Below are 72,089 nucleotides of genomic sequence, written 5' to 3' on the forward strand. Positions count from 1 at the left end.
CCTCAGCTACAAGCTGTATATACACATATATTCTGTGAGGCATTTGCTGCTGGCATTTAAACAACAATAACAGTGACAGCTACAAATTTATGTTCCTGCTAAGCTACTACCTGAGAAGGTATTTTCAGCTATTTTCTGCTTTTACCTAAGAAGCTGATTTATAGTTTCTCATATGTCTTTCCTCATCTCATTTTGACCCTGGATGTGTCTCTGTCTTGTGTCTATTTACAAATGTTGTCCCAGAAGTATAAGGTTAAAACAGTGGCCGTGCTATTCACCTCTGTCTTGGAGTTATGGACGTAGAAGTCCCTTTCCTGCCAATTTCTATGAACAACCACATCTAAAAGCTCATATGATGTCTTTCCTGGCAAAACATTGCTTCTCATTTCCATTCTTTTGCTACATTATTGTCCCTGCACAAAATAATTAATACTTTCTCTTCTGCTTTCTCTTACCTTCCACTCGTCTTTGTTTAATTTCTGACTTTGTAAATTTGTTTTGGAATAGAAAGCTCTTTCTCTTAGCTCTTTCCAACAATCTTGTGTATTACATTTTATGAATGATTGTGACTTTTACAGACTACAGCCTATTTGTGTGTGCAATTTTGCAGTGTTAAGGTTTTCAATAAAATTCCTCTCACCACAGAAATTTAGTTAAGTAAAAAATGGACTTTTTTCCAGTTCTGCTTGGGGTTGCTTTTATGTGTTGTTAAGCATGTCTAATTAACATTGGCACAATAATTTTGTCATAAAAGCGGAGACAATGCAAGCTAAGTAATCCTTGCTTAAGATCTCAAAATACAGAGAATGTTGGTGTTTTGTGGTTGTACTGTAATTTATTTTAACAGAAAACAATTTACTCCACCAAATCTCTTTGTGTATTCTTAACTTGTAAGGTTTGTTTCCTTGCTTATGAATATGAATATTTACTACATCAGTTATTTGCTATTTTTTTTGTGGTTAGGGGGAGTCTCTATGCAGTCCCAACCAAGAAGCAAGGTTTATTGTGCCTGGCTGCCCAAGCAGCCCAGGGGGCAATGAACCTTTCCAGGCAAAGCTCTGGGTGCAGGCTGGTCACAGGGACTTCAGCAGGGCTCTGAAACAGCACAGGTGAAGAAGACTTTTGGGGCAAAAGTCTGAAGTAATGTAAAGACTGCTGCCAGCAGTAGAAAGACGTTATTTACACACTGAGGAGTAAGTAATAATCAACAGTTATTGTCTCCAAGAAATAAATTAAAAGGCAAGGAAGGTGTAAAGCATTATGATAAACCTATGTTCAGTTTATAATTTCTGGGACTATTTTTTTACTAAAACTGGCAAAAATATGCTGTGTCAGTTGCACCTGTAGTTAAAAAGCTGGGCACATGCTGAAAAAAGAGAGAGTTTAGTAGAAGAATATTTTGTTTGCTGTAGTGTTCCTTTTCCTTCCTGTTTCTTCAGCAAACATGTGCGTTACAGTACGCACGGTATTTTAGCTTAATCAGTAATGTACCAGGCACCAACAGTTACACATCATCACACACACGTTCTTATCATCTTTCGAGGTGTGTTTGTAGATAATGTGTAATGTAAATGTGAGTGAAGTCTCCATCATTACATGAGTTCCACATAATAGTTATTGTTATCTACGAAAATTATTTATTAACAGAATGAGGGAGGAGAAAGGCTGGGTGCAGTTTCAAACTTCTTTTGATTAACCTTAGGTAACGTGAATTACAAACTGAGGGGTGTGAATGTGTATCTAAAGCTGTTCTTTATTGCATCAACTATGAAGAAGCTCAGGAGCATTTTGTCTGTCTCTGATCTCTGTTGTTAATAGTTTACTGTGTAGCACAGTCAATGTATAGTCCCCGTCTTTCTTGATTTCCCTTGCCCTAAGTAGCTCACAGTACTCTTCCTTCCCCTGATTTTCCTGGTATTTTCTTTGTCATCAGTTCTCTGCCCTGTTTCTGTTTTTCTGTTCTCTCCCCCACTCCTGACACTGAAACGGAGCATTTGGTTTGGAGATGTGTCAGGGTTGCAAAAGCCTGCTTCGAGTGCTGCAGTATTCCAGCAGTCAGGGTTGCTATTGCTTGGCCATGCCCCAGAAGACTTTCTATAACCAGAGCTGGTGCCAGAATAGTTACACCAATTTGGTGAACATAGAGGATTCCTCTGTGCACAGAGGACAATCGATTTGTTATTTAACTACCTTGAAGTTTTCTCATGAAATCTGCAATGGCGCCCAAACAAGCCTAATGTGGTTAAGTATGCAGCCCAATGATCTCACATCCTCCACAGCAGTTGAAGACTCATAAACACATTTTATGTCTGTATTGGTATGCTGTCATAATTTGGGAGACACATTGCCTGGAAACACAATAGTTGGTTATGAAAGTCTAGTTTGATGCTGAGAGACCTCAAGCCAGATGTTACATTCCATAATCAAAATTAAATTATTGCAGGAGCAAATAGAAAGTACTGAAAGGCTAACTTTATATAGCTCTGTTTTTTTCTTTTTCTTAAAACCAGAATTAATTTTTGTCTTTAAAAGCAGGGACTACTCAGAGTAGACAATGATGACTAGGAGACTACTAGGAGAAGGAATCCAGAGTTTTAGAATCCGTAGAGCTAGTCAGGGAAGACACTTCACATTATGCATTAAGTTCAAATGTATATCTGATTAGAGCTGTACATGCATAAAGTATATCAGAGCTCCAAGAAAAGATCAATGGACTGTAAAATCAACTGGTGCAGGAGTACAGATTGATATAGAAAATATGGTAGAGAAAAGGCTTCTCAGAAAACTCAGAATTTGCAGATACCTACCGCACAAGGCCATCTCAAGGCTGTTCTAGATAAGTTGACCCAGGGAAGTATGTCTATAAGAAAAATATAAAGGAACAGAGAGTCAACTGAAAGACACAGAAATAATTAAGGGATGAGTTTTCTGTACAGTGGAATGATGAACAGGAAAGGAGAGAAGGTGGGAAAGAAGGAACTTCGAGACAATAGGCAACTTCAAAAAAGACAGGAGGAAGAATGGATATATCTGGCAGCTGTGATCTGGGAAAGAAGAGGAAAAATACACAGAAAAGCTGCCTCTGAAAAAGGGACGGGAGAGGACTACTTGGGGGAGGGTGGTGCAGGGCAAACAATCACATTGAAAGATTCACTCAACTCTCTGAAAAGATCCTTTCATGAACAAATTGAAAGTCAGTGTGCTGGGCAGAGATGAATGCTTAAAAGTGTAAGCTCAGGAATCTTCTGTTTCTGTCACATATTCAAGAACCAATTTAAAGCAATATGAATAAACACCTGTGGTAGTTGAATCCCACAACTGATCCATGGTTAGTTTAGTATCCTAGCAAGTAAAATAGTACACAACCTGGATTCTGCTTTCTTGTCTCCAGAGAGGCCTAGCTTCAGAAGTAGCTTATGTTTACACGTGCTACCTTCATACCCTCCACAATGCACTGTCCCTCAATAGTGGGGATTCTTCCCACCCATTCAAGGCTGAGATCTGCCTAGACCCCAAGTCTTTTGCTTCTCAGGAAAGTAATTCAGCTAATATTCAGAAAATCACCATCACTGGCTTTGTCCTGAAAGTTGTGAAATATGCTTGTTAAGACAACCACTTCCACAGACAATGGAGATGCAGAAATGCAGGAGCTCTTCTCTATCCCACCTCTGTAAAGGGTGTGATGGGATGCCACATAGGTGGTTATCTGTTAAACCAGTAAAACGGAGATCAACGGAAGCACTCTATGGTGGGTAAGAGGATGCTTAAAATAGAGTTGTCATGAAGTAGTGTTGAAAGGGAAGATGCTGGCATTAAAGGAAGTTAGTTTATAGAGGAACAGAGCAGAAGCATCAAAGTAGCAGAGTTGGGACCTTTTTTTTTTTTTTTTTTTAACATTTTCACTGCAACATAGATAATGGGAGAGCACTCACGGGAAATGCTAGTGACACAAAGGTTTGAGAGATGATCAAGATATGAACCATCAAGACATACAGAAAATGAATGGCCTGAGGACTGGGGAATTAGAGTGGGTGGATTTCTGCAAAACATAATGTCAAGTATTTAGCTTGGACAGGGATAAGAAAAAAATCTTATGTTATAAAGCAGAAACTAATCAGGTAAGATCAGCTGAGGATGGGAACTTGGACATATAATTTACTGGGATAAGTATGCACTACTGGTGTGATACAGCCAAGAAAGACAGGTCAGGGTAACAGTTACCTGTAGAAGGAGGGATGGCTGTTTTTCAGACCTCGTCTGGAACTCCATGTCTTATGTAGGGCTCTCTTATTCAGGAAAGATGATCTCAAATGTAAAAGGCACAGAGATACATGGTTAGGTTCAGCAGGAGAATGACAAGCATCTTGAGAGAAGAAACTAGAAAAATGTGGCATCTTTTTAGCAAAGCAATCTTTCAGTTCATAAAGATGCTATAGAAAGAAAATAACTATTTAAGCTAAAAGATGGGGTTGTCAGAAAAGACAGAAATAAACTGTATAAATGTAAACTGGCCATGTGCAAATTCAAAATGGAAATTAGAAGAACTTTCCTAACCACTATAGCAACTGGAGTTGAGAAAGTGAAGAAAACAAACTGCTAAAATGGAAGTTGATAAAAAAAGGCATAATATGATGTCTGCAATAACAAGAGACTGGTTTATGTGACTCAGGAGTAGTCACTGAGCTCAAAGGCTAGTTTCTTAAATTAGATGTATTTTTATAGTTCATTAAATCAGCATACCTACGGCAGTGAAGGACTGTCTAGCTAAATGAGACTGGATTCATATGTTCAGGTGAGGAGAGAGCATTAAAATCATCTATTCTGAACTTTAATGTAATACAGCCCATAGAAACCCACTCATTCATTTTTGCTCCAGGCTCAAAGCATCTCTTTGATCTATAGCATATCTTTTCAGAAAGGTATTCAGATTTAATTTAAATGCTTCAAGTGAAGTAGAATCCACCACATTTAACAGCAACATCTATTGAAACTGCAATGCAGATGGGGTTTGAGAGAACAGCTTTTGACCTTCAGGATTTTTTTTTCTTTTTTTGCCATCGTTGACAGGCTTTACGAGGAAATGCATCAGATGGATCATTGTGGAAGATATTAACCTTCCTACATCTATTCTGATCTGATGAATTCCTTTTCAGTAAGTCTCAGGAGGAGTTAATGGCCTGTGGTATGTTCTTTCTGCTATTGAGCCCAATTTTGAAATCAGTGAAGTTATTCCCATTTACACCAGGTAAGAGTTTGAGCCTTTATACATTTGATTAATAGAGTTCCTGGGATGAGTAAATATTTTCTAAGTAACCCAACAGGCTGGAAAATAGCTATATATTTTATCTCCAGGTAAAGCCAGCAGACTTTGTTTTATGGTAGCTGTGTGCAGTGCACAGATAGAAAGCTTTTAGGGTAATATCTATTTCCTTTGATATTAGCTTCCTAAATCTGGCACATAATCTGAGCTAATACTTTGAATTCTCTCTATAGTCAGAAACTAGAGATAAATAAATACTTGTCAACAACAAGCCATCTCACCTGGTTTATATACTTGGGATGGATCTCTGTCAGGTTAGAAAACTCTCTTAAATTACAGACTTACCTTTTAAGTGGCTTCAATTAAGTGAAAGGAATCCTATTTATAAAGCCTGGAAAAGAAATACCCTTGTGGCAGGGAATTCTGGGTGGCTGTCATATAATAAATTTGGAGTAGTGCAGTGGTAAGACTTAATAAACCAAAATAGCAGTGCTCAGATGCAAACAGAGGTCTGATTTCTATGTGATGGGGAGAAAGGACAGGAGAGGAAGACATTCAGATCTGGGAATAAATTTGACTCCTTATAAAGATCTATGAGCCTTAAAAACCAAGTATGGAGTGAACCCAAGCATAACTAAATAACGATTAGATTTATGATTATTCTTCTCTTGCAACATTTCTTTTTGGTTGTAGTGTTTTATTGGCACCCTTTCCAGAGATCTCAGGCACCCTGGAGCACAGGCCTGTGCAACCAGCAGTGTGCATCCTGGAGGATGCTCCCACTGTGTATGACATCTTGTGACAGTTTATTGTTTGCAGCATTGTGGTTATGCCTTATTTTTAGTAACCAAAGACTCCTTCAAGAGCAAAGTGTGATGGTACTCGACTTAGAACTTAATCTCAGACTAATCAAAATCCTTGCCCAAATGACCTTTTTTGTGCATAGTCAGCACACTGTTAAGCATGTCTCTTATAAGGATAGTTTGAATATATTTAATCTGTACTATGGTGCTATGAAAAGAAAGACTATGTGTCCAAACTCTGCTCTTAGCTACAGCAGTCAGCACAGCCATCTGGAGGTCAAGTATTTTTAGAGGGCTGACTTGGATTAAAGTATGACCCCCATGCGCATGAATCATCACAAGGATTAATGAAGTGTATAAAGTGTGTGTGCTTGTTAATCTCATCTATGGACATGACAAAGGAAGAAATTTTTCACTTTGAGATAGTAAATGGTTTAGCAAAGAGAAGACACAAAGCCTAACCATATGCTGATGGGGACCCTACAGTTTAATGGAAAGGTGTCTTTTATTATTTTAAGAACTACAGTGATTGTGCTCATAGGAGGCATGACATGAAAACGATCCTGTTTCACTTTTAGCCATGGATTTTTCACTCTTCCTTTTGGCATTCTTACCTCTGTTTTAAATGTTACCTATTATATAGATTTTATTTTAAATTAAAACTAGAGTATCATCATTTGCATTGATTTTAGCTCACACCTTTAAGTTCCTCTGGCTCATGCCATGGTTATAAGCATGGTTGCTCAAGATTTGGCTTTGGCTTGACAAAATACATTCACAGGGACAAGTATTTCTCATAGCAACTTAATTTGGCTTGAGTTGTTGCATTGGTTCTTTAACTGTAAGGTTAAGAGGGGCCTCTGCCATTCCAGCTATCCCCCCAAGGCAGATACTCTGAGGCGGAGTAGTTCTATAAAGATTCTTTTCCCTGTCTCTGCAGAGGAGGTTTTTAAATTTTCAGTCAGATCTAAAACAAATTCTGTGCAGAGCTTTGAAATCCTTCAAGGATGGTGGCAATCAGAGGCTCATCTTCAGAAGCTCATCTCTTCTGGTATTGTACTTTTTGACAAAGAATGAGTCAAGGGGATCAGAGAGCAAGTGAGGAAGCACATCATGGCCTCCAAAAGGCTGAGCTGGTCTCTAAGAACTTCAGTAGATACAAAAGCCCAGGGTTTGTTCCAGTATATGTCTTCTTTCTATTTTGGTAAAGAAGGGTTTTGGACACTTCTTCTATCATTGAAGAGAATCATCTTTATGCAACAGCCAAGAGTATCCTAGCTCCATGTGCATGTTTGTTCGGAGGGAGGTAATCCCAGAAAACTTGTGAAAGCTGAAAAAGGGGGAACTATTTTTACAGTAGTGGTTAACATTTGGAGCTTAGTGCTGGATGGTACTGAGATTCCTCTGAAAGCAGCTCACAACTCTCTTCTCTGATTACAGTCTTGGGAGGCCAGCAGTCCCTCAGCATGGGCTTCTTAGTTTTTCTTAGGACCGGACTCTTTATGGCATCTTTCTTCAATGGCTTCAGTAGGAAATTAGTTTCTAGTACAAATGTGAATTGCACATGTGCAAGTTATAAATCTGGATCATTGCCAGTAGGTAAAGTCACTAACTCTGCTATTTGGTAGTTACTATAAAGTTTTCAGTAATACTCTTCTGTTCTCTTCCTGTCCTTTCAGCTACAGAAAAAAACATTTGGAAAGAAAAAAGCCTTTTTATGTATAGAGGGGATAAATGAATAGCACTTGAGGGACAAAGATGAGTGGGAATGAAAATACAAGTTTTTTCAGCAAATGTTTATAGTCTGCAAATGATAGAATTTTCATATTCAACCTTTGTAGAAAACAGCACTCAGGGGCAGAAATGAAAGCTTTGTGTGTGAGGGGATTAAACTGAAAAAGCAATACAGCTATCTGAATCAGAAAAGACCCTAGTGTCCACAGAGCAACAAAGTTTAATGTCAGTGGGATTGTGAAGGTCAGCAAGCAGATGAGGGTTGATCAAAACTCCTCTCTGGATTGTGAAAAAACTATACACATCTGGTAGAATAGTCCCAGAGGATCTCTGAGCTTCAGGGGGTTGTGAAGCCTCAGCTCACTTGCTGTGCAGTGTTATTTTGATAGCATCACTTTGTCTACAGCAACCATAGAAAAATAAAGAAGCTCCCATTCAACCTTCAGAGCGTGGATGTTTTACTCCAGATGAGATTTAAGGAATTAATAACATTGAAAGCTAAAGCTTGCTTACTTATATTTGCTTTTTAATTTTTGTATGTGTTTACTTACTTTGCCAAACAGAGGTATGCCTCAGTTGAAGTGGGGATTGTCATATTATCCTGAAAGAGAAGAAATACACTTGTCAAAATAAATGTCAAATCTGCATTTTTTTGAGTAAAATTTCATGACAGATGTTATGTACTTCCCATGTATAAATTCTAAACATAACTGGTGACCATATTGCCTGCCTGTGCATACTGTGTAGAATTTTGTATAAGGCACTAAGAAAGCATCTTTTATGGGGAATAATATAATTATAGTTACATAACTGATGTCTATAAAATGACAACAGGATAACTTAGTTCTCATTTTTCAAACTATAAGTATCTGATTTTTGGATTACAAAATAACTGTATACCTGTCTGGGACTCATACCATTTGGGACACTTCCCACCCATGGCTGGAGGGCAGCAGGGAAAATTCAGAGTGTCACATTTTTCTGGCAGGTTTATTCTTTTTCCCTTGTAAAAATTAGGGCAGGGAGGAAGGTTAGATATATAATTACTAATCTGTACTGACAGTGACTTTCCTTATAAACTTCTTTTGATTTACATAGGCATAAACAAAATCAGAATCAAATTCCCAGTGTTTAAACCTCAATATGAAATATGCATGTCCTTTCCCAGGAGAAACACTCCTAGATCAGTTCCCCCCTGCTTGAAAAAGAAGGTGATATTCTAAAGAGGCATCTGAAGCCTTTTGATTCTTCATTAACAAAGGCAGGTCTCTATATTTTTAAGTCATCTTTCTTCACAGCAGTCTGCACTGTACAGCATAGACAGTTCAAGATATGCTGAAAATGTCAGGGGTCAAAAATACCACCTCTTATGTTAATAACAGCTCCCATACATGAGTTCTGCCTACATAATACAAACCTACAAGAATCATATTCAGTATGGGTTCTTTAACAAAGTTAAGTTTAATAATATACTTACAGGCTGGATAGTGAAACCCTTACTGACACTGATTAGCATGTTAATCCACAATGAATTCATTCTGAAACCAACCAAATATTTTAAACCTGGAGACATATAGTTTAAATGAATCCTGATCAGGCACTGGGAAATATTAAATCCCTGACATAAGCCCTGACATAAAAGAACAGCTTAGTTCATGAAGTACATAAATGAGCAAAAAGGATGTAAAACAGCCAAGAAGGCTAGCAGTAAATGAAAAGGTCTGGGGAAGCAGGGAAGGTGAAAAGAGAAATATGTGGATTAGGTATGTGAGTTTATTTGTACTTAAGGACTCCTTTTATTTTAATATGAGCCAAATATCAATGAAAGCTTTAAAAAATGTATTTCAGAGAGTTTTCAGATGAAAGGCTTAGAAGAAAACCAATGGTGTATGGGGAAGAGGAGGCTGCATCCTTTGGGAGGGACAGCGGATCACAGGCAGACCTGGTGCATGCATGGGGTTTGTTTTCTGGTGGAAGAGTTGCAGCTTTAGGGGAAGTGAGAGCGTTTGAGACACTAGACCTTGCTAAAGCAGGAACATATGAATGATACTGGCGGCAGGCCATGGGGCGCCTGGATAGGACTTCAGCACAAAGCTGACTGGGGATTTTCTGATGAAACTCTTCTGTCAGAATAAGAACCTTGTGTGGAGACATATTCCCATTTAAAATCGCTCCCCGGGGAAAACATTTCCAGTGCTAACCTGGAAAGTGTAATCAGAGTGAGGAGGGCATGATGTACCTCTGACCAACACCTTAATGGCCAACACACTCACCTGGGCCACAGGAGTCCCCCTCTGACTGCCTGTTCTGGGATAAGGGTGTTATACATCCATGCTGTCCTTCTTCAGGCCTCATGCCGAGGGGAAAGCACCAGGTTAATCCAGCTATACGTTTCTCTGCCTGGAGCTGGGACTGTGTCCTGGTTCAGCTGGGATAGGGTTAAGAGACAGAGGGGGAAGGGATCTCCAGGCAGGTTATTCATACCATGCTGACGTCAGGTCCGGGCGCGGGAGCTCGGGAACTTTTCCCTTTGTGGCTTTGGTGGTGGGGAGCACACGGTGGGCTTGTTCCGTAACCATTGCGGTATTTCTCTGTATACTTTTGTCATTGCTACTGTTGTTGTTCAGATTGCTTATTACATTGTTGTATTCAATTTCTTCTTATTTTAACCCGGGGTTTGTGCCTCACTGCCAGCCTGACCGACTGAGGGTGGGGGAGGGGCAACAGCAACGTGGTCTCTGGTCCCGGCAGGGCTTAAACCAGCACAGCCTGGCATGGGACACAGCAAGATTGGCCTGCTCCTGAGTGTATAGACATGGCTGGGACAACTAGGTTTGTTTTGATGGTCAGGCCATTGCCTCTTCCCAGCTGGGTTGCTCACCAACTCATTTGTTGGGCTGTATCTTTTATATAAAGAGTTCACATTTTTATTGGCTAGAGCGCAGAGGAACTTAGTCATCATGAAAGAAGGATTTACATTGTTAATGACTACAAACACCTATTATTTCAAAATGAAAATAAAAGCCCCAACAGGCAAGAAATCTGTTCCCAGTATGACACTTAACGGGAGCCCAGTTCACTCATATAGCCCACAGAAAACTGAGAGGCTCCAGGTCCTGCTCTGAGGCACAACTTTGTTCATGCTTGTAATAGTTCCGGTTGTAGTAGGAGGGAGGAAAAGAAAGGAGAGAAGTCAGTAGCAGTATTTGGCACTGAGACACCACACTGGTCTGTTTTCTGTGTGGATTCTATCTTGCTCTGAAGTGGAATTGGAGTGGTGCTAGGGTCAGTGCAGTGCTGAGCTGCAACGAAACAGTGCCTCTGGAAGACTGGGCTTGATGTTTTGGGCTGCACACCAGGCAGCTACCCAGCTTTGGGTTGGGTCAGGGCAAAGCTAGCTCATGGCAAAAATTGCTCAGATGTGCCCACAGTGTTAAATACTAAGGTAAAGTCCTAATTTTGTGGGTTTTTTTCCACTTTTTTCGTCACTCTATTAGAGTAAAGAGGTCCTAAAATGGAAAGAAACATGTTCTTTACAGCACTGTAAGAGCAGAAAGGGTCTGCTGTGAAACAGAGATGATGTCCCACTGAGGAGGCTCTTGGGTGGGATCCATCTCATATAACTTCAGTTTCCTGGGCTCACTTTTTTGGCCAGTGGAAATAAACAGTCTGTTTGAGGGCACAATTCACCTGACCTGTTTTCATGCCTACTTTAGGATAAGTTAAGTCACTCCCTAGCAGCCCCCATTCCTCTGCAGAAGCTGTGAAGGAACCCTAGACAGCTGACTCAGGCAGCCATGTACCTGCCTAACAATGGTTGAAAATACTCTCATTGTTTTTCAGGTGATCAGTTGCAGGATCAGCCTTGAACTCCATCACCGCTATCCAAGTGATGTGAGGCATAGAATTTATCCGCTTATAGTATTGTCAATCACAAGTCAGGGACCTAAAATCATGAAAATAGTGTAAGATTTGTGATTAAATACAATACTGCTGTCTTCCTTCTTCTACTTTTTATTCAGCCTTTGGAGTTTTCAGGTATACTGTTCTCATGCATTACACTCTTACTCTTCATCTCAAGGCCTATGTGAAAGGATATTTTAAAATTAGGGCAAGGAATCTTGTTACTGTTCGACTCTGGAAGCTGAGTATAAACTCAGCAGCCATCAGTGCCACATATATTCCAATGCAAATTAATTTTCCACAAATAAGATCTGTTAGGACACTGTAGTATTTTGCTAAGAGTCAGACATAGGAGTTTTAAAATTGAGGTATTGATAGCTTTTACGGTATTGCAGTAAGATCTATTTGCTGAGGTTGAACCCAAGACATAAGGTGTAGTAGACTCACTGCAACCTCAGTCAGACTCAGTGTTGCAAATACCTTCAAGGACAAAAGCAGATGCTCCCATTTCCCCCTGGTTTGAAGGTGTTTGTCCTACTGTTTGGACTGAAAACACGATGTATGTAGGCAGCATTCCCCATTTAGATGAGTGCCAAAATGCTGTCAAGGCTGATGGCACACAGCATTTGTTCCACCTGGCATCATGGGTGAGCAACTTATTGTGAAACCATGAAAAAACTCTTATACTTTTCACTACTGTTTAGATAGGAGTTTAATCAGGAAACGCAGAAACTTGCATTGAGTAGAGACCTTAGGGAAACAGGTGAGGTTGCAAGAGGTGAAGTATCCCTTTGGCTGAAGGATGAGTGCTGTGACAGCCCAAGATCTGTCTCTGCACAGCTTATATAGGCTGTCCCTACTGATTCAGCAGATCCAGAGTTCTACTGATCTCTTCGAGGTTGCAAGCTCCATGCTGAATATAGCTCTTACCTGCCTGCTCTGTTGTGCATTTATCACCACGCTGAGCAGAAATTCCAATGGCAAACAAACTTTTATTATTCACTATCCACATCCCATGGTTCAAAGTCTGCTGCTACCCAAGACAAACCGGTTTTTCAAGTCTAGACCTGAATATATGCCTGACTATACAGTGAATCATCTGATATGGGGCTTTGGTCACAGCCTGACCATGGAGAGGCACCTCACAAGGGGAAATGGAGATTGTAAAAGAAAGTGGAAGACTCAAAGTAAGGAAAGGCTCAGAGAAGAATGGAAAATAAAAGCATTATAAAACTAACTGTAGTTGCTTGGGAAGTGTCAAAGGGGAGATGTTTTACTCTAGGTTCATTACATTTGGCATTTTTTTCTGCCAAAATATGCCTCTCCCTCTCTAGTTTCTTGTGTGACAGTGGGCAAAGTCAGCATGTCATCATAGCTCCCTTGTTTTGGTGGGGAGTTGTGTGCTGTGTCAGAGGCTCCCACCCTGCGCTGCACCCAGGCTGTGCACTGATAATCCTCCTCTCCTAGTCTGTAAGGAGGAGCAGTAAGTGGGGTTTTACAACTTCCTTACTGGGAGAAGCTTTTGAGCAGTTTGTGGCAGAGGCTTCGTTATTGGCAGGGCACAGGTGATCATCTAGTTAGTGCAGGGGTAATGGGCGCAATTTCACATGCAGCCAAACAGCGGCAGAATTTCTCATGCCATTGCTGTCATTCATAAGCCTCTGCAATTATCTGCATGACCTTCATACTTGTAGGTACAACTGCAAATGTAATCTGTGCCATAATTGTGGCTTTCCCCTTCTCCAAGACGTATAAAAAAGCACTGTGTAGCAAGGAAATAAGAAATCATCGAATCATACAGAATATTTAACCTGAAAATCTGTCACTTAATGGAAACTTCTTATTTGCTTTTAATCTTAGATGACATATTTTTACTTTGGATACCATTAAATATAGATATGAAACATGTAGGAATTGTAGCAAATTCAGATGCTGAGTTTCTATTCAGCAGCCATATTTAGCACATTGGAAACCCACTAGGAAATGTATTTAACTCTGACATCATTTTCTATTTGCCATCTTAGAAAAGGAGCATCCTAGGAAAGACTATTTTTGCTTTTTCCAAAGAGATCAGTAAACATCTAAAATGCACATAGAATCTTCAGGGTTTAGGGAGAACTGAGATCTTACCAGAACTTGCTTGTGGTTAATGTTCAATAAGCATATTTAAAAAAACCCAAAAATTAAAAAGGATAATCCTAGAAGTTCTGGCAGATTTCTTCAACATCCACAGCTGCAAGTATAAAATTCTAATGAGAACACGTTTCAGATCTATATTATATCTATCTTCAGCTGCTTAAATTTCCTAGACTGAATGAGAAACTCGGCCGTGCTGGTCTTTTGCCTCCTGAGGATGGAGGCTGGGGAAGGGTTCAGAGATGCTTTGTAGCTTGCTGCCCCTTCACAGGCCTGGGGTCCTCCAGCAGCCCAGGACCGTCTACCACTCTGGGAGTCACTCTGGGGCACTGCTGGTGCAGACCCCTACCTGCCTCAAACCCAAGAGTGCTGTGAAGGAAAGCAGGGAGGCAAAGAGGGAGCAGACCTCTTGCATGTGAAAGGTCCTCGCACACTGGCCTTTTTTGAAGGGCCAGTGCATGAATCCTCACACTTGTTTCCCATATTATTACTACCCTAGCACAGTTTCCCTCAGATATCTCTGACTGAATGCCTGGGCTAAGCTTTTCACAGGTAACAGTGCTACAGTTCAAGCCTTCTTTAATGACTATCTACTCATTATAGCTGTGTAGTTTTTGTTACAAAATATTGTTTCTGTGCTCTGCTTAGTTTACTGCAATTGCATGGTCTGATTGCAGACTTATCTCTTCAAATCCTGTGTCGTCTGTGATTCTCTTATTACCCTTCATGGCCCTTTTCATACAATTTTATATGGCCCTTTAAACTTTTCTCATGATTCATCTGTGGTTATGGCATCCTTCCATAAAGACACCCACATTTCTCAACTTACTTATTTGTTGAGTGCTTTAGATCAAAACCACACCACACAGTTGTTTCTCCCAATCCTTACAAAATCTGTATTTCATGAGTGCAATTATTTTTAGGAACGTTCTCAGATTCAGGGTGGATATTGTGAAATAAGCTAGTCAGACAGCCGATCTAGAGTTAGGAAAAAGCGTTACTCCAGAAAGGAGCTCAGAAAGTCAAAGGCAGATATAGAGCCACTCATAAAAATGGGAATGGCTGTGTCTGTTTAAATCTAATTAGGGAAAGTGAATGAAAAGATCACAACATCACACCTTCATTAAAAGCTGGTTTAGAGGGCAGCTAGGGGAAGTTGTTCTCAATGTAGTGTAGATTTTTTTTGGTGAATCCTACAAAAGCTGTGCTCTAAGTTACATCTTTTTGTCACCATCTACAGGTGTGTTATATACTAACACTTTTTTTTTTTTTTTTTTTCCAAATACAGACATCAGAATTGAAGAATGGGAACTGACAGTGAAGACTGAAAAATGAGCTTGGGCCAAGGGGGGCTTCATATATCAGTTCAGTCCGGCATGTCCTTAATCTCTCACATTTAAACCCTTTGTGCTCACCTGCAAAATCTTTATGACAAACTCAGGGGAACCTGTGTCTGACCCTCATCCTTCCAAGAACTGCTATATAGGGCTTCTCCAGAAAATGGGCTGATAGAAAAAACAGAGCAATGATACCTTTATTTTTCCCTCAGGTTTCCTAGTTTGAGGAGCAGAAAAGAAAACAAACAAGACATAAAACAATACTAATGAAACAGGTTTATTGCCTTGCCTTCTGGGATGAATCTAGCTCTGTTGCTGAGAGTTATCCTGCATCTGACACCAGAACTGTGATTGCTGTGCTAGAGCTCACAACACTTTTGGAAACCTGCTCAGTAGGATGTTTTGTGCACAACAGTGCTCAGGTTCCTGGGGTCCTGACTTGGTAAGGAAGAGAAAAAAGATCTGAGGTAGACACTGAGAGGGAGAAAATGGCAGTGGATTCTTTACCCTTCCTCAGCTGGGTAACACAGACCCATCCCTTTATGCCAGTTGAACTTCTGGAGTGGGAGGGTGAACACAACTGAATGACTGTTAGCAATAATCAGTGGACAATAAATGAGTAAACCCTGTAACTTAAAAGCATTAAGAAATGTAATCATTTCCACCTCTTAAAAGCAGGTCTGTAAAATATTTTTGTGCTTGCTTCCCTTTCTCTTTGAAACTATGACTTCTGCTGCATTATCTATTTACTTTCGAGGTGTAGGACAAGACTAACAGGATTGTAGAAAAGTACAAATCACAAAGACGCAATAAGAGTCTGGAGACTCAATGATAACTAACCTGGTAGTGCTTCCCCAATGCTCTGGTTAATATTTACCTGTGGTATAGGTACTATTTAAATAATTGTCGATGCCTTGGTCACAATTTTTACTTTCAGTAGCGGAGCACGGTGTATTTGACGTGGTTTGAGAGGTTTTCTGAAAACGCAGGAACAACTTTTATATCAAGGTCAAACTCCTAGGAAAGCTTCTTCCGTGGTGCTCATTTTTCTCTCAGCTTACTGAAAATGGCGGGTGTAAGTGGCTGCATGAAGTACTCCATGTTCATCTTCAACTTTTTATTTTGGGTAAGTTGGTGTTTAAATTGTTATTAGTGATGCATGAAATGTGTTCAACATTATCTGAATGCTGCAGTTGAAGGAATCGTAAAGAAAATAAAGCATAAGTGGAACCAGAGTACAATTCTAAATCAGAGAGGGGAGAATATGTTTAACTTTTGCCCTTCCCTTTGTCTTTTTCCTTCAAAATAGCTTTCACTCCACATTCAAAAGTAGACCGGCCATGAATCTCTCTCCCCTGCCTGTATCGAGCAGGGGACATCATTCATTTCAGTCAGAAGATAACAGACTCTCCATAATGCCTTGTTCTCTTGCTTTTATTGTCTGCTGTTTGCATCCAAACAGCATAATCCTGAAAATGTAGTTGCAACAGAAGATACAGAAAATTCACTTGTATTTTTAGCCTCCTAATTGATAAATGGTTTTCATATCCTTCTTTGTGGTTCTTTGCTTTACATTCAATGTCATAATTAGTTTCTGATGGTGGACGGTAAATGTAAAGTAGTATGGGCTGGCAGTACTGCCAATAGCTGTATCAAGGCAAATACACCACAGGGCAGCAGACAAGTTTCTGGGTGTGGTTTGAACCGTGTTTGTCTATTTATCACATCTCAGCTGGTTTTCAAGAATTTCAAGTCCTGGAAGCTGTGTAAAAGTTTGAGTTAAAGAACATTTCTCTCATGGTTCAACCTGTCAGCTTTCCCAACAGAGACTTGTCAGGTTCACCAGAGGTTCACTAAAACCAGAAGCAGAACTACTTAGCCACATTATGGGCTTTGCCTCAAGGGATTTTTTTTTAAGTGAAAAGGTGATACCATTCAAAAGGGACCACAAACAGTAGCCCTGGAAAATTTGTGGCTAGCCAAAATGAGAAGAATTAGCAAAATTCTTTGATCACTCTGGACCTCACAAAGAAATTCCTAGCAGGCCAGTGATGGTTTGGACTACCTCTCCCCTCTTCTTCCTCCACTTCCATCAAGGCAAATTGAACATATTTGACATCTGTGTTGAAGTTTTTCTGCAATGATACTTTAAAGAGTCCATAAGTTTCTGACTTGGAATTCCTGAGCCTAGGAAGTTTTTCCCATTCACATTCATCTGGATTTACTGTAAGCTAAAACATAGGCAACCGTCTCAGACTAGCATTAGAAAAGCTACAGTCTACTTCTGGAATGAACATGTGAATAATGCCCCATGCCTAAGCTTCCAATGACAGCATGGGTTTCCTAGCAAAAACCACAGGATGCCATCCTGGGGGAGTCTTGAAAGCTCAGGAAATAAGCAGACATGGAACAAACTTCCCAAACCTATCTTTATGCCAAAGGTAGGAAAATCCGTACTCTATTCTGGGGAAGAATACGCTGAGAGCATTTGCTGTGCGTGTGACTGCCTGAATGGGTCAGAGCAGGACAGGGATGCAGCTGTAGGTACTTATTTTAAAGGAAGCGATTTAGCACTACCAAGATAGGGAAGAACAAACATGGTGCAAACACAGAGCCAACGGAGTATAATGAAGCTGAATTCTTTGATTCACATTCCTGTCTCTGATTCCTAGACATCATGAAATTGCTGTAGCAGAGTACAGGGAACAGTGATATCTTTACAGACACTGGTCCCACAGCTGTTCTCTCTTATGCACAAGGCAGTTGGCAAGTGGAAAATTAAACTGATGGTGGGAAATGAAGGTGACTTCAACCTTAACTAAATAAGAGCAAGGGCTGCATATTTACCTGGTGTCCTTTCATTTTAAGCCCTTTGCAATTTCTCTGGGGGGAGAGGCCCCTGTTAGGGTACTCGGGAGTGGGCTTTTCAGCCTTCTGATGCCTTTTTCTAAGCAGCTTATAGCACTAAGTATGTAAAACCTAGAATAGTCTAAGCTAGCTCTGCAAAGTAGCTCTGCCTTCACTACACAACATATGCCTCCTGGAAATGTACAGCCCCATGACGGGCTCCAGTGTGTCTGTAGAGTTTTTCATCCTCCCATTTCGGTGAAAGAAAGCTGAGCATGGGGGTTTAAAGGCCTATGCTTTGGACCTGGGTGCCTATATGGAGCTTTTAATAGTCCTTAAATTAATCCTTAAGTCAGTTTTGAGCATTAAACCTGACATGTAGGTCAGATTTTTCCTCCTTCCCTTCTTCAGAGTTTGCAGGATATTGTTTCACCTGCTGCCCTCTTTCTGTCAGCTTCTGCTACTCCACGTCATACAAAATTGTAGAATTACCATTTTTTGCATTAAATAGCGATGTCTAATCCTAGTTTGAGGCAACTCGATTAGTGACAGAGCGATACCTTATCAGTTGTTGATACCAGACTTGCAGTCCCATCTACAAATGAAGTGGCCCTTCACCATACCTTACATCTGAACATCTCGATCCCCGGAAGCAGCAACACAAACTTAGCAGGTATGCTGAGCCATAGACCGCATTCTCTGTAGGACCTTCCTAGCACTGTTAATTTCAGGTATCTCGAGGAAGTATTCCAGTCAAATATTTTCCTGAACAGAAGCAACCTTATAGAAAGCTCCTTTTGATACCCTTAAAGTTATTGCTTACTAAGTGTCTGCCAGTGAAGGGAATTCCCCATAGGCTTGGTATTCCCATGTCTGAGAAGTATGGAGTCTTGATATACTGCTGGTCCAGAGTCACAACAGGCTCATCTGAGGTGATATTAATTTAACTAGGCTATATTTTTTCATCACAGCAAGAATGAAGGGCTCAGGAAGGACCTATTGAATTTGAATGACCACAGTCCTGCTCCTGGTCAGTTTACAAGACTGTGATGAGGTCACTGATTCTTGGTCAAGGGTTGAGGCAAAACTATGATAGACATCTAGTTTGGGGAAAATGGGTGAGGACCTTTTCAAAAAAGCTCTTTATATTCAATTGGAAAATACCAGTTCATTAAAAATGAAATTTCTGAAATGAAAATTTATTTAGTGGAAACTTTATTTTGAGAAAACTTAATAATTAGAGTGGAGTATTCCAGCAAACTTGAAATGTTTGGCTTAGACTCTTTGGGAACAGACCATTTTGATTTGCTATTTCAAAACCTTTCTTTGTGTGTTCTTGTACACTTTGTATATTATGAAAATAAACAAACAAAACATTAAGATTTTACTGAAATGGAGCATTTTTTATCAGCCTAAAACAACTCTATTTTTATAACTAAAATATATACACCGTACTGAAATTTTTGTTTTATAAATTATTTTTCTTTTTTGAATGGAGAAAGTAAATATTGTAGCATTCCCCTGTGATTGGTAAGTTCCTGTACATTCAGCTATAGTTCTACTACTCTGCTGTGTTTTTATGGGAGGTCCTATGTAACAAATAAGGGCCAAATTCTGACTGGATTTGTAGCAATAGCTGCTTCAGTGGAAATTTTCGCTTCAGCGAGCCCATGTTGTCTGGTGCATAGCCACATGGCTCACATAGTGCTGCTGAACAAGACCCAGATATAAAGTCATATGATATCATCAGTTTCTAAGCAGATTCAGTGGGATTCAGAAGATTTCAGTGGGGACTTCTAGTTAAATTTGATAACACGATATAGCTGTCATCAATTGTACAACTTTCCTTTTCATGTTTAAAATGTACTTATAGGAGCTTTACTTAGAGCAGGAAAAAGTGTGGTACTCATGTCTGAATGCTGGCTCTGTTCCATATTAAATAATCTGCTAAAGTCGTTATGGTCTTTGATGCTGAATATTATATGAAACCTTTTGTGGGAAAATATTTTTAAAGAAAAATTATCTAAAACATGTAAAAATAGCTCTTTTAATTTTAAAAGGTTAGGAATAGTCCTGGTATTCATGGGAAGCTCATAACCACATTTCAGGGCCATTTATGACTTGAGTGTTAATGACACAGAGGAAGATAGTTCCAAATCTCTCTATCCTGGTCCTTGGTGATCTCTCTTTCGTACTAGTCATCTCAGTAGGCACAATCCTTACATCTGATCAGCCTCTTAATTATCTATCTATCTCCAACACTTAATAAAGATAAATTCTGTATAAGACTCATCATGGACAAGGTTAGGAATAAAGTGACTGGTGCATAGTGGAACAGTATCTCAAAGATCAATGAAACAGGAGCACAACTAGTGATTCCCTGAATGTGTCTGCCCTCACTTTGACATCTTAAAGCAAGTAATCCCAGTCTAACTTTCAGATGTACATGACTGAGTATGGTTGTTTTCTGTAAAAATTTAATGGAAATAATAACTATAGGTATTTTATAGGAGGAATATTCTAAGGATCATTGATGGTCAGATATTGTTGCATAGAAACAGTAGAAAGACTTTCTATGAACTTTTCCAGATAGTTTTACCATAGAGAATATGTCTCTAAATATGTATCCTGAATAATTCTAGAAACGACATTTATGCAAACATGCCTTATTCAATCTCATGTGTTTCCATTATACAAGAAACAATGTTCTTTAGAGTCATGTTATATACATACAATAACAATTTATATTCCTCTCGCATCTGACAGAATTTCTGTGTGCTTCCCAACCACATGTATAAATCATCAAGGAAATGCAGAGTCCTCTGAGGTAGAAACATCAGGGATTTGGTGCATAACTGAAGATTTAACTACCCTTATGAAGTTTCCTGGATATGAATCAATATTCTATGCTCCAGCAATTCATGTTTCTTTCACTTTGCCAAACAAATGATTTCAGAATTTTGGCCAGCATCTGGTGCAATTTAGATGCTGAAAGTTGATCTAAAATTGCTGATCTTTCTAAATATTCTTTATTTTCTCCTGCAGGTGTGTGGTTCTGTTATTTTGGGAGTCTCCATATGGATACGTGTTAGCAAAAATGCTCAGCAGGTAAATATACTCAATCATACCAGAACCATGTAAAATGTGGAAGCCACTGCATGCGCTTTAATTCTCCATCTTCATTTCCACAAACGTGTTATATTTTTGTTGATGTGGTTTGTGTGGGTAAAGATTAATGCATTTTATGATGTTTAAGATTAAAAAAGGTGGTGATGTAGTCAAATAAAGGGATTGACGTAAGCACAGACGTGACTACAGGAAGTGTCTTTTAGTGTTACTAATGTAGGTTCTTGCAGATGCAAACTGATTGCCCTTGGAAAATGTGCCTCTCTCTCCTCTAATGAAAACTGATGATGGTTTTGTTACTGATTTCAGTGTTAGAGAGAATAATGAGCAGCCATGCCACTCCTAGACTTCTCAATGTCTTTCCCTATTAGAATAGTATAGTCATATGTATTCCTAGGGTTACTTCTGTATGTTTGTAGGGAATATTTTTTGCCTTTCTCACTGTCTTCAATAATACAATTGCTGTTTCCCCAGTAACTGCAACTTTGAAAGGGAGCAAGGATTCTTCCCTTCTATTTTCAGCGGCTCCTTAAAAAAACCTTATCCTTCCTTTTCCCCCTCGTATTTATAAAGAAAGAGTTTTAAGAGACCCAAAAATATTTATTTAGGATTAAAATGTCCTAACGCCCTCCTGGAGGGAAGAAGAAAGTCCTTGAGTTACCCTTGTGGATTTTATCTGGATTATTAAATTACTTCAGACTTTATGACTTTCCTTTTCTGCAAAGCTAGGGAAAATGCAATTTTGAGGAGCCCTTGATCTTGCAGACATGCAGCAGAGGTTGGTTCTTCTGGTGCAAAGGCCCTTTGGCCCTGTGGGCCCTGTTGACCTTTCAGTCCCTGTGGCACTGGCTTTTGACTTGCAGCGTGTTTTCAGCCATCCTTGAGTGAATCTGATTTCACAGCTCATAGATGCTTCACTGAAAGGCATTGTGCAATCCTGGTATGTTGGTGCTTTGTTACATTATCAGGAAGAGCAGCCTCAGGTTTGAGCAGTATATTTCTTCTTGTGAATTTGGGCCATAGAAATGTAAATTAATGTGAAAATTTAATTTGTATACTTCTATTTCCAAAGAGGCTTTCTGACCATAGAAATTAAAAAATGGACAGGTGTGACATGGAAGCATTTTTTTTCCAGCTTTCAGACTGAGCCTTTAGTATAGATCAAGTTGCAAACCTTCAGATCACTTCTCTGCTGTTCCACTGCCATCCGTTAGTTAGGAACAATAATTTTTAAGTCAGTATTTTCCCATCTGGAAACAAAAAGATGGTGGAGATAAGAAGATAGCTTTATATATTTCCTGCCATTTGGCTGATGATACTGTTTCCCTTAGCCACACCCAGATGTCTCATGTCTGGTGGAGGGTGGATGCAAGAGAACTCAGTTCATGATGATGCTGTGCCGTGGAGTAAATTAGGTAATGGTGGAGAGCTCTGCTGTTCTCTGCTGTGGAAGAGGAAGGATGACAACTTTCCCTCCTCAGTCGACATTTCACGAGAAATGATTGCCATTACTTTCTAGTTGACCATCTCTAGTATGATGGCTCAGATGGTACAGTGGGGCTTGGTAAACCATAACCACTATTACCCTTTCTTGTTTTTTTGAGATTTCTTATTCAGAAACGCCTACTTAAAGTGTGTCCCAAACTGGTTTCTTGAAGTGACACTTAGTACTCCCCAAAAACAGTGAATTAAGAGTAGGGACCAAAATTGAAAGCATTTTCTTACATTTTTGCCTCTAGGCAGGCAAAGCTCCCATTCAAAACCAATGTATGTTTTGCCTGAGTAATAATTGAACAGACCATAAGGATTTGGCTGTAGATGAATAGAGCTTTCTAAGAATAAATAACAGGAGGTTCAGTCCAACTTGGAAGGGGAAAGAACAACACATTCTTCAAATTATACTTGTCTATATACCTTTGCAATTTCCATCAGAAGATAAATGTGACAACTTCCAGATATTTTTGCTAATCTTGGCACCAGCCACACTGGAAAATATTCTTTGAACATTTTTCTCTATTTTGGCCTTTGCCCTTAGTCAGTCCTGTGGGAACTGAATAATTTTATATTTAATGATATTGAGGTATATGAATTGTTTAGTTGAATGTCCCACACATCAAAATACAGTCATCATCTCTGAGGGTAATACTAGAGATCATGCCTAAAACAAAGAATACGAAAGCTGCATTGGAAAATACATCTAACTATTTCTCTAGTATATCCAGCATCGCTCTGAGAAGTGTTCTCTCAGGAACAGCCAAAGAGTATTTTTCTGGCCTTCTAATGACAAACAGAGGTTTTGTTTCTTAAACATTTGGTTAATGTAGGAGAGATTTTGAGATAATCAGTTTTGCTACTTCCAGTAAAAAGCGAAGATTCATCAACTGAAAACTAACTGAAAGCCACTTTAAAGACAAGAGCTCTTTATTTACTCTGCAAAGTTGCCTTTCTTCTTGTGCAGAGACAAAGACTGTGAAAAGCCAGGCTCTACTGAGCTCCCCAACAAAATGTTTAAGGGGCTGTTGGAGGATCAGAATTTCTCCGTGGTTGAGAATTATGAAGAAATTCTCTTGTTTTGGGGGATACAGTTTTTTTAGGAGGAGTTTCTTGTAGCTGAAAGATTTTTTTTCCCTTCTCTTTTCAGGAGCTGGAGATAGACAGCACACTGTTTGCAGGGGTTGATATGCTGATAGCTGTGGGTTCCATCATTATGGTCCTTGGTTTTCTGGGGTGCTGTGGTGCCATAAAGGAGAGCCGGTGCATGCTGCTGTTGGTAAGAAAGAGAAACATTTGGCTACTTTTAACAGGCCACAGCTACATTTGATGGATAAGGTCTTTGCAAATAGTATCAAATGAGGATAGGGGTCTTTTTGTTTAACTAAATGCTTGATTATGATCATGTGTTTTCATTGCTTACCTTGTTCTTGAGCCCCTTCTGAATCTAGTGCAGAAAAAATGATGGGTGGTCTCATCAACAAGAAGACAGGGACCAGAGAGCCCTGAGCATGTCACTAGCTTTTTTTCCATTCAACCATTGCCAAGGTTCCCTCCACCAGTCCTCCTCCACTACCTACCCCATTTGATTTAATAAATTCCCAGTTGCTCCCTTTACTAGTCCTCCTAGAATGTCCTCTCTGTTCTCCTGCCCAACGCTTCTCACCTACACACTGCCCATCATGTCACTGCTCTGGTGTGCACCTTATTTTAATCACCAGCTGAGCACACCGTCTGAAGCACCCCTTTTTCTCATCACCAAAGAAGAAATAACTGGAGTAGCTCTGACTGGAACTTCAGTTCATTCTACATACATGGATATTCAAGCACATGAAATCTTAACATTCACTTAGAAGAAATTATATCATCTTGGTCAAAAGTACTATAGTTTTCTCCACCTTTTTTTTTTTTTTTTTTTTCTTCCTAGTTTTTTATTGGACTGCTTCTGATCCTGATCCTTCAGGTCACAGGAGGTATTTTAGGAGCAGTGTACAGATCTCAGGTACAGTATTATTCTGCGTTCACATTGATGTCTTCCCAGAGTTCTGTTTCTACCCTGAAAACTAATAAAATCTACCCTGAAAACTAATAAAATATTTGGACTTGCAGATTGAAACATCACTTAACAAGACTCTCCTGAAGAGTGTGAATTCATTGCAAAGCTCTACAGAAGAATCTAAAGTGTTTCAAGAGAAGTTCCAGAAGCTTGAGAGAATGGTAATTAAAATGTAACAAAGGGCAGGGGCTGTTGCTATCTGTTCCAACTCTAGCATCTGTCTGTGCTTCCTTTTGTGGCTACTCTGCCATAGATTTGAATTTCATTCCCTGGAGATGGGGAAGGGCCTGACTTAAATGCAAGTTAAAAGCACTACACAAGGAGTTTCTACTCTCTTGCTACGACATGGGTTCCCTGTGATGATTTCTTTGTGCAATAGTGTTTACAAAAGCAATGGAGCAAGGACACGAAACGTGCAAGTGAGACTGAGAGTTAGCTAAGCTCTTTCCTGGAGAAGGCTGCCTGCTTCTTTGTTACAGCTTTCCCTTTTGAAGGGACGTTGCTCCTTCACTGTATTGCAGTTAAGAACTATCCAGTACTCTTAAGGTAGTATTAACCCAGAGATAAGGAAACCCTCATTTCATTTGGAATATCCTATTGCGATGAAGTCATTCAATGCCGTGTAAGAAGGCGAAGAAAATATGATAAAAGGGAGGTTTGTTTTCATTGTGCTTATACCTATCCTGGTATATATTTCCTCACCTGCAGGACCCCAGAAGGTGGACACTTAGAGCCAGCTTGCACCTGGCTATCACACAGAGAAGACCCTTGAATCTCACTGACATAACTGATCCTCACTGATATACTTGATGTCCCTCCCACTTGTACCTGTGTCTACACAGCAGACAGTGTGCCTGATGTTTTGATGGGGTTTTTTTTAATCCCTAATTGGTGATGACTTTGATGGGTAGGCTTAAAGAATTCCTATATCTTTAAAGGCTGCTGGTGTGAAAGAAAAGGAAGCAAGAAACTATATTTGGGTGGCTCGTATTACTTCCACTTCTCCTTCCCCATTCCACTTAAGCCCTGTCCTCTGCTTCTGAGCCAGCTTATTTCTTCTGATATAATAAGCAGCTCCCTGGAGAGATGTTTGAAGGGTGAGCAAAATGAAAAATCCTGTAATTACTGTATTAATTTTTAAATAGACCAGGATTGCTTTATTATGTCCCACGGCCTTTGCTTTTATACAAAATTATGTGAACATTTCCAGCTGTTTTTTAAAAGAGGGAGGACCTCAAACCCAAGTCTGCACCCCTGAGCTTTAGTGGCTTGAGCAAAGTGGAACATGAAGTGAAACTGCACCTGGTTTAGGTTTCACAAACCCCAAATGGAGCCCTAGCCTCCTCAGTCCATTTCTAATTTAAAGGGCTAACCACCATTCAAGGTGGTTATTTTTCTAGATTTCAGAGTTTTATGTGCCTGAATTTTACATTTTTAGCCTGGCTTTTCAAGATGTGAGATGTGGATGTTACCGGAGCTATTACTTACCTTCTGAAAGTATAATCTGCAGAAAGAAGACTTGATTCTCAAAAATACTATACTCAGCATTGTTCCATGTTCTAGTTCCATTCTGGTATTGACAATTACTAGCTTTACAGTACGTTAATGTTTCTTGAGCATATACTGAAAATATTGCCGTTTGTTTGTTTGTTTGTTTGTTGGTTTTTTGGTTTTTTTTTAAACTTGTGCACTAACATTCTTATAACTGGTATGGAATTGTAAAGGGTGTTTGAGACATACCAATTTGGGACAACTTCCATATGGGAACAGATGAAAGGAAATTTCTCCTTCATTTTCCCCCTCACCTCCCTCGCCTACTTTTATTGAACTGCAAATCACCACTTTTTCCTCATCTCACCATTTCTTCCTTTCTTGTAGTACCAGTGCTGTGGTTTGCTGAATGGACCTGAAGACTGGGGAAAAAATTTTAATACTCCTCTTGGTAGTAATAAAATCTGTGAGTGTGACATTAGAGACCCATCAACAGACCTCTGCACCTTCTTTGAAGGCAGACTCATTTATAAAACAGTAAGAAAGATATAAAGTTCCACTCTTCTTTCCAAAAAGAGGCTTTTACCCCAGGTGTCTTTGGTGACTGGCATAGTCAGCAGTTCTGTACCTTTCCAAAAAGGCAAAGTTTTGCCTTCTATTATTTAGCCAGAACTGCACCTGTGCCATGTATTATGAAATTACTGTGCATAGCTGAAATATGCTGCTGCTTCCTCTTCCTGGGATGCTTCTATTTTAGCTGTGCAGTGTAGCATCCTTAGGACCTCAGTAGTCTGTATGGTTACTGTGGGTGAAAACTACTATGCCTTTGGGGTCAGGGTATGCCTCTGGGTCAGAGCAGCACATCAGCTACCCTTTAGTTCTCATTTTTCCCTCAGGAAGTTATGTTCCCACCCAGGCTCCTTCTGGTGGTAGACATGTTGACTCAGAGGCTTTCAAAGGGATAAGGGATATTGAAAAATGAACAAATTAAATGTAATACTTTTGGGGTTTCATAGTCCCTTAATAAAAAACCCGCACTCATTTTGCAGGATCTGCTGGAAAGAAACTTATCATGTTGTAGGCTTCATGGCAGCATACTCAAAGTTTAATTTCCTACAACTACAGCCTTTTGAAATGTATGTAGCAGTTAATATAATAATAAGGCAAAAATGTTTGGTGACAGGCAACAAGAAAGCATACTCAAAAATTGGTAGGTGGGCAGCAGAGATCTCAATTAATTTCAAGGTTTATCTGACTTATATGGAAATTTGGACTCTATGCATGCAAAGAAAAATATTAAAAAGAAGAGAAAACTAGCACAAAATAGTCGCATTTTTAGAATGCTAGTGGTACAAAGTTTGCCAATCTGCACCTAGCACAAAGCAGATTTTATCAAATGTCCACCCTGGTTGTATACTTTTCTAAATACACAGCTCCTTAGCCAGGTCCTGCCTGAACATTAATTTCCTCCCTGTGTAGTCCCACAGAAGCAAATACTGTTTTAAAGCAAGGGAACAGTCTGGTTAAGTAGAGGATGCCAGAACCCAATCTGGAAATAAGATGTATACAAAGAGGCTGTTTTGGCCACATTTTAATGTCTTTTTGGCCTCAGGCAAAGCCTCAAAGGACACATGAGAAGCCACCAGTGAAATTACCGCAGGTGCAAGATATCACTCACATGAACACATAGATTTCATGGTGGTGTTAGATGCTAGTAAAGACATTCAGCTCTTATGATCCAGGAAAAAAGATTTGAAATTCAGTGCAGTTCTGAGTCAGCTTAAATGAGAGTCTGTTTAGAAGGACTGGAAGGAGAAGACCCATGTGTTTATTGTGAAGGAGGAAATATGGTGAAATATAACTATTTTGGGGAGGAAGGCAGTTGTAGTGTTTGGAACAGTACCGTAGTTTTGATGAATTTAAGCCTTACTTGGCTTTCTCCACAGTTTGCAAAAGGACTTTTGTCAATGCCTGGAGAAGATGTAGTCATTATAAGGCCAGATGTAGGGGTTTATTAAGAGGGAGAGTAGCTCTGCATAGAACTTCATATATGATCACTCTCTTCCTCCCAGCCCCAGCCCAAGACCACCAAACATTTGTCCAAATTAATTTTTAAGCTAGGTTTTATATCCAGATACTGTTAATTGAGCCCAATTCTAATAATAAGTTTTGAAGTTTCAAATCTAAAGATCAGATTAACGGGAAACTGAAGTTCTGTTTCAGATTTGGTCATGGCTGCATTGGCTGTTTCCTAGCAGCAAATGATCATCAAGTGAAAGTAAGAATAAATGCTTCTTTCCTTGTCACTTGAAAATCATGCAAACATTAGGCATTACAGCTATATGTCTTCATCTGAAATGGCACCCTTTTATGGTCAGCTACTAAACTAATCTTCATCTTTGGGAAGACAAAGACCAGCTATCTTTCTCAGAGCATAACGTACGTATAGCTCTATGTTTGTTACAAACAAGCCAGAGTAAATTCAAATATCCTTTCTTTAACACAGAGAGAGAGAGTAAGAGAGAGAGTGTGAGAGGAGTTATTTTAGAAGATGCATTCCTAATCTCTTTAGGATAATATTGCTTACCAATAATTAATAATTTTGTCTTATTTTTCAGCCTTGTGGAGATGTGATTATCAAATACCTTAAAGACCACCTGCTTATAATTATGGGGATCGCCTTTGGACTGGCTGTTATTGAGGTACCAGTATACACTATTAAAATATTTAGTAGCTGACAAGCAATATGTTCTACTTAGAAATACACTGGGAATGGGATTAAAACACCTGGCTTGCTCAATTAATAGACAAGGGAAAACCACCTCTCACCTTAGCTATAATCTTACTGTTATTTCATATAAACAGTATATGGCTGCTGAGTTGCGAACTTCAGGTGGGATCAGACCACCCTGCTGCCTGTATATCACATGGGACTTTTTCTGCAAACATTTGAGAGTCCTGGAGCCAGGCTGTGCTTTGACAGTAAGCCCTGTGGACAGAGGGGTGTGTGGATACCCGGGCTGAGGAAGACAGAAGGCAGAATAGCCTGTCTCTTCCTCCTCTTTCCTTTCTTTGCTTGAGGAAAAAGTCATAAGAAAACTTTGCCCCTAAACTATATATTCTTATCATGAAGAAATTATGGTACAAAATTGTTGTTCTGAGGCATAATTTAGCCATCAAGATGGTTCATAAATGTGCTGGAGTGCACACCTGTGCTGCTCCATATGTTCCTGTCTGTAAAAAAAGCCGAGTATGTGAGCTCTTTATTTTAATTGCTTCATCATACACTGAAGAATAACATGCAAAATTTTCTCTGAAGAGAGGAGGAAAAACAGTGAGATTATCCAGTCAGCTACTTGATGAACGATAGGCTTTGATTAGGAGAAAATGTCAAAGAAACGAGGGATTTCATCATGTTGCTTTCATTGGTCATTTTCTTTCTTTCCACTATTCCTCTGTGGTTTCCCTCCTCCCCTGCCCCCCACCAATGGATATGTGAGGGAAAAGCAGAAATGACGAAGATTGCTGTGCAGAGTTCAGTCTGTTATTCCAACTGAAAACTTCTTAACATCATTGGCAGAGGATTGCTCCTCGTGGTAGAAGAGTGGGCAAGAGCCCCAACTCAAGAATACATTTCCAGGAAAATAATAGTAAGCAGCACTGGGAAGAGTTATGCAGCTGCAACACTGGGAGAGAACAGGCCACTAACTTCTTACTTGGGATAGGCTTCATGTTACTTTAAGGTGCTTTATGTGGGGGGTCAGGTCTCTTGCCTATATGTAGGCTTTGGGGGGGAAAATAGGTGTAATAATACACCAATATTAAAAGGCCTTTAAAAATAGAACAGAAGTGTAAAATTGCATCTGTATCCCAAAGGTAAGTTACAAATCACTTTGCTCTAGTTACTGCAGTTACATGAGTTGTAGCCTTTAGTTCATTGGCCATCATTCTTCCCTGTTCTCCAGTTGGCATTTTCTGTGGTGGCTGTCTCTCCCAATCAAAAAAGGATTAGAAAAAAACATGAATAAACAGTATGAGCCCCAGCTGGTACAAACTGTCAGCTGACAGTTTACACTTGATAAACTTTTAGCCTTTCCAAAGATATTAACGTATTGACTTCTCAAGTAATTGCAAATCAAAGACCACATGCTTAACCATCTCTCTGCTCTGGAAAACCCCAGATAAAAAGAAGTGGACAAGGAAAAGTGCTCTTCCCTAACAGTCCTGCCTCTGCCTCCTCCATTATGCTACTTGTGGTCTGTTAATGGTTTCAGCTCATCCTATTAGTGGAAATGGTGCTGAGGAAGAAGGGCCTAGTTTCACTTGGGCACAAGTGACAATGGTATGCCAGGGAAGTCCTGTCAGCTTATTCCAGCTGCGAGTTCATCCTCTTCTCTTAGCTGTACCCCTGTGTTCTGTATCCTCTCCACTGTCTAATCCATAAGTAAATGAAGCACCCTGGTGTTTATGGTTTCGTAAGTGTCAATTGGATACTTTCCTCTTTTGTGAAACACCTTCACAGATTAGTTAATTTTAAACCCAGAAGAAAGCTTTCTGAACTTCTTATCTCACCAGCTGTCTGTCACAGGTTGTGGAATTTCACTCAGAAATTCCCATTACAGAAGATCACCCTACTGAATTTTATATTTCAAGCAACAGCTTCTGTAGTGGACTCAGTGTTTCAATCCCAAATCTATTACTGCTGAAAATAAAATTTTTGTTGCATGATCATTTGCCACTCAAAACAGTGAGGCATGTGTATAGATGTAGGCCTGTATACATATACATATGTATGTCTTTACACATATATATATATAAAAGAGAGAGTGGAAAAGAAGAGAGATTTCAAAGGGAATCAATCCTTAGAACATGCAATGAAATCAGAAAGCTCTTCCAACTTAGAAAAAAGAAGACTGAATTTTTGTCCAAACTTCTTGAACTTCTCAGTATTTCCTGCTCCATTGCAGCTAACAACTGTATTATAAACCCCCAGAGTTACAGGGTTCCCCATCCCCAGAGGCAATCCATCTTTTAAACAAATGAAAGTTTTCCATCATGTCTGCAGTCTTACCTGTGGTACATACTGATTTCATTAAAATGGCTGTATTCTAGAGTCATGTTCTTTAAGAATTACATTGGAAAAGATCTTCTGCATAGCAGATTTAGCCTGCATGTAAATCCAAGACATTTGCAAACAAAATGTTCCCACTGCGTATCAGTTGTATCCTGGGATTTCCAGGACTGCCAAGTAATACCAGAAATGTCTTTGTTTTCCAGATTCTCGGTTTGGGGTTTTCTATGAGCCTCTACTGCCAGATCCAGAGAAAATGAAACTGTGGAAGTGTCAGAACAATGTCACCAGCCAAATCAAAACCTTTGTAGATAGAAGGATATTTGACTTGGCACATTCAGATAAATACATGCATGTCCCAGGCAGCTGTTCTGATGAAAACGGCAGCCCTTGTGCACACAGATGCTTCACAATTTGCATAATGACCTCCTTACACTTCATAAGATTTAATGATGTGAATGTGAATTTTTATTTGAAATAAACATCTTTGTTTATGTTTCTGAGGAGTTTATTTTGTCTGAAGGAGCATTTAAGTCATGTTGAGATTCCCATTTCACCATACGGTGTGTCCATGCAGGTGCTGTGCCACCCGTAGCAGTCACTGTAAACAGCTGCAAACGATCTTGCAGTGTCTGACTGATCTGGGGAATCATATGCCCCCACGCAGCTTTGCTTGTGGGGCAGGATGTTTTCATTACAAGTGTCTCAGGTCAGTGTGACACTTGATATGGTATATGTGGTCAGGGTTTTGTTACTTGTGAGAAGCACAGGGACTAACTTTCATCCAAATAGGAAAGCCACATTTCCCTTCAGGGACATTTAAATCAATATCCTGCCAGCTGAGAGGGTCACTCGCAGGCCCAAATGATGCTTAGAATGCACACGAGGGTTGGATTTAGTGGCACATGTTTTTCAAATATGCATCAAGGGTGAAATCCAAGCCCATGTGGAGGCAAAACGTACACAGAAGTCATGCGGGTGAGACTTCACCCAGAGTGGCGGAGCAGTGGGGTCCCCCAGCAGTGGGTGAACAACAGGGCGCACGGCTGGTAACGCAGCAGCAGGTCTCTAAAGCATACCTGCCTTTAGACTGACCAGAGCAAGTCTTGCAGCCTTGAGGCACTGGCAGCCCTGACTGTCCCTTCCCAGCACCCTGGGGCTCCCCCCACCCTGCCCATGGCCCAGGACACCATGTCAGCCCCCTGAGGCTGTCAGCCCCTGCTCCAGTGATGCCACAGCAGGGCCGGCTTCCAGATCCCCATAGCCCTGTCCTGCTTGGCGACAGGGTCCCACTGAGCTGGGCCCACCCATGAGCCCATGGCCTGGCCTGGCTTTAGCACATCCCAGTCCCAAGGGACGTGCCCGACCTGGGGCTGGGGCTGCCCCAGTGCCCCCCGGCTGCCCTGCCCCTGGCTGGGGCAGTGGGACAGGCCCTGGCTGCCAGGCCCTGCCCTGCTGCCCCAGGGGAGTCTGTGTGGTCCCCGCCCCCAGGGAGCTGCTGGCCCAGGCAGCTCTCAGTCAGAAAGTAAATGGCATCAGGAAGCAGGATTTTTAAAGGTATAAAGATGTCTAACGATTTCCATAGGGATCTGCTGAGGTTTTCCACAGCATGCCAATGGCCTTACTGCTGTGCGCTGGGGACTAGCTGTTTTTGCCAGTCCTGCTAGGCTTCCATTTTTGTCTTTAGCTGCAACTTTAAACACAGACAGACAGCTGCTCTTAAGAAAAAAAACATCTCTACTGCTCTTCTGCTTTAAGATCCCTCAAGTGCCTATGACTGCTTCAAAGCACAGCCAGGCTGCTCCCATCTTGACAGAGCCATGCAACTGTTACTTATAAATACATTAAAAGCTTTCCTTGAGACATTTGCCCATGCCTTATACTGACAGGATTGGTTTCAGGTAAAATTCATCTGCAGCAACTACTTTCTTTTAAAACACACCCAGAGGAGAAGTTTCTGTCCTCTCTCCCGCCCTTTTGCTAGCACTCAGCCCACTAGGCCAAGCAGTGAGAGCTGCTTTCACAAATTCATATGTCTCCCAGGAAAGTCATCTAGCTACCAGAGAGTTCTGGCACTTGCCCTTCCCTCTGCTGAACCTCAGAAACTGTGCCAGAAGAATTTAAACTTTGTTGGACCAGAGAAAAAGCATGACTCTATAACCCAGCTGTACTCACTGGAAGGAGAAATGCTGGCTTCTGGGTTCCTCCTCCTCCCCAGGCTGTTTTTTTCTGTGCATAGCTTACCCATGATTTGAAATCCTGGGAGCTGAGCCTGAATCACCCAGATCATGGGATGGCAGCTGGACTCTTGGATTATTACTACAGAAAAAATTGGGACTAGAAGGGCAAAATGCAGAGAGAATTGCATCTTCCTCTTTCTGCTTCTCCTTCCCATGAGAAGGAAAATTCTCTTTGAACAAAGGACCAGAGTGCGTCCCATAGAAAGGGGGCTTAGAGCTGTAGATGCCTAAGGGATGGACATGAAGGGAAAACTACAGCTCACCCTTGCTGCCAGAAGTAGTTAGCTTCAGGCAGCTGTAAACTTGATCATTACTGCTATAGATTTGTGATAAGCATTGACACAAGATTGCCACAAAGTACTCTGGCTTGGACACCAGTCTGGTCCTGTATGTGACTCTGGGGGAGACGGTATAAAAGCAGTGTTAATACACACAAATTTTGCCTACATCCTGGTTTGAGATACAGCCCTCAAAATATACTCCTCTTGCATAAAAATAATGGTGTATGACACATTAGACTTTTTGGTAAGAAGTGGTGCCGTTAAAATCAATGGCAAAAGGTTGTTGTCTTCAGTGAGGAACTTTGACACAAGAGTTTAATCTGGAACTGAGGTGAATAGTTCCTCTGTTTATTTAGGCAATTTGTCTTTATTTCCTAAAAACCTAAGGAATACAACTGAAATACTATGATTAAATGCTACATGACCAACTTGCTGCTGAAGAGGGTTTGCCTCTAAAACATGCCCCTTGCCTTTGATGTTGCAAAACTTTATTTGTAATGTTTTGTAGCCTCCTGAAGTCTTCTCCATTTTTCAATGGAAACAGCAGAATAACAAGCAGAAAACAGACAAATATGTCTGCATGGGATTCATCTGTCCACATGCAAAACTCTAGAGTAGAAATTCATATCATAGAATCACAGAATGGTTTTGTTGGAAGGGGCCTTTAAAGATCATTTCATCCTCCCCCACTGCCATATCTGAGCTACCTGTTTGGACTCCTCTTATAATCAATGAAGAGAAATAAGCACATCTAGAATTTGAGGCATCTCATTCTAAAATAGATGTCCAAAGAGATTAGATGAGTTATTTGCATTGCAGATAGGTAAAGTTGGAGCGAATTAATTGCATCCTACAATACTGAACTTCTTAACATCAATAGGAGTGGTCAGTCAGGAAAGAACATTAGTATAATATTCCATGAGAGTGCATTGATTATGCATTGTTTCATTGACCTTTTTGCTCAGTCATAATCCAGCCTGCTAGGAAATGAGCCCTGCTTACTCTCTGGGCTGGTAGCATGAGTTTCATCTGCTGAGCAAGAATGTCCCTCTCAGAGCTATGATACTGTAAGAGAGATCCCAGCATCACTCCTTCATGGAGTCCTCTTGGTATTCTTATCAGAGAAGAGTTGGAGTTAGCAATTGACTCAAAATAACAATGGGACATTTTTCTGAGCCCACATCCACTTTTTACTCATGGTGTCTGGAATTGCTGAAATGGAATTTGATAATAAATCCTCAACAGAACAATAAAACCATAAGGGTTTTCTTTTGTGGGGTGTTGGAGAAGGTTGTTTTTGTTTTTTCACAACAATCTCATCCAAAGTTATGCTCCTTTCAGTGTTACCCAGTAAAATCAAGCATACAGAGGAAAGACACATGTCCAAGACCTTAGTGTTTTGGAATAGCAGAGGGAGAAAAAGCATATACCATTATAATCTTAAATAGTATAAGAAAAGAATGGTAGGAAGAAAGACAGTATGTCCCTGATTTTGCTAGGGGAGCTGAATCCCAATTTAAAACCAAGTCTATTTAACACAAACTGATGATTTATCATATCAAAGCCAAACAACTATTTAATGGCAACAGATAAGACATCGCACCTGGGTCAAACTATCTCCAAAGAATGATTTGTTACATCATTTAAGGGATTTCAGGGGAACATGTTGTTCTCAGAAGGGATTGCATTGGGGGGGAAAATACAGCATGAATAGAAAAAGAAAGAAGTTATAGATTATGATAAAATATGAATCAGTAAAGCAATGTCAGGAATGCCATAAACAATGAAGGGAGTGTTAGTAAGTCCTTTATTGGAAACAAAAAACAATGAAGAAAAAGACAGAGACAGATAGGAAAAAAAAAAAAAAAAAGAAATCTGATTTTGAAAAATGAAAGAAGTAAACCAGGGCAGGTTAATCTGAAAGAAAAAACTATAAAGATACTGAGCTTATCAAGGTCCAAGGGTTTGCTGCACTCAGCTCAGCATGAGGGGAATATGTCCCCAATCCACCTTGTGTCCTGGCTGTCATGTTGAAAGCCAGTTCAACCTGTTCATGCGACACCAAATCTGTCCAAAATTTGGCTGGCTTGTGTCAAAGCTGGGGCTCATCAGAGCAGAGCTGGTAACCAAAGGGTACTCCAAGAGACAGCTCTGGTAGTTGTACAGCCCCTGGGGATGCCTGGAGAATGAGCCTGAGGAACTGGAATTGCTGTCTTTCCCTCTGGGAACGACACCAGGACACTGCAGATCTGACCCAAGTATGTTTAGTGACATGATTAAGTGAGGCAGAAGGTTTATTTTTAAATTAAGATAGAGAATTATCAGTTTAAATTCTGAAATAGGATTGAAACTACAAGATTAAAAGCCAGTTCTTTGGCTCTGCTGTAAGACCCATCCTAACTGCTTATACAAAGGTTTTCTGTCATGGGAGAAACTCAGCTGATTTAGACTGGATTCAGCCCTCCTCAGCTGAGGGGATATTTGTCTTTGGGTTGTTCAGATAAGCCAGTTATAGAGCAAATACCTAATGCTGCTCCAGGCCAGAACTGAAGCCTCCCCCTCCAGAGGTTCAAGCTGGGGAAGCTGCCTGGACACGGCTCCTCCAGGAGGGAATCAGGCTGTGCCAATCTGGGGAAATGTTACATTAGGACTTTATTCAGGGACCAAAGGGAGTCTTGGATCTCTTCCGGCTTTATCCAGGCTAGTTGATTATTCTTGATAGTTATACATCAAGAAAACTGGCAGGTTTTCTCCCCACCCCTGTCAATAACAATATTCTCATCCTTTCACTGAAGGGCTCTCTTTTTGTGCAGTGGTTTGGATTAAATTTCTTTTTGTTCTTTTCAAGTCTTTCTTTTTTGAACTGAAAGCTGACCCTCAGTGTATTTTGCAAAATGCTGAGCCTGCTTGGGTTTCTTGGGGAGGTAGAGGGGTGATGTCATTCACCACTTGATAGGGTTGAATCCTTTATCTATCTGAACTTGGCCACTGGGGAGGAATGGGAAAATCTTGCCTCTCCCTTTCTGTCTTAAATCCACGTACGAATTCTTTCTCCTTGTAGAAAATAACAAGTCTCCACAGAAATATCTCCTTACCCCTAGATTTTATAAAATTTAATCAAGCAGTCCAAAATTCTTTAGAAGACAGGAACCAGTGAAGTGGAAAAGGCATGAAGAAATTAGACGCAAGAGAGGTCCTTGGGCAGTCAGAGGAATAAGAGACAATAATATTCTTCCTTCCTACTCTGTGAGGAGCTCAAATTCAGATAGTATAATTCATCAGAGAGACTCCAGTTTCTTCACTTACATTAACCTGTGCACGATTGGAATAAACTGTTTGGCCCGTTTTTTCATGATAACAGAACTGTGCCAGTGGACTTGCACACACAAGGCTATGGAAGAAACAGGGAAGAAAACCAGGCATCAAATATGGGCAAACCCAAGTGCACTCTCAGACATCTTTATAAAACTCAAGTCTCAAGGCATTTCAGTGTACCAGCTCTTTACACTGTAAGCCTGTGATCTTGATAACGTAAGGAGGTTAATTAGGGGAGTGGGTTCCAGGGCTTGTAATAAAAAGCCCAAAGTGTCAGTAGTTTCACATCTGCTATTAAATGAACATAATGTTTTTCTAAGCTATTTCAAACTGTGCTTTTATGGTGTTCATTACCTAAAAGATTTGTCAGATCAGCTAAACTCAGGTTGATATATGAATACCGACTATTTTGTTCCTGTAATGCATTTTCTTTCTAAAGTTTCAGCTGAATATATTACTTCACTGTAATATAAATGCTTCCTAAACTCTATTTCATTGTATTAATGAATTAAAGCAGCAGGTACACTCTGAAACATTAAGTCTATCATTACTCAACTTGACATAAAGTTCTTTATTATTACAGTTAAATCAGACCGGGAAAGATCTTTTGTAGATTTGATTCTGTTGAGGATGAGAAAGTAATTGAATGTACTAACTACTGTCTCTGTTAAAAAATTATCTTTTAGAATGTATTGAGTTTTGTTCAGAAATGTTTGTCAAAACCTTCTTTGACTAAGGCTTAATATCTGTATCATTGACTAGCAGTATATTAAGAGTAACAAATACTAGGAAGTGGAGCAATGGAAATGAATGTTGGTTGTTCATCAGGGCCTCCATTATTTATTTATGTTTTCTGCCTGGACAGGTGTCTGCTGCTGTGAATACTGCTGAGATCCTCTGGCACAGGATTAAAATAGGCTCTTTCAAGAAAAGCAGTGACTGAGGAAATTGTTTAATAAAAAGTATGTAGTAAGGGTGTGAATAGGAATAGGAATGAATATACCAAAGAAATATAACAGCACTGCATTACTGTGTAGGAAGCAAACTGCAAGCACTTTTCCCATTGCTGTAGCAAAGGAGTTGGGAGCATGCTTCCTTGATATCTGTCTATAAGTTTATAGACAGGCAAACAGATGGGGTGGGAAGTAAGGATCATGTGCCAACAAGGCTCAGAACATCAGAAAAGGAATTGGATGAGAACGACATACCTAAGTACAACTGGGAGAGGAATTCAAGGAGCCAGAATGTGAATTACATGAACCGGAATGCAATCGAAGCAGCAAGACAGAAGTTTACAACCAAAATTGATGGGAAGTGTGATGGATCCCTGGAGCCTCTTGCAAACTGATCAAGGACTGGACTGTTTGTCAGCACAAATGAGAAATTACAGACTACTGAACACAACAGAGTGTGCTGAAAAGGGAAGGAAATGAGGGCTTGTTTTATAGTGGTTGGATTTCAAAAATGTCCTCTGCTCTAAGAGACATTCCAGATTCTGAAAGGGTTCGTCACATTAAGTACAGGAAATTGTCTGTCAGTTACGATTTTGGGTACTGTGATCGTGATACAAAGGATCCAGATGTGCTATCTCTGACATGGTTAATACCGTAGCACAAACAATTACGATGAATTACCTTCTCCCTGTGGTTTAAGATTTTGCTCTCATTGTACACATGGACTCTTATGGTGACATGGGGAACTTCCTGCCATTACTTTTTTCATATTATTATTTCTCAGTCTTTCAGCCAGTGGAAAAAGGATTTGAATCAATAGAATAAAGAAGCCATTCTGGAGCACAGTGTGGTGAACTTGTTTAAACATAATTTTTAAACATATATACAAAGAAATATACAAACCATCTGAGAAGAAAAAATTGCCTGTGGCTTTAGCATAAGAGATGTGCTACAGATGCAAAAAGTTGTGGACAAAAGACTTCAAGAGCAGTTTTTCAGAGCTGGAATTGGATGTGCTTCAAATATTCTTGAAAGACTGATTTTTTTTGGATGGCAGTGACTTTAAGTTGATGTTAATAATGCAAGTCAATTTTAATAATGAGTGGCTCTAACTGCCATAACCACAACAGTGTTCTGTAAAAGCAACAACTGTCATGGATTTCATGCTGGTGTGGAGAGTTTTGTGAGCAGGTGGAGTAGGTTTTATATCTTCTAAGCAGGACACTTGATGTATTTCTGGACATATGACAGCCATTCCTGAAAGTTGAAATGATAGGTAATATAATTGGTATAAACTTTCTGTGCTTGCAGATACATGCTTTGAATTTATGCCTACTGTCTGATGGCTATAACTTTAATTATATTGGAATAGAAATGTATCAGAGAGCCTGGAATGATATAGGCAGAAATGAAAAATATGTACAAAGAGATGAAATGAATATTGACACTTACTTGAGAAATGCAAACCACCAAACCAAATATTTAGAGAATATTTCACAGGGGAACACAGTTTATATACTACTGCATGTTACAGACCCTGACCATCACATCACAAACATGCTAATATCTCCAAATAGAGAAAAATATTCCTTGATTTGTTCTAGACTTCAGTGGAATCATTTATCAAATTAAGATTGGAAAACTAAGGGGGATTCAGTTACCTAATGAAGCATTTAGTACCTTTTAGACTGCTACGGTCTTCTGCCTGGGCTTCAACTGTTGCTTGACGAGGCCATGTGTATCCCCTGGGTCTGTGTCATCTGACAGCTCTGCACAGATTTCTTCCTCACTTTACTTTAAGGCTCTTGATTCACTCTCTTGGTCCTGAGAAAAGGATTTGTTATCACTCAACTACCATTTACCTGGGTTATTGCAACAGGCTTCTTAGATGGAAAAATCAGAAATCTAGAAAAGTTTGGTTTATGCTGGAAACAGAATGATTGTGTCAAAACACTGCTGAGTTAGATATCCAGGTAATGTACTGCTAATGGGGTACACCTGCTTCACCCCATGCTAGAAATAAGAGCTCAGTATATAATTTGTGTTCTGAAGCAGTTGACCCAACTGTAAGACCGAGAAACAGACAAAAATGCTCTTGAGGATCATGTGGACTTAGTGATTTTTTCACATGAAGATGTGACAGGAAATCAGCAAAGCCACAGGCATTATGACTAAATTAATTTCGTAGGCAGCAGAAAAAAAGGCTGCAAGGAAGGGAATAACTAATATTTTAAGGCTGAAAGTGCAGTTCAGTGATGCTTTCTATTTTGAGACTTAGTCATGCACCTGGGAGCAAAATTATGTTGGCATGAAAAATGCTGGACAGTTTGAAATCGAAGTGATAGAAGAAATCAAGGCAGCAAGGGCTACCTTAATCAATGTTCATGGGTTTTCCTGAGGCTTGTCCATATGCCAAGGATAGTTTTCTCCAGTATTAGATCTGTAGACCCTGTGAAAAATTGTGACCCCAGGCTTTTACTTTCCATTGGTTCTCCAGGGTATACATCTTGCATATATCTTGTATGGGGTATGTGTTCTACTACTCTAACCAATGTGATGGTGTTGCTACACACTTTGCAGATCTCAGGAGGCTGCCTGTAGCCTGGAGTATGACAAATTCCAACAAGGATATACAATTTTTAGAGCTCTGATGCATTGAAAAAAAGTGCAAGTCGTCACTAGAGATACAGGTTACAGTGGCCTACATGCCAGCAGCCTACATGCCAGTCAGGCACAAGATACAGCTCAGCACCTGAGCCACACTTCAAAGATTAGCATTTGCTTGTAGCCAAGAAATGTCCACCCCACCGGAGTATGGATTAGCACTGTGCATGGAAAATAAGCTTTCACAGTCACCTTATAATTTGTTATTTTGAATTTTTTGTATATTTTTGCAAATTTTAGAGAGCAAAACTAAGAGTTAAGGACACAGGGGGCAGCTGGAGTGGTAGCAGATGAGATGGATTTGCAGAACAGCAGTGAACTAATGAAATATCAGCATAATTTCACAGATTTTTAAACCATGTGTTATTATTCTTTTCTGAAACTCCAGAAGTCTGCAGAGGATGGTACTTGTTAACTGTAAACACTTAAACTGCTAAAATGGCAAGTGTTGGTTTCTTAGGAATGTATCTATTTTTTCTAACAAAAATTGAAGAGTATCGGTCTGGTGGTCCGACAGCATTCACGTGCAGGAGTCCATGTTCAAGCAGATACAGTGAATTTGTGCAAGGTCAGAGTAGCAACAAAGAATGCCACGTCATGATCTTAGGAAATGGAAAACTGTTTTGTCCTATTTACCCTGATTTAGATTACGGAATCTTTGGGAATCAACACCCTAGTGTTTAGGGTGACAGTGCTGTGTCACTTGTGGAATAATAATGTTCTCTTTAACACATTCACCCAGGAGACAAAAGAAGGCCAAATCCTCATCTGATGTAAATCAGCATGATTCCTTTGCCATTAGCATGGCTCCAATGTGTTTGGTGGAGCAATATCAATTTACTTCTGCTGAGGGCTTTGGCCTTCTGTCTCATAGCTCAAAGAAATTAAGCTGCCTTCCAAGTCTTCTGACTGAAGTTGTGTGCAGTTTAAATCTTGTTGCAAAAAGCCTGTCCAGATATGTTTTTTCTTTCTATTTCAAATGATTTTGCACATTCATCATACGTGTTTAATGGAATATGTCTAATTTTCATCAAACCATGGAAAACCAAACATTGTTCACAGGTTTACACCAGTGACTCATTTTAATGAAAAAAATAAAAATGCACTTAAGTTAAATTTACTTTGCAGAAATGGTGTCTCTTTATTTTTTATTTTTCTTTTAATTGGTAATGAAATATGAAGAAAGTTAATATATAAGAATTTTACACTTTATTAATAACATTTTGACAGCTCTACCTTGAAGATCTTTTCAAAATGATGAGAAAATCCAAGAAAATTATGTAAATATTTTTTTTCAAGTTAGAAAGGCACCTTTTTTCATCATTGTTTTTTCCTTGGTCATGTTTAAAGTGGCTGGTCTTAAATTTGGAAAACACACTAAATTCGCAGTTAAAGATATACTTGTGTCCTCATTGAAACTAAGAGTTCCCTATATTACTTTAATTTAAGACCTCAGCTCATTATCTCATCTCACAAATCAGGTAAACTCTGATGCTCCTACAAAATGGGAAAATGATAGGACTTACCATTTTTCATGTTATATAGTGAGAACATCCCACATATAGACACTAATAGTAGCTGGCATCAGGAGTGTTGTATACTTCCTCCTGCTGCGATCAGGTTTTGTGGTCATTTTGCATGCTTTTTCCATCACTGGGGTTGACATTTTAGTTAAGTGAGGCATTGGGTATGTTTATGAAGTAATTTCATTTTGTATTTCTTATCATAGCCCTAAAAACCCTACAGTCTTCCACATGTGTGGGTCTCACTGGCAACTGTCTGCTCACTAGGTGGTGACATCACCTAGGAGGTTAATATTGCTGAAGATCAATAAGCAAGATCTGCGGGGACTTTATGGGAGAAAGAAAAGGCCTGAGAAGGGCTGGTCATCCCCCACAAAGAGGAGGACCTACCCATGAAGAGGCTGAAAGTCCTAGTGGCAGAAGCCTTTGAGGGTCTGAGTCAGGTCACTGTTGGTGATACTGAACTGGAAGTCTGAATGCCAAAGGTCTCCCTAGGAGGAAGGAAGTAAGAAAGGGTGCCAGTAGTTTGGAGATACTTGACATAGCGGTTCATGAAGTGGTGTGCTGGCCTATTTGAGAGGGGGGAACATAAGGGAGGATCAAACATCTTGGAGCAGGTCTACCTAAAGCTTCCTCTTAATTTTAAATTTCCCTGCACCTTTGTCACCTCTCCTCACTGACCCTGTGTTCATGGCAGGAAACCTCCTTGTAACCTGGGTTCAGCATGGCCCTGCGATTAGAAGACGTGACCTCATGCATCCCACCGTGTCACTTGTGCTTTCCACCGTGGATGTGAAGAGGGGAAAAGTCACAGGGGGTGAGGACATGGTGAACTGTGGTGCTGGCTGGGCTGGGAAGGATCTGACGGCACATCTAAAGGAATAAGTCCTTATAAAGAGAAAAGCAGACAGTGTTCCCCAAAGGAACTACACAAGATGACCGAGAGAAGCTGTTTCCCAGCAGATCCCGTCTACACGAGGGCTCTGCTGGCATGACTATGTCAGCAAGTCTGGAAACTCGTAATTGAAGTACAGCTCCATCAGCCAAACTTTAGTGCAGAGCAGGCCTCCGAAAGGGCCAGGACTCTGATGCATTATTTCCAGTGCAGGTCCCGCTAGATTAGGATGTGTTTTTCATTTGAAGTTGAGCTACTCTAACTCAATTCCCTCCAAACAAACAAACAACCAAATGAGCAAGCAAACAACCCCGTGGGAGGGATGGCTTATTCGTGCGCAGCGGGGAGCGGAGTGGGGTGGGGACTGACTGGCTCCGAGCGCCGGCACTGGGGTTGTTTTCCCCTATAACTTTCATCCTGTTTGTCACTGTTACCAGGGGTTTACAAACTCAAAGCAAACATCTGGTCTGGTTTAATACCAACAAGAAAGAAAACTGGATATTAATTTTGATATGACAGTAAAGCAGTTTGATAGCACTCATGCTGACAGAGCCACCACACCATTTACGATCTCTAAAACTAAATTGATTTTCATAAAATCCTCGCAAGATCATATTAGGGCTAACAATTAAGATTATAACGCAGCCTAGCCTACTAAGGAGCAGTAAATTTTCCTGGAATTTGGTCAGTTGGTTACACTGAATTTATATTAAGTTAGAGAAAATTTTGGTCATGTAAAGGCAAAAGCAGTTTAAATCTGTTTCATACATTGCAGCATGGTCTCACTGATTAAAAATACCTGGGCCTCTTCCAAACTTGTCGTCATATTGGCTACATGACTGTTATAAGCAAACCCCCGCAAACAGAGAGATCTGAAAGTTCAAAGCTTATTTAACTTGAGAGTGCTTGTAAAAGGGAAAAAATGCCATTTCTGCATAGAATAATGGCTTGTAACTTTTCCAGCATTATTTTTTCATTAATATCACCTGAATCTGATATCCATGTTTCACAGCAGACTCTAAATAAGAAATCTGGTACCTTTTGGCCTGTTATTCCTGTACCATCTGGCTAACAGGTACTGTACTGTTCTTGCAGTGTGACGCACCAAATAAAAAAGTCAGATCTTTTTAAAGCCACAATAAATTTCCCAAATGAGTTTGTGTGAAATGTTAAAAAGCAGAAGATAGAGGTTTTGGGTTACATTGCCTCTAATTTGAAAGGGGGATAAGTGGAGCCAGGTGGGCTACTTAGCCAATACCTGCCCGTTCCAACTTTTTGAATCTGTGAACATTACACCCGGATACAGATGGAAATTGGAAACAATAAATGATTATTACAGAGATTTTATCATCCTGTAACTTGTGCACAAAAGATGAGCCACTCTCAAGGACACTTTGAAAGTGTGCTGCTTAGGCATGTATCCGGACAGATGTACAGGCTTAGGAATGTGCCATATATCAAATGAGAGGAATAAGATTTCTTAATTCCACTGTGACAAGCACAAGTATGTTTTAAAAAATGAATCTCCCTTCTCAGCCTTAATCTAGTTTCTTTCTGATGTCCTTTTTTTGGTTAAGATGAGCATCCACCCATTTCCAGAAATCTACTAGTCCACAGCTGGAAATGGGGGATGGTATACGCAGACATATGAAGAAAAGGGGCTCACGATATCTTATGTGACTTAAAAGTGCAAGACATAAAGGTAAATGTCAGACAGTTAAGTCCTCCACTCCCATTGGCTACTTCTGACTTATAAATCTGTATTCTCATTAATGTTCAAAAAACTACGTTTCAGGACAACAACTGCAAAAAAAGCCAGATCAGAAATTACTCAATGGCATATTTCTTCGCTGACTAGTCCCAATCAAAACTTTCCACATGGATAGCCTGACTTTGCTGGGGAATGGATGGGAAACAGAAAAATTTCCATCACAAAATGTTTTCCAACTTCCTCGGGAGAGGCCAATTACCCTGCGGCCTGGGGTCCCCACTGCCCATCCCCTACTGGCTGTCGAGACCAGAGGCTGAAGGAAAGCCTTGGCAGCAGCTCATCCCAGATCTGTCTCAAACTCAGGTGAGCCAAATCCCTCTGCAGAAGTGTGTGTCTTTTCCCATTAATGAGGAAGGTAGCCTGGACCGGCACAGGCACCATGCAGAGCTGGGAAGCTGGGCTGCTGTGGAGTTCAGGGCTTTCCTCTGGAAGTCTTGAGTTGGTAACAAAACAAATGGTGAGACATGAAAATGTTCAGCAGGATGGGATAAGCTTCTCTGCGCATCTCTATAACCTGCTGGCAGTCTCTCCCTTTGGGATGGGAGACTACTGCAGCCAGTGCTAGTCCTGATAAAGCTTGTAAGCATTGGGCAGGTCTTCCTACATTTGTCTCTGAATCTCGCCTGTGTGAAGAGGTTTTCTATTTCCATTTGATTTAAGACAAATACACCAAGGGGCTGAGCATCGTGATGCTCGGCATTGCTCTGTTGGGGGCTGGAGTGAAGAGGGATATGTAAACCCAAGGAAGGGGTCCCAGTCAGCTGTACCCTGACTGGATCACGAGGGCTGTAAGGGCATGGATGGCCATAGCCCATGGCCCACAGGCAGGCAGGCACCCTTCCAGGACAGGGGTAGGTGCAGTATCCACCTTGCTCCTGCATGGGGATTCTGCCTGCAGAGCTGGGATTCACAGCCCGAGAGCTCTCCTCAGGAGCCTGAGTCACTCCTCTGTTATAAGGGACAGATTTTACTCTCTTACAGTGTCGCCAGGCTTTCTTAATGTTCACTAAGCAAAGTGAGTTAGGGTTAGACAGGAGAGGGCAGAGGATTCACTGTGCTGGACTTCGGTGATTAAATTTGCTTATGGCTTTTTTCTGCCTCTCACCCTCATGCCTTACCATTTTGGCACTGTCTTCTGTTATCAGTCTTTTTTCTTTCACAATGGTCAATTCACTTCAGATCCTTGTAAAGTGTCACCAAGCTCTGCAACACAGAGCCCTTAATTAAAGGGCAGAAAGAAAGTGTAGTGATGGGAATAATGCAATTCTTACCCATTTTCTAGTCATTTTTCTTATCTCTTAGGGAAAATAAAACATGAGCTGGAACAGCAGGACTGCATTTAAAACAAAAACAAAAGCCTCTTCCAAAATATCTCAATGTAAAAGAATGGGAAATTATTCCTTGCAATTAGATCAAATTAGGGTATTCCACAAGATGTAAGACTTAGCTCAGGAGGAACCGCTGGAACAAAGTGCAGTGGAAAGCTTAACACCATCTCTATTTAAAAGGGAAGAAAAAATAAACATTACAGATCTGATCTTCATTGTATGAGAAATCAAATAATATTTTCAACATTTATATTCATTCTGAATTAGTGGAAATGCCACAAGGATGAAAATTTTTTGGCCTAGCACAGCAAATGCCAGTTTCATAACAGCTGTACATGCATGTTAACATACTTGTTCCCTTTAGGGTATTTGTATGTCTTACCAGCTTAAATAGCTCCACTACTTATAAACTAGTACACAGACGTCTAACAGATGTATAACTTTACATGAGAAGGAATAAAAAATGCACAAAACCCATCACTCTTTCCCAACTAATCTGCTTTAATGTAGAAAACACAGACCACTTGTGCTTCCTTCACTGCAAACGCTTTCTTACTCTGGGAGATCCCTGAATCCCACCCTACCCTTTGTTCTTTCATATTTGAAATAGATGTTGGACTTTTAGAAATGCTTCATTAGTCTTTTTTAATTGCCTCATGAGACCCAGTGTTCTGAACAAGCATAAATAAGTGCCTTTAAAAGCTCCAAAATGGATTTACCAGGAGGTCTGAGGTAGGTATGTTCCCTCTTAAGTAACAGCAGAGGAGCTGTGACATTGAGTGGTCCTTTCCTCCCCTTATCCACAACCATGCAGCATCCACCTCTGAACAGTCTGATTTTCATTTACTTGGCACATTAACCCGCATCTAAACAATTTTGAGCTTCTGGTTCTCCTTCTTCCTAGTTCCTCCCCTTTTCTGACTTTGGACCAGAGCTGTGTGGAGCTGATGCTTTCTCCTACCTCCTGTTTGCCGCGTCCCTTCTCCAGGGAAGGAATTGGTCTTACATGCACATTTAACATATGCCTATGTCCCACAATGTGGTCTGCCAAAGAGGTGGCCTGAGCAAGCTGCATGTTAACAAGTACAGGCAATGCAGCACAGAGATCTTTGCAAAATAAATCAGCCTGCAATTTTACCTGAAGATAAACATCCTCAGAAGTAAAAAAAAGAAGTCTCCCTGAACTGCCATATGAATTGGGCTTTACTGTTTCTGCTGTCTAAGCCAGCTTGGTTATGGTCAAGGTGGATTGATTGTACGGCAGCAGTTTGTGTAGCACCACCTACATAACTCAAATGCAGCTCAGCAGTGGAGAATGCTTGGAGTGGTCAGCCATTCAAATGAGTCTCTCCCTCTGACTACTGCAGAGAGCATATGCTCTTGTGTGCTGTATGACACCAAAATCATGGCTGTGTATTAAGCAACCATGTATTTTCTGAAAGAAAAGAGAGGAAAATTCTTCTTAATCAGTTGTTAGTCCATGCTGGCAGGAGGGTAAATGAGAAATACATTCCCATCACTCCAGGAGACACCTCGGTGCTCTGCTGAGCTTCCATTTCCTTTACCATCATTAGGTTTAACTAGCTGCAAATGCTGTACCCTTAACATTGCTGTCGATCTTGCTGGTTTACTGGCACCAGTGAGACCTAGATCGACTGGGATTTCCCCTGGTGTTCTTTGCTGTAGATCCTGCCCATAGCTTTTGGGTTAGCTCTTTTTCTTCATCAAGAGAGTCAGTAAACAAGCTGGTAAATCTGTCCTCTGCATTGTCAAAGTGTAAAGTTATACAGCATCTGTACTTTCTTCTTTGTTTTGTTTTTTAATAATCTATTGGGTTTGTTTGTTCAAGTTAATGAAAATAGTATGTTATTGTTATGCACTTATGCCAAAACACTTCACCAGAAATTTCATAAATGTTTTCTGGTGCACTGCCCAGTTTCATGTGGTTTCACTTTTTCCCTTCATATAGAAGAAAAGCACATGGAAGATAAAGATCTTAGGGTTAATACAACTAGAAAAAGCCCAGGGAAGATTCTCTTAAACGGCAAAAAAGGAGTTAATGAAAAATCAAGTACAAATGAATTATTGTCTGGCTGGCTAACAGTAAAGCTTTAAGGTCTTGATCACAGCTTTTATTTGCAATGGTAAGCATTTATTCTCAGCAGGAGTCCAGCCAACTTTTGGGGCGACCATTTGTGTGAGAAAGCACACATGACCACAGGGAAAGGTCTAGCCACCTAACATTTGCAGCTTCACAAAGTTTAAAAATTGTCCTTTGCTCATAGTAGCATTCCTCTTGGGCTAAAGAGTTTCCATACAATTAAAATGAGAGGGTCTCTGCCTCCAGGGAGTTCACAGCTGAAGGTCAAAAAAACCAAGGGGAATCAACAAAGGGTTTTTTGTGCAAATCAGCCGGATGCTACAAACCAGCACTGCACTAGCCTGTCTTTTAGGATGTCTCTGACTTACTCTGTTAGTACAAAGAGGCTATTTTCCCAGAACACCTCCATTATCTGTGTAAAAACGCTACTTTTGGAGATGACACCTGAGCGTTCTAGAACTGTGAGAAAGCAAGTTATAAGACGACAAACTATAACAAACTATCTTGTTCATTCAGATAGTGTAGAGTTTGAGTGCAGTAGACTTGCAAGGACGAGTGTGTGAGGGTAGAATTTGTCCCTCTGATGCTAAATATGTCTACTAATTTAATTTTAAAGGCTAAATTCTGCTAAATCAGACATATCCCATCTTTGTGTCCTGGCTCTATACATCTTCCGAAGTTCAGGGCTGTGGAACTTCCTGGATATCTTTAACTAGCAAAATATTCCTCATTTCTGATTTCTCTGCTGTTCATGTTAAAGTTAATGGAAAGCTCTCTCTGATTTTATTCAAGTGGGATCAAGCTCTCAAACATAATTTAAGACCTTAGCCAGTTCCCATTGCAGCAACCAGGCCCAACAGCTAACAGCTAGAGTTGCACATGTAGATTGCCAAATGGAAGGAAAACAGACTGAAAGAAGCATAAATATAAGGGGTACTGAAAATTATTGGAAATGAACACTGAATCTGAATGAAAATCTGAACTGCTTCCAAATCAGTTTCAAAGGACTGATACAGCAGGAAAATGCCTTCTTAGCCAGTATTATGTCCCTTACCTTAGATAAACTAACCTATTAATGATGTATAACGGAGTCACATATTTTTCTCTGATGCATCTGCCAAACATCTATATGTGCAAGTGAATTTACAGATCCTGGATTGCTTTCAGAGGCAAGGATGTAGACATGTAAGCTCTCAAGTCAAAGTAATGTGACCCTCTTTGTAGCTGGATATTTTTTTTCCTCTGGTTTCATATACACTAGTGAAAATTTCTCCAGGACTGGCCACAGCTGCGTGGAGTTATGTGATGAGGCACATCTGCCTTGACAAGCCACATGGTGGGGAGCACAGTGCCAGCCTTGGAGCACAGTTTCTCAATATAGGGTTCACGTTACAGTATTGGACTACAGCCTCTTCCCTACAACACCTCAGGACAGATCAGTGAGTTTGGCAGATTTAAGATCAAGCAGACAAGATGGATTTGGCATTTAATTACAAGAAAATTAAGCACAGTAAAAGGAATAAAGGGTCTCACATGGTGAGATGGTGGGTGATGGCAAACTGCCCCATGTTATCTCTGAGTCCTACCCACCACAAGCCGCCATCCTCTTCCCACCCAATGCTCTTCTGCTCACCTTTTCAACCCCACTTCTCCAGCGCTTTTCAATCTGCAGGCCTCCAGACTCTTTCTTGCTCCAACCTCAACTTCTCCCCATCTGCAGATGTCCCTGACCCATATTTCCTGACCTCCTTGTGCCTGGGAAAGCACATGCATGTCCCCTGGCTAAAGTTCAACTTGTTTTCAGGATGATGCTGATGATGTCCAATCCCTCCTCCTAGGCTTGTTCCATCCCCACCACTGTCCACATTCATCACTGCAGTCCCATCCTGGCCATGTCAGCTCCCTGCTCTGATTGTCCCTGAAGAAACAGTGATATTTTAAGAACCTAGTCACAGGCTGCAACCATGAAAAGCTGTCCAGAGCTGCACCATGAGGGTGCAAATTGTGGGAAGGAGAGACGGTCACAAACTGGGATCAGAAACTAGGAATATATCATGGTGTTGCTCTCCCAACACGCAAGGCACTAGTTTCAGGGGGGAAGAACATGAGGTAAGAGTCACTTACAGGGGTGTTCAGTATTTGAAACTTGATCAGCCCACCCAAAAGAGCTAGTGGTTGTTTACCAAATTTACAATAAATATAACAAAGTCTAGGACACTTGTAGTTGGGAGAACCAAATATGTAGCTATATAAGCCCTTCAGGGGGCTGCAGAATAAATTCAGTTCTGTGAATTTTTTCTCACACACAGAGACACATTATTTAAATGAACACGTGTCTGTCTTGTCCTCTTCCTCCTACATTTCCTCCCTCGTCCTCTACCAGTAGAGGTACAACAATAAAACAGATTTGATTTTTTTTCTCTTGGAAAACTGGGTTGCACATTAGTAACTTCCCTTTTGAAATCTAAACTGAAGAATTATGTGCACTAGCAGACCATATTGTGTACTTATTCTTGAAGCCAAGCTCCCTTTGGGTACCTATAGAGCTTAGAAAAGCAGTGACGGGATATACAGCTGGACAGAGTATTTCCAGTGGAACCACTTTCCACTGGACAGTGACATTTTGGTGGAATGTGTTGATTCTGTCAGAATTTGCACTGGGAGCCAGTCTGGTAAGCAGGTGGGTGGCCAGAACCACAAAAAGCAATTTTTAAACAGAATTCCATTATAAATTTCTTTTGTTTTTCTGATTTTTCCTTCCAATTTGAAATTAAAAAAAAAAAAATCTGGAAATGGCAATTTTTCCGTGGAGCAGGAATTCCTAAGCCTTAACCAAAAAATAAACTATTTGTTTATTTTTCCATTTGGCTCTTCCTCTCTGTTTCTCTGGCTTCTCTCACTCAGCTACCCTTCCCACTCCCCCTTTTTGTTCCTTTTGCTCATTTTTCCCCTTTCACCTCTTCATTTCTCAGCTGAATTGTTCTCTCACTCCTGGCTTTGCAATCTATTTCACAGCTGATCCTTTGCCGAGCATGAACTCAATAACACTGGAAGTGAACTTTCACACTCATGTCGATTCAGAGGATTAGGGTAGACAGGTTTGCCCCTCTCTATGCAGTAAGTAAGGTTAATGTATAAACTTCCTCTCTCTGTGCTTTATATTCTCCTCGTTTTTATTATCTTAACACTGTTTTGTTTTAAAACCCTGATCCATATCTAAACATCACCTCATGTGAACTGCCTGGCTGCCACCACCACCACTTCGCCCTGGCCCAGCTCCCCTCTTTGAGTCGCTGTTTGAAACAAGACGTTGAATTGGAAATGACTTTAGCATTCCGTGCAGTACCTTCAGTAATGTAGTTTAGTAATGGAGTTCCTGCTACAGGCACCTTTTTCCTCTCAGCCTGAGAAAAGTTTTACCTCCCTCATTAGTTTCACTAGCAGTAGCACAGGTTGTTTTAATATTCTATGCTGCCTGTAACATATTGCAGATGTACCTGTGTGAAATGGTCCCTCGTTATTGGAATGCAATAAAAAGAAAACAAGCTTCTTGAGAGGAAAGAGGGTAAAAGAAAAAAAGTTAACACAGTTTGGGCCTGAAATTCCCCAGATTTTTATACTAACATTAACATTTTATAATACAGCTATTAAATTATCCATAGAAGTGCATTTAAAAGGGCTCTGGGCTAAATTCCATATTCTCTCCTTTACTCAGTCCCTGTATCCGTTGCTGAAGCAGTAATAGAGCTTGTCTGATCAAGGTGGAAGAGTAATGTTTGCAAAAGCACGGCAGTGATTCTAGGACCTCTTCCCTGAAATTTTGCAGTGTAAGGGTACACTTGTGTCATGCCACAGAAAACGGTGAGGAGACACCTGATGCAGCAGACATCACACAGTTTCAGCAGCTGCAGGAGTCTGTGCATCTCATCTGTGCTGTAGCCCAGTTCAGCTCATGGCAGAGCATTTCAAAACAGCTGCACCTTGTTGATCACACTGCAGTGTGCTGGAGACTGGTGCTGGTGTTTGCACTCATTTCTGCGCCACAGCTTGGGAGTGCTAGTTTTGTTATCTGTACATTGTGTTTTCTTGTGTGGTGTAGGTCTACTGTGAGTCAGTTTTTAAATGGGACTCAGGCTCCTAAATTAGCTGGAGACTGCAAAATGTCCAAGGAAAACATGAAGGCCAAATACTTTCCCCTGAACGAAAGCACTCAACAGATATAGACCTGACACACTGCCTCTTCTCATTAAGCATGCAGTGTATTAGGATACTTCGAATGAGCAAGATACATATCCATGTATTGGTTGTCCCTAAAGGGAAAGGGCCAAGTTATGCAACAGGACAGCGTCCATGCTGATCTGAAGTATGCTAGATGCAGCACAAAAGTGGCAACAGAATCAAAATATGTGTTTGTGCATTCGTTCCGTGCACCCAGTGCCATCTTTGAAGGGCTTTTGGTTCAGCTGCGATGGTAGATGAATTTATTCTCAAATTCTAAATGCACCTTTAAATTGCTTGTGTTCATGTGTAGAGGTCTCCAGCTTGTAACTTGGAGCCAGTACAAGCATTTTAGTTTAATTCACTACCTCTGTGAAATGAGACCAAGGCAGAATGTCCCTCTCTCCCTCAGAAGAGCACAGGACTGTGTCAGTGCATTTTTCAAGGCAAGTTGCACTATTTCACATCAATTTACTCCAAGTTCTGCTACAGTTTCTTGTAAACACTGATTTTTCCTCAGGGTTTGTGTTTTCAAGTGTTGTGTGTACAGCTGATCTCTTCCAGTTTGAATGCTTTATTATCCATTGATGGTGGAGCTAGAAATAGGAATGGTTTCTTAGCATGAGACCATCATCTATAATGTGAATGAACTTAGTGTACTAAAATGTAAGGGATGACTACAAATGTGTGGTTGTTGGTCCCATGCCAAAACAGAGTTCACTAAAAAATGAGTCCAAGTCATCATAGCCTGGGATTCTGACTTGTGTTTGTGTAAATCCATGAGTTTGGTGATCTAAATCTAGGGAAAAAAAAATGTGTCGGCCCTCTGCACTTTGAGAGATGAACAGTGAGAAAGAAACTGAATTATTGTAGTGGAAAGGAAAAAAGCCATTGTGCAGCAGTTGTGTGTAATGGGCTAGATCATCAACCTGGTGTAATCTGGCAAAGCTCTGCTGCCTTCAGCGAAGCTGCTCCAGTTTATACCAGCGGAAGACCAGGCTTGCTGTAATTTATCCTAACTGTCAGCAGTCCCTGTAATTTTAATCTTACAGCATCTATGAAGTCCAATGTGTTATGCGCAGCTTCTCTTCTGGAATCATAAGGGAACCATAAGCCTTCTGGTAATCTTGGATAATCCCTGAAGCTATGAGTCACTAGAAGCAGAGGCCCTTCATGCATCATTTGAACCCCTAATTATCCAACACATGAGGGTGAAAAGTGAGAGGCAAGAGCAGGGCCAGCAGCAGACAGAAAACACTGGATGAGGGATTTTGAAGGGGACTTCCCGTTAATATAAACAACCTTCTTTCCATCCTAATAATGCACCTGTTAGCAAATATATTCTTGGAGAGCTGCTCTCATGCATCTGCTTACGACTTTGCAGAGGAAGTAGCTAATTGACATTAGGGGACTTTGAGGTGTTTCCTGACTATAACTGTGCAGTATTTAACACTGCTTTATAGAGCACAATGCTCAAAACACTGCCAAAAACTCCGGAGCCCTGCTGAAAATGTGGAAGAAGCAAAAGGTTTCCATGTCCAGAATAGTGACCTAGAATTTAATCTGTTTCCAGGTAGAATTAATAGCACTCTGGCATGCAGCCCAGTCTCTTCCTCCACAGAGAGTGAGTCCTGATGAGAGCTTTTTTTCTCTCCGAGTGACTAATTGCATCTCTTTTCAAAGAGACGTGATTCCCTTGTTCATTCTCTGTTCCTTAGGGTGGAAAACTCGAAGCTATTGAAGAGAAATCAGAGAAACTGCAAGAACATTTTAGAAGCAGGGTGTGGGCAGCGGCAGCAGCAGGTCTCACGTTGTGCCAGGTTTAGTACATGCTGCGCAGGAGGAAGGAGGCATTCAGTCCCTTGGTTGCATACAGCTTTGAAATCACTTGTTGCAATAGCCTGCTGTGCACACCACCCAGGCGGGGTTCATACTCTAATCTGCAGCCTACTGATGATACAAATGAGCAAAGGGTTGCATTAAGTATGCAAGTTCTTCTTTGAGCATTCTATTTTGCAATTTATTCAAAGGGAAACATTTGTAGCCAAGTTTCTGGAAGGAACAAGGTTAGTAATATCGTTCAGTGTGCATTGTTTGTTCCCTAGCTTTTGAACATTTTGGTTGATTTCAATAATATTGAGGGCTTATGTATCTTGGAGAATTCACCTAAGAGAGACACAAAGATTTATAACTGCCCCAAGTGAGAAAAGCTGCAGTTGAATCCACATCTTCATAGAGACAGGAGTCAATTCATCCTGAGACACAAGCAAAAGTAGGGTCCAGTAGTTCAGATGCTCTTTTATTTTAAATAGTGCTTCTGCTGCATTTCCAGTCAACCACATGACAGAACTGAAGGAATTTCTCATGGGACATGTGGGGCCTTTGATAATAGTAATGGAGAGGGTCTTTTTCTGTCAGTGGTGTTACTTCTGGTCATTGCTCAAGACAAAACCGGGCATTTGTACTTTAATGGGGGGGAAGGGGAGTGGTGAAAGTTCAGCCAGCAAGAAGGCAGAAAGGACTGAAACTCTGTACTTGAATACCTTGACATTGTTGTTGGCTTTAAGACACTGGTAAATCAGACCTGTCTATTTGGTGTCTGAGGTTAGCTGGAATTATCTGGGCCATTGCTGAAACATTGCCTCTTTAAATCTTCAACAGAGCAGTACTGGTTAATGGGATGGACTATCAGAGTATGTTTCCGGGGAAAGGTGGGATATAGAAACTACTCCATCTCTCAAAAGGTATGTTCAAATTTGCCCAAATGGCTGCAGAACACAGCTGGATGGTGAAAATCCTGTAGATTTGGCTGTTGGCTTGTTACAGAGATTATTGCAGCAGAGCACTCTCAACCAACAATCTATTATATTTTCAGGAGTATTTTTTTCTTCTCACTATAGCTGGAGGTTTTGTTCTTCTTTTGTTTTTAGTTTAGCTTGCCTAATCTGTTCCTTGCTCTCTTTTTTCCTTTTTGTAAGCAACTTCAAAACTTGAAAATACCTTCAAACTATAAACAATTTATTTTGTTTTCTTGCAGAGGTCCGTTAGCTGGTACTGGTCTAAAGAAGAAAACCCATAGTTCTCATGGCAAATTTGTTTTGATTTTCTCCTTTGATGTATTTTATAATTTCACAGGCTGGATGGGTGGAGATCAGATCGGTATAATTGTGTTCCCTGTTATATCTGTCATCCCACAAGTCTGTTTGCTTTCCAGAAATTATTAGTATTGATTTCAGCAGTTCTATCAGCTAGTATATTGTTCTATTTGGTGCTTCCCTCACCAAAACACATCTACTGTATCCAAATGCAGGAAGAGAAGGTTGCTTATCCACAGCTTGTGCGTACCTCAAGAAAGCTCTAGCATGCCTCTGAACGTTGTGAAACAGCCTCTCCTTTGCTGTGCATAAATTTTCCATTTACTAAAAAGCTCTGACTTCTTTCTCACCTGCTGGTATGACTCTCTCTGTGCAGAAGAGGCAGCCAAAATTCCCCTTTTATTATTAAAGAAATCTCACAAATCCTAAATCCTTTGTTCTCATGGAGACAGTGGAAGCAGCTCTGGGCTGACAGAAATCAGCAGCAATGTTGACATAAACTTCACAGGGTCTAAACTTTCATTCGGTAATATCATCCCAGAGTGTAGATCTTCAAAGTATTTTCTCACTAGAGAATTTCTCAATGTCTACTTTCTTACAGAGTCAAGCTGGGAATATACGCTTTCCTGTTAGTTTAAAATGGTGCTTGTCTAGATGCCATATCCTTAAAATGGGATTACTCTTGTCACTGTATGACTTTGCATATGTGAAGCCCCAGAAGATGCAGACACTGGCACCACACAAAATAGGTAACAAAGATACTTTATGTGTCTTGCAGAGAAGAAACCAGACCAGCTGCCTTGATCTCTGTCAAATGGGAAAAACCGTCAATCAGAAAAAAAAAAAAAAAAAAAGACATCTTCATTTGCTCATTCTACTACTTGGCTCTTATGCAGAGGTAGGTAAAACACTTCTGGGCATATTTAAACTATCCTGTTTTTCCAAGACTTAATTTATATCCAGTTTTCATGAGAGAGAGAACTTGAGGACATCAGCAATATGCAATAGCTCAGGACAGGCAGCAAAAGATACATGTCGTGGGAATCTGCATTAGGACAATGATGGTACTCAAGAGTAAGAGAGCCAGTGGCCAACCACAGAAGAGTTAGGGCTAAATTTAAGGTTAATTTAAATAGTATATTAGTTCCAGGCAGGTATGAATACAAAATTCTGCAGAACTGGGTGTTACAGAAAACTCGTATAGTTTTGATCATCAGGAACTGTAAATAAAAATAAAAAATAAGAGAATGGTAGAAAGGGTGCTATAAAAACCAATAAAAATGATAAGAAGTAACACGAGCAACAAATATCACCTAACATATCACTACCATTGCATGTCATTCTATCAAGTACCATAGCACATCTGAGAGTGGCATTTGAAAGCAAGGCATGGGTCTTACAGAGGAATAAGGCTGATGTTAAAACTATTTGCATATACATATATCTTTGGCAAAAGCCAAATTAATCATATACTGTATTCAAGACAGTTGGTTGAATCAAAGCTGTAGGTATAAAATAAAAGTTGCTTTTAACCTAAGTTGATTGGTTTAGTATTTGTCCAGAGGAAATAAAGTTGTTGATCTTCTGTTATTTTTCAGTTGCACTGCATTAAAGTGTGTTCAGAAGGCTTGATAAAGTATTTTTCATAGAACCGTTATTGTGTGGCTGATTTATGTGGCTACTTTGATGGTAAGGAAGTTTAATTAGTAATAGCTGCAGTTCTTGAAGAGAATTTTAACAAGGTGCCTCACATATGAAAAGCACAGAAGTCTCTTTGTTCTGAACAACCTCTAACAGGGTGTAGAAGGAGGCTTTTGCTCACTATGCTCATTCTGGTAAATTAGTAGGTTGCTTTGAGCAAGTAAGCGGAACAAGATCACAATGCCATCGAACATCAAGTCTTGGCCCAGTTGCACCATTGCTAAATTGCTGCAGAAGATTTATAACATTGCAACATCAGTGCTGGGATTTCCTCCTTTTTTCATCGTGATGGGGCTTCAGATTCCAGAGTCCCTTTTCTATCTGTTTCTAACCAGATGTCCAAAAGCTAAGCTATTTTCCCTGTGCATGGAGAGAAATTGGTACATCTAGCAAGTGAGTCGCCTCAAGAGTTTAGGTTAAGCCAATGCAATTGCTGTCATCAAATCTGCTGAAAACAACCTTCCATGCTTTCTGTTACAAAAAAAAAAAAAAAAGGTGGGGCTGGTACTGCAAGGTCCCACTAATTCAGGCTGTGTATCCATCTGGAGAACAAAATGTATTCTCATCTTTATGGCTATTAGGTTTTGGAAAGAAAATGGATAAACAAGTTGCTTGAATCCATAAGTCAGATATAACTTTTAATAAATATTTTGGTGGTGTCTGAAAGGCAGTGCCTACACCACCAACTAAAGGAGGCCAGAGATCATTCTCTGCTGTAAAGGCCAGCTGGCATGGCATTAATCCTGTCCACAGACCCAAACTCACTGCCCTCTCAAAACAGAGATGTCAGGCTGCTTTGCAGGAAGGGTCTGACAGGCACTGGGCTTGAGCACAGTCTGCGGCAGCACTAACAGACACCGTCCAGAAACAGGCAAGACGGTGCTCACCATTTCATTGCAGTTGTGAAGCAGGGTGTGAGCTGTGCCCTGCCTGTTTCTTATTTACTCAAATAGATGGAGTCAAGAAGAGGCTTTATCCTGCAAAAATACAGTTATACTGAAAACACTTCTTTTAGCAGCAAAAGCCCAGAGGCTCAAAAGCGACAGCATTCTCTGGCAGAGCAAGGTTATGTTTTCAGGTTGGAAGGACTTATAGATAATTTCATATTTTTATGGGTATAATTATGGGGATGATCTCACATATTCTGAAGAAAGATCCGCAAAGGAAAAGCCACATTGCATGTATGGTCTCTAAGTGAATCCCGATCAAATTACTTTTGATTATTTTAGCTATCACTGATAGATATACTTGATAGTGTCTTGAATCCTTCTCTATGTGTAGAGATGGTGGCTCTCATACATTTTCTAAAAAGCTCTGAAAGCTTATAAGAGTCCGGCAAGAGAGCGGTGGAATGGAACAATCATTTATTTCTGGCATCTTAGATGTATGGCACATAAAAGAAAAAACATTAGCTGAGCATATATCAGACATCAGGATTTATGGTAAGACTAGGAGAGGTCAAGAATACTGTCTTAAAGTCTTTCTTTTTGATGAAGTGCTTTAAAATTCTCAAGTCTAAGACAGGTCTGAGGTCCTCAGTTTTGAGGGGATAAGGAACCACAGTGAACAGAACCTCTCTCTGCAGCATCATGAAGGAACTCTGAGAAATCTAAGCGGAATTGTGCCAGGGAGTTAACACGATGGACATGAGTGGGACTAAAACCAGAAACTATAAATCACTTCCACGGTGTCTAGTGCTAAACTGAATTTCCAAATGCTACTGAGATGGTTTAGAAGTTAGCTTTCATGAATACGTCTACTACTTGCCATAGGGATCCACAGTGAAGCTTACATAAATAGAATTGGGAAGTTATTTTGTGACGTTGTCTTTAATCTCCTGGATATGAAGTCCTGTGAGTCCATACAACTCTCACATTTGACTCAATAAGTTATTAATAATAAGGATGATTGACAACGATGGGGACAAAAAGGTGAGTTCCTAGGTTTACTTAGATTAGAGACTGCCATGTACAACCAAATCTGTGACAACTGCAAATGGGTTAAGAAATAAGTAAAAAGATTGATACAGAATAAGACTACCCATTTCTATGGATGCAGACCCAATTGTTATACAAGCATAGGCTTTAAGACAAAAAGGTATTTCTCACTGTGGGCATCTGTGCACTCTGGAAAAAGCCATTAAATAGACTGAAGCAGAATTTTTTGGTCTTGGATATATATTTTACTGCAAAGACAATGGGATTCAGATGTGCCATAAAAAAACAAAACCAAGACAAAACACATGTATTTCTTTAGGTGGTGTGAGATAAAGAGCTGTATATAGCCTACCATTTTCAAAGCATCTCAAAACCAGACATGGTGATTTTTAGTCCCACAGTGCTGCTAATGTCTAACAACTTTCTAAGAGTAAGGAAGCAGACAGTGTCTCTTGTTCCTCAGCCATGCTGTTGCAATATCAGTGCAGATGCCCATTGTGATAAAGGTTTCATGTAATGTAAACAGTTATCAGCTTTTCCACTAAGAAACCCTGCACCAGACTCTCCAGCACGCTGCAGGGGCTGTGCGCTGAGCCAGCTCCTGTGCTGCTACCTCTCTTCCCAGGGTTGCAGGTGCACGGCTAGACTCCTCCTGTGATCCTTCTCGCCTCGACGGCTCCTGTCCCCAGAGAACCTTTGCTGTGAGTGGTGCTGAGTCTGCTCGAACAGCTCCCTTATATCTAAATTCAGCAGAAAGCTGAAGAGTATCACAATGAGTAAGGAATGATTAAAAAAATAAGCAGACTGCATAGGACACTCTCCATTGCAGTGGACAGCACTGCAGCCTGGGTCTGTAATGAGCGATACAGACCTCTTGTGGTGGTCAAACCTCAGTATATTCCTGCTAGTTAACTGGTGTGTATTTAATAAAAATTAGCTGGCATTTGATCATTACAATTGTTTTTACAAATTAAAAAAAAACTTTGCAGCATGTTATTCTTTCTCAAATATCTCTGTGTTTTTTTAAAAATCTCATGCACAGACTTTTATTTACATGTTTTATAAACCCTGTAATTCGTGCTTCCTACAGATTTTTCCTTCGGACACCTGAAATACCTTTAATACAGGTCTTTGTTGTGCATTTCCTGTCATTCATACTTCTGAGTGTCCCAGGGAGATTTGCTAATTGAAAGAAGACAACAGCAATCAGATCAGTTAGAAGACAAACTGGAAAAAGCCTCAGTAAATATGGAACAAATTAATGAATATATTAATGTAGATGGAATTCTTTTCTACTGCAGAAAAAGTAGACATAATTAAGAGTAGGGAACAATTAGTGTTCTTCTTTGTGACAAGGAGAAATGTTAAGGTAAAGGGCAGATGGAGCAATTAAATTATGCAGGCAAATCAATCTCAGAGGTAGCAAAAGTGTATGATTAACTGGAAGCCCTGATCTAACCCACCAGATGACTACAGCATGAGACTTAAACAGCAGCATGTGCACAGTTACCAGCAAAAATATCTGATGTTACTTCAATTTCACAAAAAGAGTGACATTTTACACTCACATAGATATATATGGAGATATATAGAGACATATTACACCTTCTGTTGTGTGAGCAATCTTGCAGACTCAGCTTTATTTCAACAATGGAGGCTTTGGGCTGTGATATTATTAAATGTTATTACCAAGTATTCTGTTAGTTCACTCATGAAGGCTTCCCCAGTGAGGATCTTCCATGGGTATCTGCACTTCAGATCTTGGTGATATTTTCAGAGCCTCTCAGGTGGATTCAGCCTGGACGCTGTAATTTGCATGACATGCATCTCACAGCACTCACAGTACTCTGAAATGGACTTTTTAGTACTTTCCTTGCCTATTTGAGACATGCTGCCTATACTGTCTATAGACATTGCCCAGGAGCTATACATTTGTTGTGAACAGTCTTCCTCACATACCCCCATGGTCCAACTGGACTGAAACCTATCAGCCCATCTTGTATCCCTACAGGTAGCTCTCTACACCTCATTGCACATAGTTTTTCTTCAATGAGGTCCTGGCATGAGACCCTCTTGTGAGGCAGGTGCTCCTGATAGCAGTGCTTTTGACCTCATAAACAAGGTGGCTACCTGCTTCACATGTATTACCAAGTCTCTGAAAAAAAAAATCCCAACGAATGTCTTGGGTTCTGGGTTAACATACTTCAAGTCATCCTTGTGGAGAGCTGATAATGGTGGGGTCACCTGGACAGTGCAAGGGAGCACACCAGAGGGTGAGGTATTGAGTGTCTGAAACAGAGGTTTTACGTCCCAGCAGTCCCATTTTCTTATGAACTCCCCAGGGTATTCTCCAAGACTAAGACATTTGTCCTCAAAGGCCTTAGAGCCACAAGAGCATGCGGACACTACCAGTGCCTTTAGAGCAGCATGACTTAGTTTTATACTTGTTTTCTTCTCGATTTTCTCTGAAGGATGCACTGGGAGGGAACATACGACACTCCCCGAAAGTGCATCTGCACTCCTTGGACACTTTGCCTTCTGCAGTTTTGAGCTGTTACACCAGGACCAGATGTTCAGCAAATTCATCAGAGCCTGAATTAGCAGTTCGAAGCTTTTTTTTTCTATAATGTGGATGCCTTTTGGCAAAACTAAAGGCAACCAGCTCATATGGCATAGGACATCAATAATACAGTAAGAAGGCAAATTTTTAGCTGGTGACCAGTAGATGTATTCTCTATTTTTTACTGGTGATGTTTGGAGATCTCCAGTGTCCCAGGACAGATTTTACTGAGGTATAGAAAGAGAAGACAGTGACAAAGACAGAAGTTTTAGTTATATAAAATGCATTGGTACACTTTGCATTTTCCTTTTTTCCCTTTCTTTAACTCCTATTCTGATTTTTTCCAATTTTCACCACTTTTGTGAAAAGTTGTTCAGATTTTGATTGCTGACACCTGACAAGTGGTTAGTTTTACAATGAGGAGTCAACAGCTTTTACAGGAGAAAGTGAACGTTTTTAAATTATCTTTCGTTGATAAGAATATAGGTCTGTAAGAATCAGATGGGGTCACCAAATTGTCCTTAGACTAGTGCTGATGAGGTTATTGCTACTGCTCCAAGTCTTGTACTGATTCTTCCTTTATTGCAAGGGCTAGATGGTGCATTGCTTTCACTGCAATGAGAAGGTACTTAGACAGCTCATGCACATCCATCTTCTCTAACTTTCAAGAAACACAATCCAGTCTGAGACTCCAAATCTGGGTTTAAATTTCATTATAATAGTTTTCAATAAGACAGGCACACTTTTATTTGTCCTGGAAAACAGTCAGACACATGCTTTGATGCCTCTTTCTGATAAAAAAAACCAACAGCGCCGCAGCCCAGGCATTACTTTTGAACAACTCTAGCAAAAAAGGGAAAATATGTGGAAGAAAAGGAAACTACACTAAAGGAAACCTTTTACAGAGTAATGGTAGACTTTGTAGGATATTGTTCCATTTTTCCTTAACAAAGAGAATACACTAAGGTTAAGAGTTGCATCTTATAGGAATATAGTATTGGTAGGTTAAGGTAAGAGGACTACTCTTTTCAGCTGAACTCAGAACATAAACTGGATGATTGCACGGTTATCTGCATGCCTGTAATTATTCTAACTCTCCACTGGATGTCAATACTGCTTAATATAAATGCTGGCTCAGAATTCACTGCTTAGAGCAGAGCAAGCCCTCCTTTTAGAGGTGATTACTGTTAAGAACATAATAAGGTAACGAATGTAATTATAGCAGGTGAACCTCACCCATCTGGAGGTAGGCAGAGGATAGACTTTAATAGCAAAGGCACTTATTCCTCCCTTCCCTGAAAAGTTAAGGATGTGACCGTGTTTCCATTACACAGCTGATATCGTGCATCTTGCTGCAAAAATTTCTGCCCTAAACAGTTTGGCAGAATTGGGACCCTGGTGTCTAAAATTTATACTAAAGATGGATAAAGTATTCTAGGAAAAAATCACCCTGAAACCATTGCAACCTTCCCCTTTTTACAGGCTGGGAAGGCTTACAGATTTCAGGCACTTGAAACCTGGTGCACAAAAGAAAGACACATAAAGAAAGTTTTCATTTAAGAAAGTGTTAAAACCACATGGCTGGTATGAAAGCCAAAATTACTGATTGGCCCGAACGAGCCTTAGTTAAGCTCTGAACTTCCATGAGCTTCCACCCCTTTTGCTCGTACCTAAAACTGATTGATCCCCTGGTGCAGAGTTTTCCTCTGCAGAGCAGAGGCATGGTGGAGATGCTGAAGCAAGAGCCAACAGGAGCAAGACTGCAGAAGCAGAAAAGGGGATGGCGTGAAGGTAAGGGGAGAAGAATAATAAAAATTCCTTGTCCTGCAGATATAGGGATTTGGAGAATATCCTATATTTCCTCTGAAATCCCAGAGAACTCTTCCTGGTAACAATTCTTTTAAAAGAGTCATTTTGTAGCGCAAGTGCAGTAGTGATCTCTATTATCCTCCTGCTGCTGTCAGCACAGGTGAGAACATGATGGGAAGAGGGAAACAGTGGTGATAACAAAATCTGAGTTAGCAGAGTGCAATTTTTAAATGAACAACTTTTTTTTTTTTTTTTGCAGGTGGCTCTGAAAGACAACCAGTTTAACATGGTACTTCTGGCAAAGTAGGGGCTTTTAGGTTTGGGTGGGTTTTTTCACTACGATATGAAACAAATCAGCTGAAACAAAACATACAAAACAAAACGAACAGAAATGGTGTTTCAATGGCTGAGCTGATGCCAGTGGCACCCCATGCTTCTGTGATTCTGCCTAATGATGCCTGTGGTATTTAACTTTCATAAGGATTTAATATTTGACACTGTGACAAGATTTTTTCCAAGCATGCATGGAGTGTTTTTTATACTCTTTTTTAGCATATTTATTCAAAATGTACTATATTTAAGATTGCTGTAATCACATACATACATTGGCTACTGGCCACAATGTTTGAGCTATTAATCATACCCTGGAATCCATGGCAGATGTAAAAATTAAGTTTTATTTATCAAACTTACTCATTGGAAATGGCAGCCCAAGAAATTTATTCCTTAGGATTTTGACTTTTCTTACATACTTCTGGCAAGGGGTTCAAGGTTTTAGAAAGGTGTAAATCATATTTTTGCTCAGTCCAGACAGTGTTGGCACAAAACTAAAATTATTTTTCCAGAAATGCAAACCCCTTTGTTGGATGGCCTTTATTTTTCTGCCAAATTATACCACCAGTTCTATTTCTTCAGCTTAACACTATTTTCCATTATAATCCCATCTTTCAAGAAACAAACCAAAGCCTTGCAGAAATTTCAGACCCACAGATATGACTACCTTTCAGCTGAGTTGGAAAAGTGGTCTCCAGTGACAGGCTTGGATGGTTCTTGTTACTTTTTCCATAAATAGCTAGATGAAAAGCCAATAACCTGACAGGGAAAAACAGGTTCAGGAGGAAGATTGTTTCTATGGTATGACCCACAAAAGCTCCGACTCTGAAAACTTCAGTAGTATATGGGTTTATTTTCAAAAGACAGTGACTGAATATAACTAGCATGAGTCCTGTTTAAGCTGAAGGGACCCCAGATTATTGTGATGCTGTTTCTGTTGTTTGCTAGCATAGGAAAAGCTCCTATGACCCAAACTTACTTGACTTTTCTAATAAAGAGAACATATTTGGTACAATAATACAGAAAAGAAGAAAAAACAGCCAACTATTAAGGCTAGCATTATGGGACAAAAATACAGAGTGACACAGATCTGTTCCTGGGGTTGTTTTGCTTGCAAATTGTTTTTGTTTTACAAGCATTCCTTTTATATATATATATGATCCATTAAAGTATAATAACTAAATTAATTTCAATTGTCTTCAACTTAGACTAAATATATGTTAATGTCTGGGCTTTACTTTATTTGCCTTAGCATTCCAAACATTGTCATAATACATCTTTTTGTATTTGTACCACAGATCTATATGGCACATCATTCAAAAATCAGTTGCTTTCTTGAGCAGCTTATAAACTAGCTCAAATAATAAAAGTACCTGAATGACAACATGTAAGAGAGCGCATGGACACCGGTGGAGAGCATACCAGTGTAAAAGGGCCTCCTCTACCAAGATGCAGCAAAAGAAGTGTTTGGGCTTTGTTCACCCAGCCCTACCTCCTGCTTAGCTGGTGCTTCCATGTTAGAAGTGTGGTTATGCTGATCCTTCCTTATAAACAATGGAGGGAGTGTGATTCAGACATTTGGTGAGCTAACTCATTAGGTGCCTAATGCTAAAAGGGGTGAATAGTTTGTGTGCAGGGAACAGAAGACTGTCCCAGGTACAGCAGGTTGAAAAGGAAGTTGTCTAGTTTTCAGGAAAACCTGTTTTAAAAATGTACTCTCTGTTTATTCCAGACTGTTCTTGGCTGGTGACCCCAGTGCTGCCCAGGTGGACAGATATCCCCATTACCAAAACCGGCATTTCTCCTCCCAGGTGAAGAGTTGTGGTCAGTTGGGGAGTGGTGGCCAGGTGGCTGCAGCACCCACCTGCAGCAAGGGATGGGCTGGCTCCAGACTGAAAAGATGGAGGTTGTTCCTGCAGCATCAGAGGTCTTGCTCTTCATTTTATTTGCCTGTTTTATTTTCTGTAAAGCAGAACTTTTCTGGGTCTCTCACTTTAGTGAGGCAAATGAACACAAAGAATATCCAAACTCAGTTTAGTCTTAACTGAATCGGTTTATAACTTGGTCTCCAAACTGAAATACTGACTATTTGCAAAGCCCCAGAAGAAACTGTCATGCTGACCTGAAGTAGACCGGTACAAATCCAACAGTTTCAATAGGCCACTTCAAGCATTAGTGTTACTATCTGTGCAGCTGTTATAAGGGGAAAGATAAGAACTATCTACTGGGTTCCAGTTGTGACTTGAAATGTGGTGATACAAATATATTAGCCATGGCGCTGCTCAGGACACTCATTATTTATTTGTTCCTAAATAGTCCTCTCAGGTTTTGTTTTGTAAGTTTTTCTACATTCCTCCTGCTTCAATGTCTCATTGTTTGCCAGCATCCTACTTGTACTCAAAATAGGTAATATTTTTTTGCTGAAATGTCAACATTTCCAGGTGTCAATTTTCTTTCCTTTTCAGGTGCAGAAGTGCCGGCAGAAGGCTGGCTGTCTTTTTCTGGCTCCACTGTACATTAAGTAAGTTCAACCATTCCTTTAAAAAGTTTTATGTTTCAGAATAACTAATTAAAAAAAAAAAAAAAAAAAAAAACAACAAAAAACCTGACCCAAGCCCCCGAACAAGTCAGTTGATGGAAGAAAAAGCTCTGGGCTTCTGTTTGAAAGTTCTTCAAGAGAAGGAATGCAAAGGGCCTAGCAAACACAAACAGTTCTCATCCATGCCCCTTCTCCATGCCAACATATTTCTTCCTTCCAACTTCTGATCACAAATTAGTAGTTTAGTAACTGACCCTGTAGTGTTTTGGACTATTATTCTATTTGGGTCTGCTTTCACCTAAATAACAACCATCTGGTGGTGTCTCACATCAGATTCATGTGATGAACTGTATATAATAACCAGTTCAAGGATTGTCAGGGGGAGGGTTAACATTCTTGCCCTGAGCAGAAGGACCGCAGCTGCATGCCGTAAACTTCGCACAAAGATTGTCAGGGTGGAAGGGCTGGGTCAGCTGTAAAGAATTAAGCAAATCCCCCTACTACGAGAAGAGGGAAGAAGAAGAGTGGTATTAAGAAGTCCTTTTCTGTTCTTGTGTTTGGATCATAGTAAAACAGATAACTGAGAACATTTGAGGCATACCTTGACCCTTAACTTCTACACAATTTCCCTGCATGGAAGGCCTTGCTCCTTGATCTCCCAGAACCTGAGTAATTCATCTTCCGTTTCAGTAATGTCCGAGGTTTGTAGAAGGTGTGTGGAAAAGAGACCATATGAATCAGCAAACTCATTTGCTATTTGTCTGTAAATCTGTATCCCTGTTGTTAATCTAATGTTATGTTCCTAAAGGAAAGGTGGAGGGTTTACTCTACTATAAAATGTTCCCTGCACAGATCCTTCAAGGGCAAGACTGAATTAAAGTAGCATGAGGGTGACTTGTTTTCCCCAAAGTGTTAAAATCCTACTTCAGCACAAACAGATGAACTCCCATATCACAGGGATATGGGGAAATAGCAGACCTTCCTGCTACAGTAAGTCATGGGGCAGCTGGAAGCAAAAGTATGTGTCACAGGATGTTAGAGATGGGGAAAAAAAAAATAATAAGGGCTGGTTGATTTAGCGTATCCAAAGGCTCTTTTGTGGAGAGGAGGAATGTGAAATGCTGGAGCATGTTGCAGAAAGGAGGCTTTCACAAAAAGACGTGGCTGAGGATGCTATTACAGCCTGGGACCATGGTAAGGGTATATTCTGGACTCCTCGTGATGGGTGGGGGAGGCCACATTCTGCTCTCTTGTTTCTTTCTGCTTTATTGGGTTCTTTGAGTTTGTCAGGGTGCCAAGTGTTATCAGGCTTTGGGCTTTTTCTTGTTTCTTTTTAGCTGTGGGTTGGGAAATAGTTTTCCTCTATGTATCTATGTGAATGTAAGGTATGTATGTATACACAGAACCTAAGCATGTATAGATTCTAAATTTATGAATGTATATACATATGAAAACTTCCTTAAGAATATAACTTTTATAAACTGGGTTGTGCAAAATCACAGCCACACACTTATGTTTATAATCATATAGAACCCTACTGAAATCAACAAGACTTCTTCCAGCAACAGCAGATGCGTGGGGGACGTTTTGGGAGTTCAGAGTGCAGGTTGGCTTTTTTGTTCTGAGCCCAAACCCCGGCACTTGCTGTTCATCACAAGGCTGCTGCACCTCTGGTGTCTTTGGAGGAACAGCCTAAGGGAGGAGCAACCTACCTGAACCTTCACTCCTGCTTTGCCAGACGTGTGTGAGTCGATGCTTTATGAGCTTACTTGTTTTCTCTGTAACCATTACTGTGCTGCATGTCACTGAAGCTGCTGTCCATCTGCAAGCTTTAAAGCAAGACTTGACTTAGCTGCTATTGACAATGGAAAAAGCAGATTTGTTCTGGCTTTTTTTTTTTTTTTTTTAAATGGGGTAAGACTATATTTGATATATGAAAACATTTTTTAAAATTATTAGATGAATCCCTCTGTAATTTGATTTGTTGGGTGGGAGGAAGGGAAAAGGGGTGGGGGGAACCTATGGTAGAATGCTTTTCAATAAAACTGCAACAACTAAGACTCCAGACCAACAAACACTTACACATGTGCTTAGCTTTAAATCTGAGTTAAACCCATGGGGTCTATATTTGTATTTGATTAATGACAATTACTTGAAAAAAGATGGACTGGTGGAATCAACTGGAAAAATATGTAGCTATAAAAATATATGCTTACTGTAACCTATTTTTGTACTATTTCAGTTCTGTTATATTCTTTTATCTTGCATATTTGGCACACAGCTGTAGGTTTCTAGCATAAGGAAAAGGTTGCACTGTCAAATTCTGTTTAGTTTTAATCAGAAGTGTGTAACTAAGTCCCCATTTGCCAACATGAGCCCAAGCAGAAATCCTATTAACACTAGGGGACCTGGTTGCAGAACTGGGACCTTGATTTGAATGAGCTCCATGAGCTTCAAGGGTTGATCTCCCTTTCTTCCTTCCTCTGGTGAGCTCATAGCCCTGCTTGTATGGTTACAAGTTTGAGCATACAGTATGATAGCAGGATCACTTTGTTAACAATCCCCTTAACCCTCATATGTGTTTCATCTTGATTGTACAGAAACTTGGCTGTTTCCAAGCAGGCATTTGAAAGCAAAGTTAGGTGAAGCTGGCATCTTTCAAATAAGAACTTTCACAGGATCCCCACAATACTGCAAGAAGTATTTTTAATAATATGAAAAGTGATACAGTGCTGGAACAGGTCCTACTATGATAGCATTATCAGATCACAGCCAAGCTCTGAGGATCTGGATGAACAGGCTCTGCTTACGTGGGTGACTCAGGTTTGTCAGGTTTGCAGCCTGCATGGGTTGCTGTCTTGATCTGCAGAGCGGCTCTGGGAGAGTCAGCAGCATCGGTGCTCCTACCTCAGCCTGGGTTCTCCTAACCCAGCATCAGTTCTTCTGCCTTAGCCTGGACACCTCCCTTACACCATCTTTAGGAAGAGGAGCTGTCAGGATCGCACAAGAGGCCATGCAGTCACGGAACTACTCTTTTCCTGTTGGAAAGAGGTCCTTGTTCCTGCTGCCCAACACTTTCTTTCCACTGTGACAGACAGGAGGAGGAATAGAACACCCGGATTCGGCATGGGACGTGCTCAGTCTCAGCTCAGGTTAGCAGCTTAGAAAAGACACTGCTTTAAGAGCACAGCTCAGATGAGGAGAGAATAAGTATGTCCACCCCTGAGCTATTCAAGCTCCCTTTATAGCGAGACTGACAGCTGAATCCAGGATCTGCATGTAGGTGTCTAAATGTGAGACAGGTTTTCAAGTGTCTGATGTGGTCAGTGGATATATAGTCTATACAATGAAGGGAAAACCAGATGGTGATTCAGGTAATGTATTGTAGGGTGAACTGAGTTGCTCTCTGGTCTCCACTGACTGTCTTGATGAGATTTCCATGACTGTACTGAAAGCTTAGACACATTGCTCCCACTTTGGTACCTACTTCTGATATGTTTTTCTTACATTGTATCCTGCCTCAGGTGTCTGTGCTTGGTCAGGAGAATCAAGTCCTATAAGTGCCTGTTTCCCTTCACTGTCAGATGGCTGCTAGGTGACATGAACCATAATATAGCTTCCCTGCTCTGGAGCGAGAAAGAGCGGTGACAGATTCTGGGAAAGGTCCTGCTAGGGCTGAGGATGCCAGCTGTTCTTGGGTGAGGGGAGTAGCAGTCTTCTCTGGACTGTTGCTGGCTCAAAGCTTCTAATTCCTAAAAACCAGCTTCTAGCTCATTCTAGAAGTACTAGTTTTCTAAGTGTATGGATTTTCCTTATGCAAACTGGAACACCAAATTGGTTTAGTTCATTGTAGTCTCTTCTGAAGTTAGGTCCCTAACTCATTCAAGAGTTCAAAGATAAATATGGACTGGCTTGACATCTCTAAATCCAAATTGCACATGTTAAGAAATGCCTAAGATCTTGAGAAGGCCAGATGAGATTCTAAGATAATGCCTAACCCTGTTTCTTGACAAAGAGTTGACTGATAAAAATTGGTACCTTAGCTGGAGGAACTGGGTCAAGACCATGAATGGTGAGAGCAGGTAAGCACAGGAAAAGCATGCTTGCCCTCTAACTTTTCAGTTTAGTGAGCTTCTGTTTAGAAAACATAGATTAGCAGGACTGAAGGTGGACCTCTCTGTGTTTCCTAGATTAAACACTCTGAGTAGAAAGCCATTTTGCCATGTGAAATCTGCTCTGAGAAATCTCAGTCTCCCAAGTTAGTAAGCACTACCTTACTGCATCTCGGAGACAGGACACAGAGAGGTCAGGTGAGATGATACAGGTGCCACCACACAAGTTCCTTTGTGAAGCTGGCATTTGGCTATACCTCTGCAGCCAAACACTCACAAGAGTTAGTATATCTCAAGTAAACTACTGCTCCAGCGTCAGCCTGAAAATCCCTTGCTCTCTTGAACTGCTGGGTACTGCTGTGCATTGTTTAAACAGCTGCAGAGCTCCACTCCTGAGGGACCTGCAGCCTTGCATTGGGTGAAATCTCATATACACAAACACAGTTTTGTGTACTTGTTGGGAATCTACTTGGATAAAAGGTGGTATATAAACAGAATATCATCATTGCTGTGCAGTGAGGTTTACATGTCTAAGTCTCATTAGATCTATGGCTGGGATAGATGCTACCTTTTTTTGGTAGTACTACCTAAATGGAAACCACCACTGAGACAAAACATCTACACAGGACTTAGCCATTTAGACTGTTCTGTTCTGTTCTGACCAAAGGTTCAAATTCCGCAAATGTGTCTATTTTCTCCTGAACTGATTAGGAAAGATGGTCCAACATATATCAGACTGGGTAAAGGCCCATCGGTAAACACAAGTTAACAGGAATGACGCTGCTTCTATCTAGTGCAAGAGGTTGCTAGACGCATAAAAAAACGTATTCACAACTCAGTACTGTGAATTCAGCGGATATAACAACAGATGCAATAAAACCCATCCTTGCATTAAAAAACCTTTGCAGGCTACCCTGTGGGACTCCAGGTCAAGAGTTCTCAGGCTCTCTTCCTTCTCCCACTCCCACTGCAGTACAACTCCTACTGCAGGATTACAGGGCTGTAGCTGGGGCTACTGCTAGGGTGGCACACCGAGAGAGAGCCTTCCCAGAGCCTGTGACTCTGGGCTATAATCACACACAAATGTCCTATAGAGACTATTTGACAAACTGATGGGAAGGCGTGGGGCCCATGGAGTCGTTTAGCAGAAATTGTTATGTTTGACACATCAGGGGGATTACTATAGAGGTTTCAGTTTTTATTTTCAATCAAAGTGTGTTTTGCATCTCTTTAAAGACTCTAAAGTAAATAAACTGAACTGTGCTTCAGTAATCTAGTGTAGTTATTATGCCAGTTATTTAGAAATATTCTCATATTTAACAGTACGTTCCAGACCCAAAAAGGGAACCCTGTTCTTGCATTGTGGCATGGAAATATCATTTCAATATATAAACTACTAATGCAACAGAAACAAGTGTATCTGTAGCAAAGGCAAATTAAATTCACCATACATTATCAA

General features: G+C 40.4%; 1 protein-coding gene across 1 annotated transcript; it reads left to right on the top strand.

Moving 5' to 3' along the window:
- The first annotated feature begins 16,239 nt into the window (after nt 1–16,239).
- Nucleotides 16,240–31,515, top strand: TSPAN8 (tetraspanin 8). Its single transcript, XM_074901510.1, has 8 exons — nt 16,240–16,299; nt 21,066–21,128; nt 23,788–23,916; nt 24,565–24,639; nt 24,747–24,854; nt 26,572–26,721; nt 28,803–28,886; nt 31,462–31,515. Exons 1-8 carry the CDS (start codon nt 16,240–16,242, stop codon nt 31,513–31,515), a joined length of 723 nt encoding a protein of 240 aa, XP_074757611.1.
- The last annotated feature ends 40,574 nt before the right edge of the window (nt 31,516–72,089 follow it).

The sequence above is a fragment of the Athene noctua genome, chromosome 3 (genome assembly GCF_965140245.1).
Source record: "Athene noctua chromosome 3, bAthNoc1.hap1.1, whole genome shotgun sequence".
Classification (NCBI taxonomy): domain Eukaryota; kingdom Metazoa; phylum Chordata; class Aves; order Strigiformes; family Strigidae; genus Athene; species Athene noctua.

Bases quoted from the DNA above. Each gene is read 5' to 3' on its own strand.
- TSPAN8 (XM_074901510.1), top strand. From the start codon at position 16,240: ATGGCGGGTGTAAGTGGCTGCATGAAGTACTCCATGTTCATCTTCAAC. The intron at 21,129-23,787 runs GTAAATATACTC...TTCTCTTTTCAG, and splicing joins TTAGCAAAAATGCTCAGCAG to GAGCTGGAGATAGACAGCAC. The intron at 26,722-28,802 runs GTAAGAAAGATA...CTTATTTTTCAG, and splicing joins GCAGACTCATTTATAAAACA to CCTTGTGGAGATGTGATTAT.